Here is a 70335-nt window from a genome sequence, read left to right as displayed (position 1 = left end):
GCTTGACAATCTATTGTTACCTCCGGCAAAAGGTGAGTTCTTGGCTGCCTTTTCCCCCCGCCCCTGCCTTTTCAACCTATGTTCTTTTCATGGGTAGCTTGATTCAGTCGGTGAATTGAGCTTCCGGCTTCGACAGGAGACTCAGAGCACACTCACGGCTGCTTTGTTGTTTAATCACACCGCTAATCGTGTTATGAAGAGAACACATGGAAAGCATACCAACTCAATTCTTGAGACTTCTATTGTAAATGCTTCTTTTTGAAGATCTCAGGTGAGCTGTGTACATGTAATTTGTTTTTGTTTTTAAGTGTTTTCAATCTTAAGCGAAGTACTTATCAATTTGTTATTATCTTGTTTAATCACACCGCCAATCGTGTTCTGAAGGGAACTAGACCATCAGAGCATCCACTGTATTTGGACTTGTTCACATTTAACTTCCGTCTGCTAGATTTTTGGTATAACATGTGTTCTCTGCAACAATTACTTTATACCTACGTACCATAACATGAGATCGAAAAGATTTATTTTCACAACTATATAGATTTGTAAAGAGTTTCATGAGAAAGGTGGTTACCTTTCTGCCCAGCTCCTCTTAGTGGCCTCCTTTCCATTTCCCACATCTTTGCACTGCTGCTGCTGACTGAATTTCATCCACGTATAATTCACTGTTTCACTACTTCCTCACTATGATTCACCTGCTGGTGCTGCTGCAATCTACATTCAGTGGACACAAACCAGACAATTCACCTGGACACAAAACTACAGCAACAACAACAGTGAACCATTCATTTCAATTTAGACAAAGCAGCAACAGTTTTAGTCGATCATTCTAACTCAAACCAAGCAGCAGCAGCAGCAGTGTCGACCATTCTTACAAATTCAGAGCAAGCAGCCTCAGTGCCGACCATCGTTTCCACTTTAGACCAAGAAGCAGCAGTGTCAACCATTCTTTCAAATTCAGAGCAATCAACCTCAGTGTCGACCATTATTTCCAATTTAGACCAACATGCAGCAGTGTCAACCATTCTTTCCCCAAGGTTCTCTTCTTTTCTTTTATTAATCGTTTGATTACTGTTTGTTTCAGCTATTTACGTGGCAACAAACTCACTAGACATATAACCCAGGACTAGGGAACATGAGTAAACTTAGCTACTTGTAAGTTATTGTTAACTAAATAATTGTGTGTTGTTGTTGTCCGTAATTTTAATGAAGGTTAATATTTGTTCCATCCAGGTAGCTGGATGACTAGATGGGCAATTAGCAGGAGCAGAAGGATCCCACATCGCTAATCATGTTGTTAGCCTTTTTTATTCTTTGCTCCAGAAATTTGTTATCACCTTTCTTTTGCCTTAAAACTTGAATAAACCTTCTTGTAGCAATTGCTGATGCTAGAGGCTAAGCTATTTTTGGGTGCTTTTTCCTCCTATGATCGGCATAGAGACATGCAGATGGATATTGATAATATGTCTTATGAGGTACTATCTTTTATCATATTTTATCATATCCACTGTTCATCCATTCTCAAGTATACTCTTTGATCTTTTGATATGTGTGCAGGCCCAGAACATCTGCAATTTAGTTTTTGATAAGTCCTCCAAGATTTGGTTAGTTGCTTCATGCTTTCTCTTTTTCTCTCTTAATACTTAGCTCAATTTTGTTCATACTGGTATGTTTGATCTGTGCTATAATGCTATGTGCTATTTTATTTCAGTCTAGGAGGTTACGACAGAGTCTCATTCGATTTTCAGTGATTCAGTTTTCAGTGAAAATACTACTAAACTGAATTGTCTATTCTCCTCCTTGTTCTGGTGCTTGTTTCTAGAATCTCTATTTGCAAGGATATCTTTTGAGACTATGTTTCTGCTAACCCCAGGTTTCTTTTCAGCACCACAAATTTTCTTATTAGTCTTCTTCACTATATTCTTTTTTAGCAATGCTAGATCATCCTTCAATATAGAGCTAATGAAGCACCTGGTTTAGTATTATTAAGTTTAGATGAGTGACCCATATTTTGAAACTATTCTTGGAAAACTGCACCAATAGCCAGTCTCGTTAGGAGAAACATAGACCGAGTCTTCATAATCTTTGTTTTTCCTCTGCCTTATGTCAATTTTCACCCAATATCTAAAAGCAAATGTTTTATCTTGTTACTGAGATCCTACTTATGTTTGTTCAGGGGTCCTCCCCTTGGCTTCTTCATTTCAACCTTGTTGAGCACATGGCCAGATGTGGCTTGCAGATCAACCACCTTAGTGTTCTTCATTGAAATCCTATCGTCCCCAGTGTCTTCATCCACCTTGCAATCATTACTCTCCATCACAACGCCATTGTTCTTCGGCAGGAGCTTTAAAACACCTCTTTATTGGAATCCTACCATTACCAGCCTTCCCATCCACCTCAGTTTGACTTGACAGAATCTTACCATCACCGGTAATACCCCTTTTCCCTTGCAACCTTAAAACCTCCTATTGGCTAGAATCAGTTGCTTTGCCCTGATCAGTCTCGAAAACATGCTACTGCTAAACTGAAACATGCTACTACTAAGCAACTTGCTTAACTGATACTGCTAAGCCACTACTACTTGCTAATTAGAACTTGTTCAAACTTGTTAAACTGCTATTTGCTAGCTGAAGCCACTGGTAACTAAAAACTGCTATTGCTAAGCCACTGCTACCTACTAACTGAGGTCAACCTTAGCTGTTTCTTCTCAGTTTTGGCTGACTCAATTTTCTAAACCCAACCTTTCATTATCTCAATTTCTCATGAGGATATTACCTGATGTTGTGCAAACATACACTAGAGACTAATCAATATCGCTAAAAAAGAATAGATTAGTGTACGGTCGTCAAAAGAGTCTATATTGATTCTTTAGAAATAATTTGTGCGATATTGATAATGTTTGTTCGACATCAATTAAGTCTATTTAGATTGGCATATTTATAATAATATTATGGCGCATTTTGTCCAACAAATTTTGCATATAATAGTATTGTTTGTCGTACCATATATATTTTATACTACAACTGATATGATTATTTAACTTGCAGTATTCTAGAATTTGCTACCCTACAACTCATATGATTATTTGACTATGCACATGTCTCCAAGAATATTGTAGGGAAACTACAACAGATTTGTGCCATGTTTTACTCTGATTTTGGAGTTTTCTGCTTAACTGAGGCGAAGCGCAACCACCAGGTTGGCTGTTTTAGATCTGTCTCCTAGACTGCCCTTTGCTCAAGGGAAATCCCTCCTTTTCATTTAACGCAAAAGAAACTTATTCTATTTATTTGTATCTACGAAATCTGGCGTCAAATGTTCAGTTGAACTCAGATGTGTGAGACTCAACTGAAGATCCCAAATCATCACATTATTTCCCCGTCGAAATCATTTGTGTTTCTTAGAGAGAAAAAATGTTTTATGCTTCTGTCTCCTAGACTGACCTTTGCTCAAGGGCAATCCCTCCTTTTCATTTAACGCAAAAGAAATTTATTCTGTTGAACAGTATTTTCATCTTTATACTTATTTGGTACTGCAACAGCAATGAGAGGAGCAATATCCTTGACACCTTAATTTTGTATTGCCTTACAAAGGATTTTTTAGCTGTCGCTTGCCAAGTATAGGTCGTATTGTGGGTAGTCACACCAAAACTAAAACTAATGGCAATTGGTTTGCAATAGGCAGTGCTCTTTCTGTTAGCTCTGGATGTCAGGGCAATGAACAAACACGTTGAGTATGATAGTGATGCTAAAATTACTGCAATGGGTTGAAGCCCTACCATGTGGCAACCATTGATCCATGCCCAAAATGTGCCTGCCACTGGTGTTCCTGTCCCAACACTCGATCAACATGCAAGTAAAAAATGAAGCATAGAGCCAAACGATGCGAGAGAAGGTACATTACTTGATGGATTGTTTTAGCATTATGATTATGACATGCTTTGTTCTATTCTCTTGATGATTATTATATTTGCACCTAAAATGCAGTATGGTCTACACATGAGCCAGTTCACATAAACCCTTCAGACCCAAGCAGGTACCAGCAGAATGGCACGCCAGCTAAAGAAAGGAGTCAATGCACTGTAATGCGAAGAATTCTTCATGACATCCTATGAGATAATGGTTTTCTTGAATGGGCTAGCTCAAGTTGTGCGGTTTGGTGTCATGGTGTTGTTCAAACTTCGCAGTGGTGTGTGAAATAGAAGAATCCCAATTCCCAAGCATATTATTTGTCACGCTTGGTATGTCTTCTCTATAATTGTTCTATGCACCTGTAATTTTATTGTGAATGAGGAACTGTTAGCCATTGACATCATTTATTTGTGTTTTTAGGGAGTTTGTTTATTGTTGTCAATCTCAACCTTTTTTCATGTAGCTCCATTTAACCTTGATGATTTACTCAAATATATGTAAGATTTGGTTGTGCCATGAAGTGAGATGTGATTGATAGATCTCTTTTGCTTTGTGTACATTGGAAATGAATTAGATTCTAGATTTCTTGAGATGGCAAAACTTCCCATTGGGTTTTCAGCCAATGTGAAAAGAATAAGCTGGTGTTCCACTGGTGTTAAATGGCAGTGACTCTGTGATTCAATTTTATGTGCCATACCTTTCTGCTATCCAACTATTTGCAGATATATTGAGACCTGCCACAAGAAATAGTTTATTTAGAGCAACTAAACCAGCCAGATTAGTGTCTGCTACCAATATGTGCCTTTTCCCCATGACAGATATGAGACCAGTTTTGATTGAATCACCTCATATTTTCATCTAAATCATTTTTTGGTGTATCTCTCTACCTGTTTGAGTTTGCCGGCAGGTACAGGGGAAATACGACAGCATCATCGTGGAGGTGAAGAGCTACTACATGTCGATGAGCAGGTACAGGGATGATAAAAAAAGAAAGGTATATCTTCACGTCGATGAGCGGGTACAGGGATGACAAAAAAAGAAAGGTATATCTTCACATCATGTGCTATACATTCTTTAATGGCTTTCTATTGTTTCTTTTTTTGTTGGATTCGATAGCTTGGTCAGTTTTTTCTTGTATATTAGATTAGATGGTGGTATATGCAGATGCGCTTTTGGTTATAATTCATAGCGCAACTCATTAGCTATATGCTGGTAGTAGGGTGCTAACACAACTGATGGTTTAAAATATTTTCTCTTGCTCTAGGGTGAGATTATGAAGGTTTATGCCAATGATCAAATAAAAACATGTGTTGAGTTTCCAGAGTGTTTTGTATGTAAGTAGTGCACATTATATTTTCTTTTCATTTTTGCACCTTGTATGTTTTAAAATTTAAAAATGATTGGGTATCTGAGCTCCATGCCTTCTATAGAGGATTGCTGGTCAAACATGAGCTGTTAGTGAGAGAAGAATTGTGCCCTCTTCCCTCTGGTTCTCCCTGATTCTCACAGGTGTGTTTTGCACTGGCACACTTACATTGGTGCTCTTTCTTTTTGCTGCTAGCATAAGTACTATACTACTATGGCCTACTTAAGAACTAGGAAAGTTTATGTTATCGAATCATCAAACATGTTAGCATCTTGTTAGTATTAAGAAGTAGTAGTGAATCATTTACATATATTTCTAATTTGTCAATAGCAGATGAACAATCTTCTACATGCAAATTTCTGTTATGCGCGCTTGTGGTCATTGGCAGGAAGACTCATGTGGTCGGAAGAGGGCTGATGAGCACGATCACCATGGATGTGGACACCACGGCAAGGGTGGACGAGTTCTTGGTTACCACCTTTGTAGGCCCATTGGTGGAGGAAGACTTGACGAGAGGTGTGTGGTGATCACCATCTGAATGTGGGCGTCCAAGCTTCTTTGATGCCGGGTGTATTGTCCTAATTGTGACTATCGTCGCTGGTCGAACATTTGGCTAGCATCGATGATGTATACTGCAATGTGAATCCAATAATTGGCTTGGCTCTCCATACAACCAATAACTAGGAGATCAGGTGATTGCTAATTGGACAATAGGGGTGCTCGTGTTGTAATGGTGTAATAGGTTCAATGCCGTCGTTTTTACAGTCACAGTAGTCGTGTGTTAAGTGTCCAAGGTGATTTACCTCTGCCCTGTTTCCGGTGTCTTAGCCTGATTGGATAGCTTCTGGGGTGCGGGATGTGATGGAGCAAAGGGATTAAAACATGCTGATTTATGTTGCCCAAGGAATTCGCCAGTTGCTTAACATTTTGTTTTTGGCATACTTCGTAGTCAATTACTGTCCACGGATTCTTGCATATGTGAAACTGAGGAACATTTACTTCAAATATCATTATTGGCTTGGCTCTGATTATTCCTGTTTTCTGGTTCTCGTTAGGACCAATGAATACTCTCTTTTAAGAATCTTAATAAGCCACGGGAGCAAAGCTGGATGGTATACATAAGTCTTTTCACCGTAACCAACAACAACGGCCTCATCGTCACGCGCCACCAACCGAAGAGCAAGGTGTGAGGATGTGTCATCCTGGAAATGCCTGCTGCTCCCAGTAGAAAATTAGAATATACTCTCTCTGTTCTTTTTTTATTTGTCGTGGTTTAGTTCAAAAATAAACTAGCGGATGATAAATATTCGAGAATGTAGATAAAAACCTTTAGTACTAATGTTTTAAAAAAGCATCCTTACATGAGTGGTGAGTTCAAACGACTTCGGATCTAGCTGTGAACAACCGTGCACAGCCGCTCGCCCGTCGCCCTGCATCACCGGAGGTCATCGCCAGCGATCCATCATGGATTTTGTCGTCACCATTATACTCACGTCGTCCATCTCCAGGGCCCTGAGCCGTTGAAGGCTCGTCAATTTGTGTTCCGTGGCATCGCACGGTCACGTACCTAGTAGAGAGATGAAAAGGGGTGGCCACAGTTTTAACAGTGTTTTGATGAGAGTCACGTAGAAACGTGGTAAACAACGGAACAGTTTTTGTGGCGGCGTGGTCAAAAAATCGAGGGGACGGTATCATCTCCGCCTTATCTCACTTTGATTTCAAACTAAACACATTCTTAGGTGCGCTCGGGGGCGGGGTTTTCTCGACCCGTTCCAACCCTGACCTATTGCTAAACCCTGCTTTCGACTTGACGTGCAAATAACGTGGCCGTAGAGAGCCTTCTCCGAGAAGCTGAGCTAGAATCCAGCCGAACCAAACACGGGGAGCACGACGCGCGCATGGGACTGGGATGGCCGGAGGTGTGCTGCGTTGCGCGGGCACAGCACATCCACATACCACAGCCCCGCAATCATCCGCGCGCATGGGACGGACGGCGGATGTGCCGGCGTCGCCCAAACAACACATCCCGTGACCGACCCTGGCCTGTCCCCGGCCACTGCTCCGTCTCCGTCTCCGTCGTTTTCACGCAATGATGCGGTTCCGAGAACTTGCGGTAGCGCCGCCGCCGAGTCACCAGCAGGAAGAAGCTTGTGGATCTCGTTGCACTTGGACGACAGTGCTACGCTACGGTATATGGACACAGCAGCAGCGCCCGTGCTTGATGCCTTGATCTCGAGAAGCCACCTTTCCTTTTTCCCTTGTGCCTCGTTTATCAATGTTAATTAACCTGGCCGATGTGCTTTGTCACGTAGTAAAATTTTACAGTTTACATTGGCACGTACCACCAGAGACGTAGCTCGTGACTCGTCCCATCCATCACCCAACTTTCACTGCACGTTGGCACGCCATCCAAATGTAATAAATCGCATGCGCTTAGTTAGTTCGATGCTCGCTCACCGGTTGGATTTTCAGCTAACTAAACACGTACTGTCAGTTAATACCTTTGCAAAAGAAATCTCCAACGTGGTAATATCACTACACACGCACATTCTCCAACTTAGGCTCGGTTACACAGGGATTGAGAGATATTAGATCTATCTATATTCAATTTTAATTAGGAAGAGATTTTTTTTCTTCAATCTCCTTCAATCCCTTCGCAACCGAACATGCCCTCTCTTAAGGGATTGAAGTTAGTTTGGAAAGTCAGATCCTCTCGGGGTCCCTCTCATTTCACAGTATTAAGTAAACATTTGAATAAGATATTAAGTTTAGATCTCTTTTCTCTCAAACTAGTTACGAGAGGGATTCAATCTCCTTCTATTTAATTTTGATTAGAAAGAGATTTAATCACATTCGATCTAGATCTAGACGCTATCGAACAAAGCCTAATATAAATCAAATGGGATTGAGCGGGATTAAATCTATTTCTATTTATTTTTTAGAATGATTTAATTCCTTCGGTCCCCTATCGATACAAACGCAATAGAATAAACCTTAAAGGCCTGTTCGGTTAGAGGTGGAATGAGAGGAATTGAGGGGAATAAATCCTTTGCTATTCAAAATTCAATAGGAGGGGATCAAAATCCCCTCTATTTCTCAATGCAAACGAACATGCATGGCCTAAGGGGGGAAACAATATGTAACCATCTCACTTCAATATGTCCATACTAAATTACTTCAACGTACAGATTAAGACCACCCCACCCACACACAGCAACTGATCGATCAGATCAGCAGTAATACTGTTGCTCCCCAATCCCCATGCATGGAGATGGAAGGCACTGTCTCGCTCACGAGCATGCAAGGCACGCTGGCGTGGACACAGCGAAACACGTCCGATCCGGCCCGGCCGGAACCAGCCAAGCCAGCCGACGGTTTAATTTGATCCCAGCCGCAGATCTGGAGTGATCTGGGGCTTTCGGGCCCTCTCCTCCCCTTGCTTATCCAGCTCCCCTCCATCTCCGTGGACGCATCATGTCACGAGCTAACGACGCATCTGCACCACTAATTAATCTACACTACACTTTTCCAAACTGCATGCAACCGGCCCAGGGGCACCACACCACTGTGTATATAAAGTGCCTCCTGTGCGTTACCACACACTCCACATTCAAGCAAAGATCGAGTTGATGAATTGCTAGATACCAAAAAAACAACAACATAGAATTGTTGTCATCATCTTTCACTCAATTAATCAGCTCTTAGTTTTAGTACCAAGCTAGAGTACGTTCCCATTAGCTAGCTGTTCTTTCCCTGTAGCGATACAAGAACAGATACAGCAGAGAGTTCGTTCACCAACTCTTTGGTTAATTCGATTCTTCATGGCGCCTACTGGAGACGCAGCGGCCGCACAGGCGCCGGCACCGAAGAAGCAGTCGGCGAAGTCGAGGAGGATCTCGATTGAGGGGCTGCAGCGCGCCATGTCCGACCTGGCCCTGGAGCTGGCCAGGGACAGCAAGAAGCAGGCCGCCACGCCCGCCGACGCCGACGCCGACGCCGCCAAGCTGCAGCAGCTGCCGGCGATCGCGGAGCAGCAGCAGCAGCAGCAGCAGACGGCTGAGGAGGAGGAGGAGGAGCTGGCGCGGTGCGAGTGCTGCGGCATGCAGGAGGTGTGCACGCCCCAGTACGTGCGCCGCGTCCGCGACCGCTACTGCGGGCGCTGGGTGTGCGGGCTGTGCGCGGCGGCCGTCAGCGCCGAGGCCGAGGGCGGCCGCGCGACGACGGAGGCCGCGCTCGCGGCGCACATGGCCGTGTGCGGGCGGTTCAACCGCGTGGGGCGCGCCAACCCCGTGCTCCTGCAGACGGAGGCCATGCGGCAGATCCTCAGGAAGCGGGGCGCCAGGTGCGACAGCCCCCGGGTCCGGGACCGCGGCGCCCGCCCCGCCGCCGCCGCCGCGCTCGCCAGGAGCTCCAGCTGCATCCCCGCCATAACCAAGGACTTCAACTGACGAGCTAGATGAGAGGACGACACCGACACCGGCCTTCTTCGATCCATCTCTAGCGTTTGTTTGCTTGGAGCGCTGCATCTCGGTGCATCTGCGTGCATGCATGAGACTGAAAGGCCTCGGCATGGATGGGCAATGGGCATGTATCTTATATATGTATGTTGTTTATTTCAGTATATTATATTTTAGGTGTCTAAAATTTAAGTTGATTTTGTAACACTCTTGTACCATAAAATAGTATAAGTAAAATATTGCTTTTGTGATTTGATTTTTTTGTATTTATGGTATGACATACTAAATTTCGATCTTGTCTTGTACCAACTTTTTTTAGGTTCACCTAAGGATCAGCTTTTCCTTTTCTTCTTAAAACGTCGAAATGACCGTTTTGGGTAAAAGCCACTCTAAGCCCAGTAACGAGCATAGCGCAGACCAACACTGGCCGACCACATGGTTTTTGGTGGAAGTTGAGCCCGTTGGCCCATTTCTGAATGCTGCAAAGGAATGTGCTGCCAAAGTGCAAACAGGCATAGCTGCCAGACAGACTCCTCTGAACCGGCACAACCAAACTTTTAAAAAGTCCCCTCCTTTTCCGGCCCTAGTGTTCTTAATTTATTCGATGCAAGCAACCCAGTATGCATACTACACGCTTGTTCACGACAAAGGATATACTACTTGTACCAACCAACCAGTACATGCGCCGGTTATTGGGACGGAGCTGCACATGCGCCGCTCGGGTATCCATTGGTCGGCCGGTTCAGATGGCGCCGACACCGTACGTGGTCTCCCGGCCGGCCTCACCTGTTGCCGTCCAAATGGTGTCTATAGGGCCGATTCGTAAGAAGTTGTCGCTCACCCTCCATTCACGCTAGAGCCAAGTGGTGTCTAGGGGCCGATTCTTCACCACTCCACCCACAATCATTTACATCCGACCGTCCACAAGCTGTTCACTTTATATTAAAGTCAGCTATTTAAACTATTGTAATAAAAGGCTCTTTGTAATGTAATTATTAAACTTTTGATCGCCAAGTTATATAGGCGTTGCCGATCACAAGCACATACTCTCATTTGACTAAAAAGGGCATCAATCTCCTTATCACCGTCAAACCACCTGGATAATGTCAATTATCAAGATTAACAAGCACAAATTCGCACCTGACCAAACAATTAAAGGCTAACAAGAATGGCATGTATATGCAAACTTGCTTCTCCATCAAAGGTCGTTTGCAAAATTTGCATTTTTTAATTTGATAGATTTTAATGCAATTTTTGAGAGTCTAGATGATTTCAAATAAAAAAATTATCAATTACAAAGTTTGGTAACTTCTTGAGATATACAACTTTTATTCGGGTAGTTTTATCATCCAAGATCGTTTGAAAAACTCAAAAAATAAGGATATAAATGATTTCTAGTGGCATTGATTTATAGTGGCGGTTTTTTTAAGAAATCGTCACTAAAAATATCACTGGCGGTTGATAACCGAATCCGTCTGTAAAAATTAGGTCTTACTGTAGACTTAGAGTTTTTTTTCTACTAGTGCAATACACTAATGAGGTACTAGTCTCATGACTTTTAAATCTCAATGACCTCGCTAGGTAAATGCCATAAAGAGGACCACCATAAAAGAGATCACGTCCATCATATATAGGAGGAGCACCATAAAAAAGGAGGGAACATATGAGAGCATCATAAAGAGAAACATATGAAAGAGAGAAGTGTCCGTCGTTAGAGACCCAGTAGTCGGAAGGACCATGAACAGTTGGTTGCTACATATATGGAGGAGGAGCATACATATAAAAAAACAAATGTTGGGAAGTAAGGGAACGGGTATGAGTAGGAACGTCCTTTTACCGATGATGAACGTGAGAAAAGACCATCGGATAAGATTTACCCTGCACGACAGAGTTCTTAGTACGTTGCAGAGATTGCTTGTTGAACAAGTCCGTAAACATATCAAAGTTAGGACTCTATCTAGGATCCATGTTAAGATGGAGATTGAAAAGCTACTAAATCAAAACTGATAGTGAAAAGCTACCAATGAAGGAGATGACTTATAAATTAAAGTTAGTTGAGTGTGAATGAACCCAAGCCCCTCCTATATTTATAGAGTGAATTTAGAATTTTTTATACTTTATTTCTTAAATTGAAACGAATAAAATAGCGTCGACGAATCATAGTGTGCCACATTAGCAAACGCCAACCGGTAGGATGGTTGATATCAGACCCGCTCCAATGTACCGATCGGTATCGACTAGCCCAATTCCATCGTAGATGTCATCGCTTGACCTAGTCGATTGGCGACCGACTAACCGACCAAATCTAGCGTCAGTCGGTTTAACCTGCATTAGAGCATGGGTAGTAATGCAATCCGTTGTGAGCTTTAAGAAGTGGCCATGTCATCTTTAGCAAACTAAAAGTTTAGTCATATAATAACTATATCATAGTACAAGATATATATCTAATACTTGGTTCATCTTTTCCTCCCACAGAGTGTTTTACTGACTGTTTGGTCTATCGGTGCAGTGCACCGTGGAGTCCTCAAGCATCTCATGTTTGGTTCATGTGTGTAGCTATGGAGGATCAGCCGATGCAAAATTGGTCACCCGTCTAGGCTCCGTCGAGACGACGCGAGCATCTCCGCGCATGCAGGATACAAGCACGCCGACCACATGTAGGCACGCAATACAAAATGTTATACGAAATGTTATTTCATTTTGTTTTTTATTATATTTTAAGCAAAAGATTTAATTATTGAATCGATTTTATATTTATGTATCTAAATGTAATAAATCGCATGCGCTTAGTTAGTTCGGTGCTCGCTCACCGGTTGGATTTTCAGCTAACTAAACACGTACGGTCAGTTAATACCTTTGCAAAAGAAATCTCCAACGTGGTAATATCACTACATACGCACATTCTCCAACTTAGGCTCGGTTACACAGGGATTGAGAGATATTAGATCTATCTATATTCAATTTTAATTAGGAAGAGATTTTTTTTCTTCAATCTCCTTCGATCCCTTCGCAACCGAACATGCCCTCTCTTAAGGGATTGAAGTTAGTTTGGAAAGTCAGATCCTCTCGGGGTCCCTCTCATTTCACAGTATTAAGTAAACATTTGAATAAGATATTAAGTTTAGATCTCTTTTCTCTCAAACTAGTTACGAGAGGGATTCAATCTCCTTCTATTTAATTTTGATTAGAAAGAGATTTAATCACATTCGATCTAGATCTAGACGCTATCGAACAAAGCCTAATATAAATCAAATGGGATTGAGCGGGATTAAATCTATTTCTATTTATTTTTTAGAATGATTTAATTCCTTCGGTCCCCTATCGATACAAACGCAATAGAATAAACCTTAAAGGCCTGTTCGGTTAGAGGTGGAATGAGAGGAATTGAGGGGAATAAATCCTTTGCTATTCAAAATTCAATAGGAGGGGATCAAAATCCCCTCTATTTCTCAATGCAAACGAACATGCATGGCCTAAGGGGGGAAACAATATGTAACCATCTCACTTCAATATGTCCATACTAAATTACTTCAACGTACAGATTAAGACCACCCCACCCACACACAGCAACTGATCGATCAGATCAGCAGTAATACTGTTGCTCCCCAATCCCCATGCATGGAGATGGAAGGCACTGTCTCGCTCACGAGCATGCAAGGCACGCTGGCGTGGACACAGCGAAACACGTCCGATCCGGCCCGGCCGGAACCAGCCAAGCCAGCCGACGGTTTAATTTGATCCCAGCCGCAGATCTGGAGTGATCTGGGGCTTTCGGGCCCTCCCCTCCCCTTGCTTTTCCAGCTCCCCTCCATCTCCATGGACGCATCATGTCACGAGCTAACGACGCATCTGCACCACTAATTAATCTACACTACACTTTTCCGAACTGCATACACCCGGCCCAGGGGCACCACACCACTGTGTATATAAAGTACCTCCTGTGCGTTACCACACACTCCACACATTCAAGCAAGGATCGAGTTGATGAATTGCTAGATACCAAAAAAACAACAACATAGAATTGTTGTCATCATCTTTCACTCAATCAGCTCGTAGTTTTAGCACCAAACTAGAGTTCCCATTAGCTAGCTGTTCTTTCCCTGTAGCGATACAACAACAGATCGATACAGCAGAGAGTCCGTTCACCAACTCTTTGGTTAATTCGATTCTTCATGGCGCCTACTGGAGACGCAGCGGCCGCACAGGCGCCGGCACCGAAGAAGCAGTCGGCGAAGCCGAGGAGGATCTCGATTGAGGGGCTGCAGCGCGCCATGTCCGACCTGGCCCTGGAGCTGGCCAGGGACAGCAAGAAGCAGGCCGCCACGCCCGCCGACGCCGACGCCGCCAAGCTGCAGCAGCTGCCGGCGATCGCGGAGCAGCAGCAGCAGCAGCAGACGGCGGAGGAGGAGGAGGAGGAGCTGGCGCGGTGCGAGTGCTGCGGCATGCAGGAGGAGTGCACGCCCCAGTACGTGCGCCGCGTCCGCGACCGCTACTGCGGGCGCTGGGTGTGCGGGCTGTGCGCGGCGGCCGTCAGCGCCGAGGCCGAGGGCGGCCGCGCGACGACGGAGGCCGCGCTCGCGGCGCACATGGCCGTGTGCGGGCGGTTCAACCGCGTGGGGCGCGCCAACCCCGTGCTCCTGCAGACGGAGGCCATGCGGCAGATCCTCAGGAAGCGGGGCGCCAGGTGCGACAGCCCCCGGGTCCGGGACCGCGGCGCCCGCCCCGCCGCCGCCGCCGCGCTCGCCAGGAGCTCCAGCTGCATCCCCGCCATAACCAAGGACTTCAACTGACGAGCTAGATGAGAGGACCACACCGACACCGGCCTTCTTCGATCCATCTCTAGCGTTTGGTTGCTTGGAGCGCTGCATCTCGGTGCATCTGCGTGCATGCATGAGACTGAAAGGTCTCGGCATGGATGGGCAATGGGCATGTATCTTATATATGTATGTTGTTTATTTCAGTATATTATATTTTAGGTGTCTAAAATTTAAGATGATTTTGTAACACTCTTGTACCACCGAATAGTACAAGTAAAATATTGCTTTTGTGATTTATTATTTTGTATTTATGGTATGACATATTAAATTTTGATCTCCATTAAACTATAAAAATAATCATAAGGTATTAATTATCTTGTACCAACTTTTTTTTAAGTTAACCTAAGGGTCAGTTTTTCCTTTTCTTAAAACGTCGAAATGGCCGTTTTGGGTAAAAGCCACTCTGAGCCCGGTAACGAGCATTAGCGCTATAGATGTACATTTGGGCCGGGTTTGATGGGCCGGTCCGAAGCACGGAAAAAAGCACGGCCCAGGCACGGTACGGCCCGAAATAATTTAGTGTCGGCCTGACACGGCCCGTTATATCGGGCCGGGTTTGGGCCGAGGTCACGGCCCATGAGCGGACACGAGCACGGCCCTTTTAAGGCAGACACGAAATGACCCATTTAGAGACACGAAAAGGTCCATATATTTATTAAAACCACACTTCATTTCACACTTTCATATACTTGATAAAGAACACAAAGCTAGAGATAATGCTAGTTAGATGTTTTTTGTAGCTTTGAATTAGAGTGTGTGATGTAATTTTACTTTTGTTATGAACATTAGACAATAAACTGAACTTACGAACTTTGTATATAGCTGATTATACTATTTTCCTTCTAACAAAATGATTTATAAACGAGGTAGTCATTGCATAGCTGTGGTAACTTTAATACAAATATGAAGTTTGATTTTGTTCAAATTTATTTGTCTTATATTATTTGTTTTATTTTTTTTTAATTTAGGGCTCTAATGTGAATTTTGGGCAAAAAACTGAATTTTGGGCCCTAATGTGAATTTCGGGCCAAAATTTTAATTTCGGGCTTTTATAATTTTGGGCCGCCCGAAATAAGCCCGGCACGTTTAAGCAATTACGGGCCGGGTCGTGGGCCGAGGGCTAGGCCCATGGGCCGGCCCGACACGATCCGAAATTCAAATGAGCCGGACCGACCCGAAATTCAAATAATACGGGTATTTTCGGGCTTGGACCGGGCCGGGCGACCCGAATGTACACCTTGCAGACCAAAAGTGCCAACCACATGGTTTTTTGTGGAAGTTGGGCCCGTTGGCCCATTTCTAAATGCTGCAAAGGAATGTGCTGCCAAATTGCAAACAGGCATAGCTGCCACTCTGCCAGACAGACTCCCCTGAACCGGCACAACCAAACTTTAAAAAAGTCCCCTCCTTTTGCGGCCCTCGTATAATTTATTCGATGCAAGCAACCCAGTATGCATACTACACGCTTGTTCACGGCAAAGGATATACTCCCTCCGTTTCTTTTTATTTGTCGCCGGATAGTGCAATTTTACACTATCCAGCGACAAATAAAAAGAAACGGAGGGAGTACATATACTACTTGTACCAACCAACCAGTACATGCGCCGGTTATTGGGACGGAGCTGCACATGCGCCGCTCGGGTATCCATTGGCCGGCCGGTTCAGATGGCGCCGACACCGTACGTGGTCTCCCGGCCGGCCTCACCTGTTGCCGTCCAAATCTATTACTACTCTATAAGGACCGAGGGAGGGCGTCCACACACACCATGCCCCCGCCTCCGTGACTGTCGCGCTCCCTGCCCCTACGCAGGTCCGTGACCGTCGCGCTCCCACCCCCAATGCGCACGCTACCCCCACCCACCTCCCATTCCGCTGCCAGGATCATGCAGCTCTGCGCCGCCACGCCCGAGCGTACTGGGGCGCTGGCGCCGCCGCGTTCCCGCAGACGCCCGAGCGGAGCCCGAGGTTCACGGGCGACGCCCGACTGGGGCACTGCGTTCATGATGTCGCCGAGCGCTACGGCTGCGCCGAGGACGCCGGAGAGGTGGCCCGCGCTGCCCGCACTCTGGAGTACGCGCCTGCGCCGAGGCGAGAGCAGGCGAGGTGGGGCGGCGAATCTGAGGCAGAAGCGCCTGCGCTTTATGAATCCGGAGCCGAATCGCTCCGTCCAGCTTGCCTCCTCACCGTTGCTTTTGCGCTCTGCTTTTCACTTGCCTTGCGTGGATCTGCTCAACGCACGAACCACCGCCTCGCCGAGAAGGAGATCGTCATCGTCCTCTCCTCTGCCTCCGCGGTCCCCGTCGAGAGCAGTGTTGCTGTCTTCGACTAGCACAAGGTAATCCCCCTCCTCCCCTCCAAAATCTCACACCCGCTTCCTCCTCTTCTTGCAGATTCAAATCATACATGGCCTAGAGAAGATCTAGGGATTTGATTTATCGTGTCTTTGTGGTGTTCCCTTAGCGATGTGTTGGGTTTTTATGCCTTCCAGATGGAGGAGGGAGGACGGACAGAGGAATTGCCTGTGCAATGGTGTGCATTTCCAAATGCAGCAGATATTGCATTTATTTTAAGAAATTGTAACTCCACGCTACAGACATGATGAACATTTAAGAAAGAAAACATCATTTCTCATAATAAAAAATATCCTAAATAGGTGTAGTTGGCATATCTTTAGTAGCAAGGTTTGTTTAGTATGTTTGCTTGTCGTGAGTCTAACTGGGTAGCTTGCTAGGTGATCCATTTTGAATTGCATCCTTTGCGTCGACATAGGAGGCGTCGACATTATGCAACTCTTCAGTTTGCCCTTAAGTGGACTGATCTCATAAATAAAAACCTCACTCGTTCAACAATACTATGAGGATCAGTTGCTTGTCCACGACGAGCCCTTACTCGTGGTTTCACACCAACACCATTACCAGCTGAATTTGGTTGAGTTTGTACATCAGAAGGATGGCTAATAGGACCCTCACTTTTATTATCATTGATCCGTGAAGGAATCTAAACATTTGAAAGAAGAACCCCATGTCAGGTAGAATTTGATGAAAGACAACATAAAAGGAACATGGCTACCGTGCAGAAATATATGCTTTTAAGGAACCTAAAAACCTTTTGAGGGACCAGTGCTCCTTGCATTGCAGCAACTAACATTTGATTCCGTGCAGTGAAAGTAGGGATATTGCACACTGCATTTTGCTCCTGCAGTATGAAAGCTGACTTTTACTGGCACAGTTCAAATTAACAGTAAGATTGATGTCACCCATTTCAGTAGCATGGTTGTGTAACCATTTTGCCTATGTACAACAGAGAGTTGTGTCCTTGTAGTGTATAGCATAATGTGTTTGTTCATGTGCAGTAAACATTTCTTCTTTGTCTATATCATCAGGAAGCAATGTTGAGGCGGCTAAGCGATGCTACAATGGAACAATCCAATAACAGTGATTCGTCTATTGACGAGAGGTCCATCCAGCCTCGAAAGAATATGAACCCCCTACCTCAATAAAGGCAAAGACCACAACTCCAAAAATCACATTTTCACTGTCCTAAATGGACTGATGGCAGCATTCCTTTGGATGTACTTTCTGATAAACTCACAAAAATAAGCAAGGTAAGCAATTGTAGTTTTACTTTATTGGCTCCCAGTCTTCATTTAGTGATGCTGACTTTACCAGAGTTTCTAATACAATTTCTACCAAGTTTCAGGAAGCTTTTGAACGAAGAGATTTCATAGCAACTGTTGTAGCTAGCGCCCTGCAAGAGGCGTTGATCTCTGTATCTGTGATCAGGAACATATATAAATTGATGTTGCGATTACTAATCCGATATTAACAAGATTTTTTCTAAAGGCATCACAAACTTGCTATGTTTTGTTCTGAATGAGTGAATATCATGTGCAGCTTTAAAGTTACCATCTATCTTCATCTCATTTTCTTTCCAATTATAGGTCTGGGATGCAACTATTGCAGATCCAAAATTGCATTATCCTTTTGAGCTCAACCTGTCATCTATGATATGTATTGTAACTGATCATGTTTTTACTACTTCATGATTCAGATCGCTGCTAGCAAGACCAAGATTTACATGGTGCTTCAGCTTGTCAATGGGGGCGAACTGTTCGACGGGATTGTAAGCCCACAAATGGAACTCCTTTTACTTATTTTATCCATTCATTTTTATCTAATTCTTCACCCCTCCTGTATGAACCATATTAATCATTAATCACAAATCAAACATGAAGCTTATGGTGTCTCAGTTCACTATTTGGTTTTAACCTCTTTCTTTGCTAAGTTTTAGCTTTGATCACACCACTTGATATTTCAATTAATTATATTAGATGTTTTGCGTAACAGTGAACTATTTCAATCGTTAGTGAATTATAAACTGATAGTGTTTGATGCCTTGTTTCGCGCCGTGATTAGTGAATTATACTTTTATGATATTACAGTGAACTATTAAACATGTACTCAAAGGCTCGCTGACAAATTAATTCACTAACTATTAATTATAGTTCACTGTTACATGCTTAGTGTACTCAATCGTTAGTGAAACATCTAACAGTGATTGGAATAGTGAATTACAGTGAACTATTAAAAATCTAACCCTGAAAATTGAGTACATGCTTAGTGAATTACAGTGAACTATTAATTGTGTTCGAGGCTATGACTGAAACTGAAACAGGTGATCCTTTTATGATATTTTAGTGAGGTACAAATGCTAATACCAATATGTCTAACTCTGACTCTCAACCCTGCAGAAAACATACAAGATGCAAATATGGAGGAACAACAATCTTCCTTGGTGGATGGTCTTAAAACTCCCACTACTGTGGCTGGTATGTCCAATCATGAGCATCAATTGGTAGATAACCATGTAGTTCAAAATATGATCAGGTAAACTTTTTCTACTGAAGATCAAGAATCCACAGCCGTGGAGTGCTTGTCCAATCATGAGTATCACTCGCAGACTCTTGGATATGTAATTGGTGGCACTAACATGAGAAGCGACACCAACCATCTCACAGAAGGGATCAATATCTTAATTGTCACACTGGACAGGCTTTTGGACCATCTGCAAAATACCGGTAGTTTCAAATACAAAGAGCTAAAGGTAAAGACTTTCTCGTTAGTATCATTTTTTTTCCAAATTCCTAGGGTGTGTTAAATATTCGTGTATGATTACAGAGTACCAAAAAGGTCATGCCCGACGACAAGCTCGCTGAGTTCGCGCTCCTCGACCCCAAGCCACCAAGAGGTGAGCAGGTGCTATCCTAAAATTGAGAAGAGCCAGGCTACTAGAAAAAGAAGAAGAGCATTCTTCAAGATCTAGATTATGTCGCCCCTGCCTTTTTTGGTGGATGCTTCTCGTGATTATACAAAAAATGATATTTAGGGGTTTTAGGGAACCATGTAAAATACCATTAGTTTATTTCAAAATATGGGGTATAGTGACATGTTTCATATCTAGATGGTTAGTATCATCCTTTGTATACTCGTGCAGGTTTCCATTAAAGTTGAAAAAACTCATCTCCCACAATATCACATTTTTGAAACGATTGTAGTTTAACTGTTCAAGTGTGCATAGGCTGCTCATTTGGAAAAACTGACTTGTCTATTATTTAAATTGTCTATATGCATAAAGAGTGTGAAAATCACTAGGATCTATGATGAGAAGTTTGCTGATTTGGGATGGGGAAGAGGCGAAAATGAGATTGAGGATGTGTTTATCATTGTTTTGTAGGTGAGAAGTGCTTATCAATTGCTATGAGCTACTAGCTTACCACTTCTCGTAGTTTAGGTGTTTGATAAAATGCATATTTAAGGACAGATTAGTTATTATTCAATTCTTGGGTAATGGAGTGCCACTGGTTGGTCCCTACATAGCATGGTATTGGTTCTATAGATCTAAATGAGTGTCAAGACAGACAAGATTGACCTAAATCCGTTGTTAAATCTGAAAATAGAGGTGATCCAATGTCCTATGTGTCTCGGTTGATAGTCGTCGAGAGTGTTTTGTCATGTTTCCTTTGCTAAAAATGTAGTTATCTGGTTAATACCAAGCATTATTTGTTTTCTTTTGAGATAAATATTTTGTTACTGATTTTACCTTTTGTCTCCTCTTCTTGTTTTTGTTCTAGAATCTATAGAAAATGGCTAACGACGAGGACATCCATCACTTTGTTTATGACAATGGAACTGATATGTTTAAAATTCCGTAGCAAGCACGTGCATCCAACTAGCTTAATTTTGTGGTAGCTGAGATCATGGTCCTTTGTTTATGACGAGGAGATCATGGTCCTCTTCTTCGTGAGTGTTCGCATGAAGGCATGCAGGCCGTCACCCGTCAGCAAATTAATTGTTACAACATGCGCCTTCCGTCACCCGGATTCGGATTCGTGGCGCATGATATGATATTCTGAAATCTGGGGCGATCCGATGAGCAGGCAGAAAGCAGCCGCGCAGAGGAGTACAACGCGCGCGCGCTGCACCGAAGAAATCCCCCCAGATAGACAGACAGGACCTCACACGGCACTGCATCTGGCTGCTGCATGCACCTGCACGCCGCCCGTTCTGCGTCCCTCGAGTCAGCTGGTTGTTATCGTGACAGGACGACGCGCGGTGAGCAGTTCACAGTAGTCCGAGAAAGAGAAAGAGAAACACACATCCAATTCCTGGATCCATCGATGGAGCGATCGATCGAGCGAGCTAGAGAGCTGCCTAGGGCCGGTACAGTTCACCTCACGTCGACCTCGGCCGGCCGATGCGCACGTACGCAAGTGCTACGCAGGATACGATGATGTGATTGGGCGCGGCGTCTGAACAACTCTCCATCCATCATACATGGCTAGCTACTGCGTATATATAATATACGGGAACATGATAGGCACACTTTGTAGCACGAGGATAACGTCTACTGAGCTCTAATGCAGACGTTCGCGGGGCCACTCAACGCTCTGCCTCGCCTACCTATTGTCTCGAGTCAATGCCCTTCTTTGCTTTTCGATCAATTTCACAAGCAAGAAGCAACCTAACCAATAATTTGTTGCCCTTCTGAAGGACTCGATCCACTTTCTGATTTGTGCCTCTTCTGAATTGTTCCTAGACATTGGAGCTTCTGGCCCCGTTGCAAGTGGAAAATCCTTGTACTTAAAGGTTGCAATGTAGTGGTCCCGTTGCAACGCACGGGCACTCACCTAGTGGTGTCTATAGGGCCGATTCGTAAGAAGTTGTCGCTCACCCTCGATTCACGCTAGAGCCAAGTGGTGTCTAGGGGCCGATTCTTCACCACTCCACCCACGATCATTTATAATGTAATTACATCCGGCCGTCCGCAAGCCGTTCGTTTTTTTATTACAGTCATACTACAATGAACAAGCTCTCTATAATGTAACTATTAAACTTTTGATCACCGAGTTATATAGGTGATGCCGATCACAAGCACATACCAGTGGCGGACCCAGGATTTGAAGACAGCCTAGGCGAAATTACACTGTTATACTCTACGCCTGTGCCTAGACCCTTTGCTGCTCTGCTTGCTTGCTTGTGGGTATGATGTTTGCTTGCTTCTGTCCATTGTCGCAGCCGAGGCAGCCCAGGCCACCGCCTGTGGTGCCTGGACGGTAAGTCCGCCACTGGCACATACTCTCATTTGACTAAAAAGGGTATCAAACTCCTCATCGCCATCAAACCATTCGGATAACGTCAATTACCAAGATTAACAAACACAAATTCGAAGTTGACCTAACAAAGGCTAACAAGAATGGCATGTATATGCATACTTGATTTTCCCAACAGTAGTACATAGAAGCTCTATAAAGACGGTTGTGAACGTATTTATACTAGACAGTGCTAGGGGATATTAGAAATACTAGTTTTCACGGACGATTAATTCAAAACCTTCATTGAAAATCGATTTCCACTTATGATCAACGTAATAAAACCGTTATTACTAATAAATTTCGGTAATAATTTCCAGAAAACATATAATGAGTTTTAAAATAGAAAAAAAAATTAATTCAGGGAGCTCTCGCCCATCTTTTTAGAAAAAGCACAGCTACACGGCGGCCGGGAATTGAGAACCCACCAAACCTCACCCTCGCGTGAAGCCTCCCATACCACTCCATCTATGACATGTATTGTGCTCAGGTTACAATTATGTTGCCCGCATATTATAAATAACTGAGCGTAAATTGAGTATTTGATTACGTAAATGAATTCAAACAAAAAAAAGTTGTCAACTACAAAGTTGAATAACTTTTGAAGTTCTACAACTTTTGTTTTGATACATTTTCCATTCAAGGCCGTTTGCAAAATTTTCATTTTGGATTTAATAAATTTTAATGCAATTTTTTAGTCTAGATGGTTTCAAATTAAAAACTTGTCAACTACAAAGTTTCGTAATTTTTTAGATCTACAACTTTTATTTTGATAATTTAATCATCCAAGCTCGTTTGAAAAAACTCAAAAAAGGATAAAAATGATTTCTAGTGGCATTGATTTATAGTGACGGTTTTCTTAAGGAATCACCACTAGAAATAGCACTAGCAGTTGATAACCAAATCTATATATAAAAATTATGTCTTACCACAGGCTAGAGTTTTTTTTCTACTAGTGCAATACACTAACGAGGTACTAGTCTCGTAATTTTTAAATCACAATGACCTCGCTAAGTAAATGCCATAAAGAGGAGCACCATAAGGGAGATCAGGTCCATCATATATACATATATAGGAGGAGCACCATAGAAGGAGGGAACATATGAGAGCACCATAAAGAGAAGCATACGAGAGAGAAGTGTCAGTCGTTAGAAACCCAATAGTCGGAAGGACCATGAATATTTGGTTGCTACATATATGGAGGAGGAGCATACATATAAAAGAGATGTTGGGAAGTAAGGGAGCCGGTATGAACAGGAACGTCCTTTTATCGATGATGAATGTGAGAAAGACCATCGAATAAGATTTACTCTCTGCTCGACAGGGTTCTGGACGTTACATAGATTGCTCGCTGAACAAGTCCGTAAACATATCAAAGTTAATACTCTATCTAGGATCCATGTTAAAATGGAGATTGAAAAGCTACTAAATCAAAACTGATAGTGAAAAGCTACCAATGGAGGAGATGACTTACAAATTAAAGTTAATCGAGTGTGAATGAACCCAAGCCCCTCCTCTATTTATAGAGTGAATTTAGAATTTTTATACTTTATCTCTTAAATTCAAACAAATAAAATAGCGTCGACGAATCAAAGTGTGCCACATTAACAAACGCCAACCGGTAGGCTGGTCGATATCAGACCCGTTCCAATGTACCGAGCGGTATCGACTAGCCCAATCCCATCACGACCGTTATCGCTTGACCTAATCGATTGGTGACCGACTGACCGACCAAGTCTAGCGTCCGTTGCGCCAACCTGCATTAGAGCATGGGTAGTAATACAGTGGGTTGTCGGCTTTAAGAAGTGGCCATGCCATCTTTAGCCAACTAAAATTTTAGTCATATACTAACTATATCATAGTATAAGCTATATATTTAATGCTTGGTCCATCTTTTCTTCTCACAAAGTGTCTTACTACTGTTTGGTTCGCATCTCTATCGGTGCAGTGCACCGCGAAGTCCTCAAGCATCTCATGTTTGGTTCATGTGTGTAGCTATGGAGGATCAACGGATGCAAAATCGGTCACCCGTCTAGGCTCCGTCGAGACGACGCGAGCATCTCCGCACATGCAGGATACAGGCACGCCGACCACATATAGGCACCCAATACGAAATGTTATTTCATTTTATTTTTATTATATTTTAAGTAAAAAATTTAATCATTGAATCGATTTTATATTTGTGTATCTAAAATTTTTACGAACAAGATTTATTTATATACTCTTACCTAGTACACATCTGTATACGACCAATCAAACAAAATCTCTATCTAGTTTATATAAGTGTGTGAAAGCAACCAAATAAATATATCTTGTATGAGCTCAACCTGATGCTACTTATTTTGGCTTGGTTCGGGCATTCTAGTTAGACTGATACGGAAACCAATTCGACGTTTAGAGTTCAAGAATAATCTGTTTTTAGCTAGCTACCACTACCAGTGAGCAGTATGTTTTTCCTTTTTTTTCCGCTTCTCTTTCTTTTATGTAACCACGCAAATCTATATTCTATACGACATCTCTTAGGGACCGTCTACGTCACTTTAATTGTTACTAGGTATATGCCCGTGCGTTGCAACGGAAGACACTTATGTATACATAGATCATTTTTTAGTAATGCTATCAAGAATCAACTCATAAACCATAACAAATGTTGAAGTCTATCATTTAAAACAACCAAAATTTGACTCAATGCCATTATTAATCGAAATAGGCAAATCCTAGGTTGATAATACAAGATATGATGATGTACCATGGCCTTCATAGAATAATTTTGTATTGTAGGGTGAAAAATTATAAAAGCTATATTCTAAGCATATTGAAAGGGATGGTGAGTTGTGATTATCAAAATTCATGTTCAACTCAAGTTCACACAATTGTCAAGCCTCTATTGTACATACTCGTTCTCAAGCAACAAAATATATATATATACTCAGGTTAGACAGGGATCAACTCAAGTTCACACAATTGACAAGCTTCTATGTATGTACATACATGTTCTCAAGCAACAAAAAGTATATATACTCCAAATACATGAAAAAACACATACTTAGCCCATGCAGTCTTTTATACATCCTTGGATTGGAATTGCAAGACACTTCCAACAAGAATGGATACATACTCAACACATACAATCTTTAACTTTAATATATTAATAAATCAATCTGCAAATACTCAAAGTTCTCATGGGACTGCATAAATAAAACATATAATAATTAGAGACAAATCCTCTCTTAGTCTATTATCATGGTCTTATACCGTGTCTTGGCAACTCTTCTAGGATAAAAGGGGTAAAAATTGGTTATAACTGCATATTCAACTCCAGAGGGGCCACTCCTGCAAAGCATTATAAAAGCGAAAGATTCTAATCAGTAATATTTTTAGAAATGATGTCAGTTCACATATGGTGTGGATAATTTCAGCTACAAATTTCTACAATCTTGAAAACACATTTGTAACTAAAATACAGTTGGTCTTGAAGTAGTAACTAAATACAGTGGGCATCAGCATATGTTCTTAAAAGTTCTTGTGCCACAATATGAAACATGTAGCTAGAATCAGGTTTAAGAAACTACCAGTAGTTGTACTAAGTTGTAGCTAGAATCAGGTTTAAGAAACTACCTGCAGGTTTAAGATGCTATATTTCCAATTTATTGATTTAGATGTCTCATTATTTTTTCACCCATATGGCAACAACAAAATGAACTAAGCTAATTTTCTCCCTTGGTAATTAGACATATGAGATGCGATTGAACTAAGCTAATTTTCTCCCCTAGTAGTATAAAAGATTTACAAAAACAAACACAACTGATATGTTTCAGGATCACAGTGAGTTTATTTCATAGTGCCGAAATAAAATATCCATTTCAGTTTCACAAATCAATCAAACCGGAAGCATATATTTGGCTTTAGCAAATCATTTGAATAAGAACCTGGTATGCACCATAGCACCACCACTGCCTACTTATGAATTATTTTCAGCATATATTTCTATTTTTATCGGTTTCTGCAATCAAACAGATTCAGTTTTTGTTTGTGCTCTTAAACAGCTTGTGTTTGCCCCAATTTTCTGATTCTGCCAGATTAAGTGCTAGATGTAGCATTGCAGTATCTGTTTCTACACTCAAACATAATAGATTCAGTTCTATTTGTGGAGTTCACTGAAACCAGAACAGAACAATTCCTGTTTGTGCACTCAAACATATTCAGATCTAGTTCCGTTGAGTTTTGTTTGTGCACTCAAACAAAATAGAACAATTTCTATTTTTGCAGTTCAGTTCAACAGATTCATTGAAAACAGAAATGGTGGTTTCATCAGTGAAAACAGAAATGCACTGACAACAAAAAACAGAAACACACATTCACTTAAACAAGTAGTTCACAACCAAAATTCAGTTTACTTTTCACAAGCAGTACTCATACCAGAATTCCACTGATAACATGAGTTGAATACAATAACACAAGTGCACTACAAATCATAAGTTCACAACCACAACTCACTACGAATGTCACATAGTATAATCCCACCACTCTTCGAAGCGAATGAGGTGATGGAACAATGGAAATGACGATCGAGTTGTGTGTGCAAAATGCAAAGCAGAGTCAAAAAACAAACCTTCTAGAGCGAGGCGAGTCGATCCACGATGAGGGCATCAGCCTGGACGTCGTCGCAGTCAAGCAGGACCTTGTGGATGTGGAGGCTATGGGAGGCGCTCTTGGATTCTCGGTGGTGAAGACAAAACAATAAAATGTTCTGTGTAGAGTACTAAGCAAGTATATAAATATCATTCAGTAACGAAATTAAATAAAGGAAATTCAGACGCTCCCAATCTTATGATTTTACCTTCTAAACAATTATGACCTGACCTTGCAACACAGAACAGTCCAGATATTTGATGCAGTGATCTGCCTCCTTAGTAGCAGCCATGGTGACAAAACCAAACATCCGTGATTCCCTTGTCCAAGGATCATACACAATGCTTGCATCAATCACCTATAGCACAATCAGTAAGCAAAGTGAATTGTTCAATAATTATATTTTGACTTCTCAGAAATGACACTTTAAAGTTGCAGATATTTTATTATATTCTTTAATGATTACCTACCCTCCCTCAGTGGGGGTCAGCCAGCTTTTGTGGTGTAATACTACAAATAAGGCCGTGTGCGACCACATAAAACAGAGAAGCTAACTCCCAAGGAAAACGAGAAACAAGCAGAGGACCAATAAAACCATGGCAGGGGGGTAAGTTGGCATCACGACGCTGCCCACTTTTACTTTTCAGTTAGACGTCTCCCCGTTCTAAGCATCCTCCAACTTTGGTTCAAGTTCATCAGAGAGATGGTTTGGCTCTACTGACAAAGAGCTTCCTATTTTCCTCTTCCGGGTTAGCACTACTTCTGATGCAAGTGTCTCATCGGCGAGAGAAGCTTCTTCACTGGCATCGCCCTCATGTTTTGTAGGAACTGCCCAGGCTATAGGGTTCACTGAAAAAAATGTTTAATCAGAAAAGTATAGTGAGTCTAGCAGTGTACATACTACTGCAATACAACAACACCATGACATAGTTAATTAAGTTTCTTATTAAAATGTAGAAGAGAACTTGCTGCACAATCTAACACTTAGCAGTAAGTAACCATGATGAAAAAAATTGTTTGTCTTAGTCTCTACTCCATCCATTCCAAATTATTAGATATTTTGACTTTTCTAGATACATAGCTTTTACCATGCACCTAGATATACACTGTTTAGATACATAGTAAAATTAATGTGTCTAGAAAAGACAAAATCTTTTTATTTGGAACGGAGAGAGTACAATAGAGATGCCAGGACATTAAAGGATATTTTCTAGTACACATACCCAACATACGGCAGTTAGCAAGGCCTGTTTATATAGTTTTTTGGGGGATTTGGGGGGGGTGGAAAAAGTTTTCCCAACAAATCCCATAACCCAAATAACCTCACAAAAAAATCATTTGAATTATTATGTACCACAAAAGCATTTCAACAGGTTAAATAAATTCACTACTCCCATATCTAACCAGGGCTTCATACTAATCAAGTAGTAAGAGGCCGGATAGCTACATCATCCTAGCCAATCATATTCCAAACCTCTGCTTGTCTGCCCATGTGTTTCAAGCTATATCATTCATGGATTAACATGGAAATTGGAGAACTTCATCAAAGAATCAATAGTTCATGCATTACACTGGAAAACAATCATTAGTTTGCTGATACCGAATTAGAGACCTTCGTCTGGTTCAGAAGACTTAGAGGTAATTGTACTTGCTTCATCACTTGCATTTATCAACTTCGGTTTCTTTTTGACATAGTCCTGCCGCAGAGGTATAGGTATCTGGAACGAAAACTGAGCTAAAGTTACACCCTGTGCAACATACTCTGGATTCTCTTGGAGGAACCTGCCAAAAGTAAGACATGGAGGCTTTAAGACAGACAGGTTGAAGCATATGTATACAATTCAGAAATATAAGGAATAAAGGCAGTGCATAACTGGTACAGTTAACATCTGCATACTATTTATTCGTAATATGTCATTAAAGGCCTTACAACATACAAGAAAGTAACTCTTGGACAATTCTATCCTCCATGATGGAATTTTTCTTAACTTGTTTACTGGCATTTACTTTAACTTAATTACTGGAACGAGCAGATAGTTATGAGACTGGCCCTGCTTCTACACCACTATGTACCCAACAGGAATTCTTTCAAAAATTCTTTAAAAAAACATATACCATCTGCATAGTATCAGAAGGTGTCTGTTACACTAAAATTCTTTCGAAAAACATATACCACCTGCAAAATGAAGGGGCCAAGAGCCACTACCGATTTCTTTTCCTTTCTTCGTAGCATTATGTGCCACTTTCCTCTTCTTTGTCAGTGTGCCCTTAATATTTGTGTTAACATTAACACCATTTGTTCTCACTGCCTGGTAAACGCACCTCTTTGCAAGCTCAAATACCTATGGCTTGGATCAGCAAGTATCCAAATTGATCAGACACCTTCTAATACTCTCAATGTGTCAAGGTACTTAAAGTATGTAAGAACGTCGTACCTACAGGCCAGTAAAGAAACATATAACCAAACCTAAGTTTTGCAGGTCGTAATACCAACCTACCACTAAATTCAGTATAACAATTTCTCAACATAATTCACTGGATTTGTCCGATTGGTAAAAATCCGAGGACCGAAATCCATCACTATTTTGAGAGGAATAGATAAGCAAGTGGGGAGGAATACAACAGCTCCGAAGACGGGTGGGCGGTTGTAGATCCAAAGACAGGTGGGGGAAGAAGGGGCAGCGCCGTACTAATCTGAGCTGCCACCGCCGCTGCTAGCCAGAGTGGGGTACTTCTTCCCTCCGCCGCTGCTAGCCAGGCTGGGGAGGTGGAAGTGGTGAGGGCGCTAAGCGCATCGCAGAGACAGAGGACAGGAATGGGTGCGGGATGGGAGAGGGTCCGGACGACGGTTCCCAGTGGTGATGGACCTCGGCATTGCTGGCTGGGCTATGCTGCGGCCCGCAGTGGTGAGGGACGCACGGCGATGGCCTCCACCGCCGCCGTCATCGCCTCGCCGGCCCCCGGCACCGCCGTGGCCGAGCCCGTCGCCTGGCTCGTCGACGAGCGCGATGGCTTCATCACCTGGCTGCGCTGCGAGTTCGCCGCCGCGAACACCATTGTCGACCACCTTAGCTGCAAAAATAGCACTCTAAAGAATTGTATTTGTTTTTAAAAATACCAAAAAGTTGTACTTAGACCACATTCCAACAGGGGATGTACAAACACAAAATATCAAGCCGCTGCATGATAGATTTCTTCATATCAATTCCAAACTTTCAAAATAACATCTTATTAACCTGAATTGTCTAATGGGGTATAGCATACGATTTAACATATAAGATGAAAAATATCATCTCTAAGTTCAATCCTTTAAAGTTGAAATCAAGAACTGGAGATAGCAGGAAATAATCTGGTTCACAGATGCGAATGCTTGAAATTGCAACTATATTCACTCTATGAAAACCAGTTAAAAATGAAAACCAGATACATACATCACAGCATAATAAGTATTTCAAATGCCCAACCAAAATGTTTGTATACATATTTGAATTTTCATTCATAATCGGTCCATCTTGTGTATGGTACAGAGTTCAGACCTTAAGCGAGTTCAGATTTCAGACCATAAGCGAGTTCAGACTATAAGCATACCTTGCATTGCACCCGAGGTAGCAGAAGAAGATGGTGTCAATGAGGCTACGCTCGTCGGCGATGTCCAAGACCTTCTGAATCTCTGACACCCGGATCACGTTGCAATCTTTTAAAAAGAACCATTTCAACATATATCTTTGTTTTTTAGGTGAAGGTCTCCTCTGCCAGAGATTAAAAACAAGGTGCACAAAAAGAGCATACTGACAAGAATATATCATCAATTGAAGCTTCACCTAACAATAATAAAACAAGTTCAAAACATGCAAAAAAACAAGCAAACAAAGTGGCAAACCAGAAATATATCAAAAATCTATCACCAAAGCTTCTCACAACTGAAATTCCAATTGTCAGAGATGATATAGTCACCTTCTGACACAAAATTGATCCATGGTAACTTATTTGCTTTATAGAAGACATGACACAAAAACAACTAAAACAACTAATCTCCAAAACTGAGCTAGTCCATAAGTACATATCCGTCCAACACTTGAATTCCATAGAAATCAAGGATCAACCTAGCAAGTGCAAATACTGATGCATAACTGAAATATAATGAACATGACTGTTCTGCTTCAGGGAAGCATTCTTTAGAAAACATATAACATGACAGAAGTGCCATAGTATCAAAATAACAGTATACGGTATACCCAAGTTTTTTTTAAAAAGAACGTTTTATTTTGTGTTAGTCATAGTAACCAGTAGTTTTCTTGCCATCAATTTTACTACATAATCACCATACAAGATGACAACATGTATATTTAAGATCATCTTTCCACTTGACTCCACCTCACATAACACAAAAAGTGCGGATATATTACTATTGTGAATCTTAATTTATTTTCAAACATTTGTTTCTCAAAAAACAGAAATACCTTTTTCTGCATATTTATCCACCAATGAAGGTCGGTCAGATTTAGGTCTCCATCCTCTAAACAAAGATCCCTTGAGTGTTTTTCCAGATAGAAGAAATACATAATGAGTAGACTCCCAAATGTTCCATCACTAATTGAATTACATTGAGGTCACCTCCAGACTATATTTTTTTAGCTGCAAAAATAGCAAACAGTTCAAATTATTTGAGAGCATAATCTTTAATATATTAAACAAATTTTGGAGTGCAGCAATTGGCCAGAATTAGAAAGATAGCACTGATGAGATATAAAAGTCTGCAAGCATAAGAATCGAGGTGTTATGGTAAATTATGAGTTATGACTATGGCATATACAAAGAAGGGAAACTATCAGAATATAAGTATTATGCATAAAAACAAATTGTGAATGGAACCTTCGCTTTACCATTCCATGAATGTAATCTTGCAAGCATTCCAATTATCACATTCTCAGTTCCTAAGCATTAGCAGTAAGCAATAGAAGGACAGAGGACCACTAACCATTGTACCAGTAGATGTTATTGCAAAAAACATTTCCATCTCACAAAAATATTAAAGGGAAAGTGAACGATCATGGTAAATACACAATGCTTTGTGTAAACAACTTCACTATCAGTGCAGAAAATCTCTGGCAGAGAACATAATATTACTGTGTGTCCCTGGTTCGCCCGGATCAACAGCTCGCCATCTTCCTCCAACAGACTAAACCTCTGCTTGTTATCCCGCCTGACTGCCTGCACGCCAGCCAAAATGTCACAAGTTCTCTCATCAAACTGAATACTGCTCACAATTCACTGCAAATTTCATAATCCAAAGAAATCAACAGCACATTGATATTCCAAAAGGCGAGATTACATCTTGACACTTCGATTCAGTGCCCCTATATGCCTTACTCATGCAAACAACGAACATTGGATTTGGATTTGGATCTGGACCTCACCTGGGAAAACCATACACACCCAAAAAACGATAGGGTTGGGAAAGCGAGAAATTCAGCGCATGCTTGTGTGAGGCGCGTATAACCGTTCTAGGGATCATGCAGTAGAACAATCATTCAGTAGTTTTAACATTTTATCAAACATAAGGGGCTCGAGAGCAGCAAGGGCAGCGAGGTTTCACCGGAGTTTGTGACGTCGCGCAGGGGCTGCGTAGATCCGACAAGCGGCTGGGCATTCCATCGAGTAGGTAGCTTGCCGCAGGGGCTGGGCTTTCGCTGCCAGAAACAGGACGGAGGGGCTCGGCGCTGAGGATAGAGGAGCAGGGGGTCGTGCGTCCTGGGCGCTAGCGCTAGACGTCCCTGGTTGGAGCTCGGTCGCCGGAGCTGGGGACGAAGGGAGCAATGGCTAGAAGCCTCAAACGATGTCGACTAAGTTGCACTGGCATAAGATGATTAAATAGCAAAATCTGAAGAGTAGTAGTGGCTCACCAGGAGAGGTGCCCAATCATACCAGACACCTTGGTGAAGTACTGGCCGAGGTGCACCAGGGTGAGGTCGAAGAACAGCATGAACCCGAGCAGGTCTCTGCACCCACAAGAGCATCTGTTTTAGGCTTCGGTAGCGATACGCAGGAAACCACATGAACAAAGAAATGTCGGCTCAGGAGATGAGCAGAGGCGAGCCGACAGTGGATCCGTACATGAACATCCAGACGTTGATGGTCTCGTTGAGCCAGGAGGAGAGGATGAGGACGACTTTGAAGACAGGCCACTCGGTGTGGGTGCTGCGGGACACCGACCGCGCAGGCATGCGCGGCGGGGCGGGGCATGCTACGGCCGAGGCCCTCCGCACCGCTACGACGTCCGAGCTCGACCCTTGTGTGCAAGTACCTCCAAGCCGGCGTCCTGGTGCGCTCGTGGGAGCGGCACCAACATAAATGTAGGCAGTTCCAACATAAAAAATGCTATCATACATCAATTTCCAGATTAGTAGTACATTATACACAGTAAATTGAGAGAGATAATAGGGAAAAACAGCTATATAATTAGTAAACCGATAATGAATTCCCACCTGTACACATTAATCTATAGCCTTTCACAATTCACATAGCATGCTAGAATGTCCCATTTCCTCAATTCTCATTATGCACCAAACACATTAAACTTCGTGTTCTCTATATGCATCCAAACACACTGAATGAAATGCAGCATAAACTTATTGAAATCAGTTATAGGCCTGAAAGAAAATCAATATATTATTTGTATCCAGCATTGCAATAATCATTTAGCCTAAACAAAATTATTGGTAGGAATGTGCTTCACCTATTCCTGTAGAAAGGAATGGCACGTGAGACCATCGAGATGTTCGGCTACAGGATTTTGCAGGTTTGAGTGGGGGATGGGATCATGGTGAATTGTGCCTGTGTCGCTCAATCATCGTGAGGAAAATGTTGATCGACTCTTGCTCTGACTCCGTCCAGGGCACGACGGTCTCCTTGACGGGACAGACTCCTTGACGGGAACTTCCACCCGCTGCTGAGCGCCTCCACACCAAGCCTCCTGCACAGTCCCAGGTTATTATGGGAGAACATCGTAGGTACACTGTGGGGGGGATAGAAGGAGCATGCGAGCTACGGTTGGTGCGGCGTACCACACGGCGACTACGACGATGGAGACAAAGGCGTGGTGCACAGCTGTGATGGCTAGGGAGAGCGAGGAACCTAGAATCCCAAACTCAACAATCCTCTACCAGAATCCCGCTCACCTAATCCACTGCAGCCGAGCAGACGACCGGCGCAGATGATGTTCACGGAGGGCCTCGATGAGTCAGCCATCTACTGGATCTAGCAGGGAACAGACTCCCCAGCCGCCGCGCCCGCACCGCCATGGTCGCCGTTGTCGGAGCGTGCCGCTGCTGGGGCAGGTGGTGGCGGCGTCGTGGAGCACTGCTCTGCACGCCAGTTCGGGCAGGGCCGACGCAGGCGTCGTGGGTCGTCGTGGGTGAACAGGACGCACCACTTGGGCCTGCTCGGCTGCTAGCGAACGGCCGAAGAAGAAGACTGCTTCCTGCTGTCGCGCGACTATGGGCCGCACCAAAAAATCAGCCCAAAACGCCTGCACTGCTGTGTTGTTGTATTGTCTTGCAATAACTTAGTACCATACTGGCTAGTAAAGGAGACAAGGAGCGGCTTATAAGTGTTGGCGCGGACTTAACAGTAAGAACTCTGTTGGTGGCTGAACTGGTCAGGTTCAACTCGTGCGGGCATGATAATTTTTGCTGGACACATGCGTGTACGGCCTGTGGGGGCACGTAGATGGTAGAACCAGAGCCATGGCAGAACAGGTCAAAGGCAGAACAAGTTAATGGCAGACTACTATTGCTTACTTAATAAGTAGTACAGATTTCTGTTAGGCTTGGGCGGTGTGCCTGTGCCCTGGCTTTTGCTCGTGTACTCAACGGCGTTGCTGGCCGTCCACGTACCTGATCGGGTATATTCGCCTCGCATCGTCATAGGTCCACACCTCCTGTCAATTTCTATTGCAGAAATAATAGATCGACTAGGCTGCGCCTGCGCTAGGTAGCGGCGGCGAGAGGGAGCTCCGCTGACGTGCGGAGCCGCTTTCCGACGGCCACGTACGTACGCATCATCGTCCCCGGATGGACGGGCCATGGCGACGTCGAGACGTGCATGGACATGGAGGCTGTGTGCGCCAGTGGATCGGACTCGCCATCACCGTCGCTTTATATCGGCTATAGTAGATCACCGCACCGCGCGTCGTCTCGTCTTGTCTGCCTGTGTACCTGTGATGAAAGGCTGTTCAGTTGGATTTATCTATACCGGCTTCTTCCACTTTAGGGCTAGTTTGATAACCCCGTTTTTTTAATAGGATTCTTCTATCTTCGGAAAATAAAAAACTCTTACAAAAAAATAGAGTTACCAAACTAACTTTTATAGTGTTTTTTTATTTATATAAATTATAGTTACAACAACGAACAATCTCGAAAATGAATATGCAGATGCATGCATATGCATAGAAATTTCCCATTGCCATCTGGTGACCGTATCCGGTGGTTGGGCGTCAGACGCGCGCGTCGCCTGCGCATATGCATTTGCAGATGCATGCAACGCAGACGATCGTCCATCTATCGGTGCTGCCCATCGACGCTATTGTACAGGCCCGGACCTGAGGGTATACAGGGTATACAACCGCTAAGAGCCTCCAAAGTCTATAGGCCCCCCGTTTATTCAGTTTATATCTAAATATATATACGTTACAGATAAATCTCTATTCTCGTTCTTTTGTTGGGTCTATTTGATTTTCTGACAATCATCTCTTCGAGGTCGCACAACAGTCTGCTTGATTACGAATACTAAATATTGATTGACGTGGGAAGGACGGAAGATATTGTACACTTATGTCTGTCGCGTTGCTTAATTCTAGCTTACCGGAGGGCCGACTCTAATAACCTATGTTGCTTAATCATTGTTTAGTTTGTTGAACTTTGTTTTCAGAAAATTTGCTCTAACGTATTAAGATTTGGTTTACTGTGTATTTTAAGGTTTATGTTAGTTTGACAAATTAAAAGTAAAAAATACTCGCTCTCAAAAGTCAAAACAAATGCAGAGTTATATTACATAATTTGTATAATTTTACGACTCATAAAATATTATAAAGTTTCTCCAGTCATGTTATTTTAAATAAAATTGTGTAAATAATTAAAAAATAGATATTATTTAAAAGTTAAAAAATAGTAGATTCAAATCTTCATATAGGGCCTCCATATAGATTTTTAGTTAGGGCCTCCGAAATGCCAGGACCGGCCCTGTGTACTGCCTAGCCAGTTGATGGAGCACACGCCACGCATCGATCGATCTTCGTTCGTCGTTGGCTCGTTGCCGCCGCCGAAAAATTAAACTCGTGACCTCGAGTTCTCTGGGACGAAGACGAGGACGTATCGCTCGCCATCTTGAGAGATGACGGTGTCATTATGGGTTGCTATTGGTCGATATCTAACGTCCGAACTGATTAGTACCGAGCGAATTGGAAGTCACGACATAAAACAAACCTGCCAGTACTGACCATTTTTCTTCTTTCGATACAAATCTATAAGCACATGTTGTAACTAAAGAAACCCAATTAAATTTAATAATAGGTGATCGTATAATAATAAGCTATATTTATATGTTCCGCTGCAAAGTTGTATGTTATTAGACCATATGTGTGTTTTATTGTGTGTATTTTCAATGGTGCGGTATCGGCTTTACATATGTTTTTTTGGGTTTATGATGATAAAATTCCATCTCTCAATAGGTGATCTCATGTTTATTTTCCTCTAAAATTGCTATGAAGGATGTCATGTCATAGGAAGTTTAAAGGAATTGATACGATTCAATCCTTTGTTGCAAAGGCTTTTCTAGAAAAACTTTGCACATACATTGAATTCTCTAAAATTCCTTTGTTTTTTCCTACGTTTGAAAGGAGTCCTTACATTTTTTATACGGGTGTGTGCCGTGACAAGGGACATGGGTCCATGATCTTCATGAGTCGTGACATGGAATGAGAGCAGGACTGAAGGAGCAGTGCCGTGGTGGTGTGTCGGGCCCACTGGCCAGCCGAAGACTTCAACAACTGCCCATCACGAGAGAGGCCAGAGCAGAGGAGACGGCAACCCACTCCAGGTCTCCACCCCAGCCAGAGAGCCCTGGAGCCTGGAGGGACGGGGTCGGAGCAAGGCTGAATTCCAGGAAGAAGCCATCCCAGCCGCGTGTCGCCTCCTTCCACACCTCAGTCACCCGTTCTATAAATACGCGCCACCGCGTAAACCGCGAAGAAAAAGTAAAAGGGAGGAAAAGGGTCCGGTGTGGCGACGATGGAGAGGGGCGGCGGCGGCGGAGACGAGATGATGATGACCTCGGGCGCGACGGGCCGGATCGTGCCGGTGTTCCGCTCCGTGCTGTCGCGGCGCGCTCTGCTCCGCGTCGCCGTGGCGCTGCACTCGCTCTTCCTCTGGCTGCTGCTCCTCGCCCGCGGCCTCCGCCGGCACCGGGCGGGGACCGGCGCCGACGCGTCGGCGTCGGAGGCGGGGGCTGGGGCCGGGACCTGGAGCGCGCGGCGGTGGCGGCTGCGGCTGCAGGCCGCGGAGGAGGAGGACGTGCGCCGCCGCAGGGCGCTCGCGGAGGAGGTGCCCATGGAGGAGGACCGGGGCACTAGGTGGGCCACCTTCCTCGTCACCGGGGCCAGGAGGAACGCGCTTTTCTGCCGCCTCTGGGCGCCGGCCGTCGACGAGATGAGGTGAGCCGTGAGCGCGCCGCCGGCGTTTTCGATTAATCGTGTCTTGGGTTCCTTGGAGTTTCCGTTCGGCCTTTGATGGCGACTGGTTATTTGGGCCTAGGCATTTTGCTTCCGATCTATTCCATGCACAAACAGCAACGAGCGATGAACAGTAACACACCTGTCTAGGGTTTTGATCACCCAAGAAGAAGAGTGTTTTACTTCACACGACACCAGATGTCATCAGCCAATCCTGTAGCGCTCTGCTGCGGTTGATTCTATCCTAGCCTCGCAAAAGTCAGAACGAAGACGTGCCGTGCAATTCACGTCGAGTACATCCGCCTTTGCATAGCGTCAGTGCTGTTACATTCACCGCACCGCGACTTGCATAGGGTGGGATTGCATTGAATCATCGCCACGCGATCTCTCTATCTTCAATTACTGGTTCTGTTTTGGTCGGTTGCCGTTGGGTTGCTGGTTGGTTGTGAGGTCAAATGGATTGGCTGTCTGCCACCCTTCAGGCTTCGGCATGTGAGTTGTAGTTGTCATTTAAAAACCGAACTGTTTGACTATATCTGTCATGGGTTCTTATTCCCAGCAGAGCATATGGGCTAAACTTGTGATGGCCAACTAAAGTGCAATTGATTAGCATAAAGCAGTGCCCTGTCTTTAGCTTTTTTTCCGTTCATAGAAGAGAAAAATAGTTTTTAAATGCTAGTTGCTCAGAACAGCTTGGCTTTTAAGATAAGGGGTACAACTCTTCTCTGTTCTTAATAGTTAATAATACCCTGAGTTGTGCAACGAAAATTTGGGTGATGCTATCCTATCCTTTATCCGCGTCATCTGCTGGACTTGTTCTTGTGATGCCTCTGTGACGAGTTTGCGTGCTCTCTGTTCTCAGTTTAATATCGTCATAGTCAGATGTCCACCAAACAAAAATTGAAAAAAAAAGAAAGGTAGGAAACCAGTTTTAGGTAACCCACCACTCCTACCGCTTCTTATTAGATGTAAGTTAGTCTTTGGTTTACACCTTCTCAGAATGTGGTTCTGTACGAGTCTTTTATCCTCTTTGTCGTACATTGGAAATGTTGAATATAATTTGGACCTTTGAATGCGCATTTCTCCTCTAATTCAGAACTCAGCTTTGACACTGTTATTCAATAGCTTCTCACTGATTATTTTCCTCCTACTTCAGGGGCATTTTGGTCATCATACATGGCTTGAATGAGCACAGGTTAGGAAGTTCCGTTAAGTTCTCTCATCATCATCATTTTTTTTTTTGAGGAATCTCCAACAGCTTGCTGATGTATTTCTATGCACTTGATCCTGCTGTTCCAGTGGAAGGTACGTGCACTTTGCTGAGCAGCTGACAGCATGTGGTTTCGGAGTATACGCAATGGATTGGATAGGTAAAGAGCACTGTTTTCGGTTTTTCTGAACATACATTAGAATTGTGCTGCATTTAGAAAAAAGGAAGAACGGAACGTTGTATCTCACCTAATTATTTTCACCAAAAAAGAGACTTGTCCCTCCTGTTTCCCTAAAAAAAGGATTTGCACAGCAATTTCTATCAACTTTTAGTTTTTAATTTCATTCAGCGAGAGTGCATTTTATGTTGTGGGTCATGTAATTTAATTTAACTAACAGTGTGTTAGTTATTCGGTATTGGCAATGTCCTGTCGATCTATTTACAGCCAAAATACTAGTAGCTTTTATTTTAACCGTGTTCAGTATACTTAATGTTGTTGGGTAAAGTCTCCATTCTTGGTAAACTATTCACACTTGCTAGTAACTTTAAGAGGGCAGATTTTTGCAATCTGTGTTTCCATTTGAGCATGTATGTTTAGTTCTTTTTTTTCAATACTCAAGACTGAAGATGCTAACTCTTGTTTCTTATGGCATATGACAGGGCATGGTGGAAGCGATGGCCTGCACGGCTATGTGCCTTCACTAGATTACGTCATCGAAGACATCGTGAGTTTATACTTGTGAAAAAAGATTAGTTCTTTCTTTATCACCGCTGTAATGCCTGATTAACATTTTTATCTGGAAAACAGGAAGTGCTTGTTGACAGAATTCTGATGGAGAATCCAGGGGTCCCTTGTTTCCTCCTCGGCCACTCCACCGGTGGGGCTGTCGTCCTGAAGGTATGGCAATGCGAAGCTTTCCATCAGCATATTCAGGCCGGGTTTAGACACTGACCCCCTACTTCTCTGGGCCCTGTGAACGAACGAACGGATACCCTGACGGCCGGGCAGAGAAATGGTGCAAAAACGTTAGCGAAGTAGCCTGGTCGTTGAAACCTGAAAAATGGTCTGGCTGCTGCTGCTGCTGCTGCATGGTTGCATAAGCTCGTTTTCATTTCACATGCCTGGTGGCTGTATTCTCCTGGTTTGCTGTGCTCATTCCACTGGCCATTTACAACTTGGCATGCAGGCATCTCTGTACCCTCACATCAGGGAGAAACTGGAAGGCATCGTTCTGACATCGCCCGCGCTGCGTGTGAAGCCTGCGCATCCTATTGTTGGGGCTGTGGCGCCGATCTTCTCTCTGGTGGCGCCCAGGTTCCAGTTCAAGGGCGCCAACAAGAGGGGCATCCCGGTGTCCCGCGACCCCGCGGCGCTGCTGGCCAAGTACTCGGACCCGCTGGTGTACACGGGGCCGATCAGGGTGCGGACGGGGCACGAGATCCTGCGCATCTCCTCCCACCTGCTGCACCGCCTGGAGAAGGTCACCGTCCCGTTCCTGGTGCTGCACGGCACCGCCGACCGGGTCACGGACCCGCTGGCGTCGCGCGAGCTCTACGGCGCGGCGGCGTCCGCGCACAAGGACCTGCGCCTGTACGACGGGTTCCTGCACGACCTGCTCTTCGAGCCCGAGCGCGACGAGGTCGGCGCCGAGATCGTCGCCTGGATGGACGGGATGCTCCGGCTCCGGCGGCAGGCTGGATGAAGGGATGGCCGTGCTGCTTCTCTCCTTCTAGGTGGTGTTCCTCTCCAAAGTATAATAATAGATTTGTGTGCCAAGATAAGATGGATGCATTTGTGCTGTGGAACTACGTTACGTATCTATTTATATTTATAACAGCGGGGTAAAAGGGTCGTTTTGTTTTGGTGCCCGGTTTTTTTTGTCAGTATTATTCTGCTAGGCTGTTCTAGCAAAACTGTCAGTGTCATTGCGTTGAGCTGGTGACCGTTGTCAAATTGGGTTTAGCATTATGGGCTGTGATATGAAACTGACTTGTTGCAGGTGTAATTAAGGGACTCTGACAGGAGACCGTCCCATTCAGAGCCTGGACAGCTAGAATAGCTTTTTCAGGGCTTGTTTCGTTTTGCGATTGGCTGGAATTGAGTAGATTTAAATACTAAATAAAAGTTAACAAATTTTATAACTTTTTCGAATCTTTCGTGGAAGTTAAAATCTTTATAATTTTTTTGAATCTTTCGATCCACGTGTGATAGAAATAACTGAACATCAATAGAACGGCCAACGCTGCACGATCAAAACTTCCAAAGCAGGTACATCATTCGTTATTCCCCAACGGCCCAACGGGTCATTTAGCACCTCTGCCTCACGCAGGCCCATCGTCAGGCTGACCAGATATTACGAAGACAGTGCGATTAAGGATTTACATTTTATTTTAGAAACCGGATAGAATACGGGACTAGCAGGATTAGGTAAGGTAAACGAACCAAAACATATGGATCAAAATCAGACGTAAAAATCAGAAACATTATTACATAGAGTATAAAAATAAAGTAGTATTGTGATGAATTAAAATGTCTCATCTAGACATATGGAAGCAATATATTATAATATACACAAGTGACCGACTGCATTAACTACGTCTGACGCTGAGACAGCGGAGGCACTGGTCTGTCTCCCACCATAGCCTATGAGCCCCTCAGACCACAGACCACTCATGACCTACAAAACCCTCGGACTATGACACATTTATGGACTGCGCACCTCTCGACTTACGTCACATTCATGACCTACCGGGAATAGGCCTGAGTGCAGACCTCCGATAGGGCGCAATAAGACAAACCGCGTCGAGCCCCAGGCTACGAAGGACAGGAGTCAGTATAGCCCGAATGATGGCGCTCAACCCCCACGTTGCCCACGCCGTCCGCCATAAAGAATACAAGACAGCCAGATGATCACAAGCACACATCTCTTTACCCCATGGTAGAACGCTCAGTTGTACCATCGCCTTGTAGCTCCTACCTAAGGAAGCCACCGCTGACCCACCCTCCTCCTCGAACTATAAAAGGAGGAGGTCGGACCACGGTCTAAGGGATTCGAACCCCCGAACACACGACAGACGTAAGGACGGACCCTAGACGATAAGGCGTTGTGAAGGACTGACAAACAAGAGGAGGGCCTAGAGACCGGAACCCCGTCGCCAAGCCAAGACTTAGCTAGGACTCCACTTGTAACCACCTCCACCACGAATAAGAGACTTGGGAGCCTCTCCTCCCTCTCTCGCCCGCTTGTGATGCGTACTACGAGTTTTGATCATCAATGGTGTTGTTAGCGCAAGCCGCCGATGACTAGAAGTAGGGATGTTCTGACCGAACCAGTATAAATCTTGCGTCCACCACGCACACCGTCCGGAGCCTGAGGTGCCCACAGTAAATTTACTTGTCAGAGCGAGGTTCGAAACATCGATATGTGTGCACTTAAGGCATGTATAAGACTATATCCATCAGTTTACCCAAAAACACTGTTTTTACACTATATTATGCATTATAGACTGCACTATTCGTAGAGTCGAGTTTGAATATGGGGGATGAGGATGGGTAAGCTGATGGAGATAGTTTAAGGGAATGTGCAAGCCAATTAAATTAAATGAGAAGTCTCTTATACAGTCTCTAGAGGGCTAAGTGAAAAAAAGTAAAAGACGAGCTCTTCGTGAAGAGTATGTTTCTACACGACTCTCTATGTATATTGTGTCTTAGCTGCATTTATAATTAGGAGGCTCAGTGTTGTATCATTCAGTCTCTTAGTTGTCTCTTATACTTGGAAAACGATCCAAAGGCTCAGGGTTGTAAATGCCCTAACTCTCAGTTTTTATCGACTATTTTATGTATAAGAGATAGTTGAAAGACTACATGATATAACTCTGAGCTTGTAAATCATAAATATAGTGAAAAGAAAATATACATAGGGAGTCATGTAAGGACATGCTTTTCGCAAAGAACCTATATCTTATACTCCCTCCGTTTCTTTTTATTAGTCGCTGGATAGTGCAATTTTGCACTATCCAGCGACTAATAAAAAGAAACGGAGGGAGTACTTCTTTTCAGTTAACCATAAAGATCTCTAAAAGACCTTATATTAAATGACGTTGTACATGTAAGCTAGAGTATACAACAGGGTATTAGCTCTTACTCGGTTACTCCTTCCATTCCAAATTACAATACATCTTGGCCTCTCTAGATATATGATTTTACTATGCTATCAGTCTCTCGCGCGCACTCTCTCTATATATCTAATAAAAGTAAACTATCTAGTAAAAATATAAAAAGTATAATTTTGGAACGGGGCGTAGGGAATTTGATTTAGTGGTATTGTGTTTTCGGACATAGGCAATACTTCCAAATCGATTGGCTGCCAAAAGAAAAAAAAAAACAGGCGATAGAGTTGGTCTCTGACAGACTTGCTCATATTGGAGGGCTCCAAAGAATCTCATCGACGACACGCTTCAAAGCCGCAGCATCTGAGACAACGCCAGCGTGAGACGTGCCGGCAAGCTTGATAGACTTGTAGTACTCCTGCCTCGGGTCACCACCGATGACGGTGTCGAGGGCCACTATGCTCGCCACGGGTAAGAATCCATCGCCGTCGCCGTACACCACCTGCGGCGTCTCGCTGAAGTTGCCGTCCCAGTACACGAGCTGCTCCATCGTGGGCTGGCCGACGCCGTTGATGCAGGTCGTGGGCACCACCGGCGCCCGGAAGCCGAGCTGCAGGGGGAGCGCCCGCGTCTCGTACAGCGTGACCCCGAGCGGGGGCACTCCGATCGCCGCCAGGAACTCCGGGATGTCCCGCGCCGTGTAGTTCCTGGCGCGCGTGACGACCAGCGGCGGCGTGCCGGGACCGAACACCGCCGGCGACGGCAGCGCCACGAGCGCGTCGGGGGCCTCCAGCGCGTCGCGGGGCACGGACGCGAGGTTCCGCAGGGGGAGCAGGAACCCGCCGGCGCCCGTGGACGCCATGACGTAGTGCTTGACGTACCTCCGGCGCCAGGGCAGCGGGCTCCGGTTCAGGAACTCCAGCGCGAAGTAGCCGCCCTGGCTGTGCGACACGATGACGACGGGCCTGCCGCCGTTCTCCCTGCTGGCGCGCTCCACGAGCGCCCTGAGCCGCCGGGTGAACCGCGCGAAGGCACGGCACGGCTGCCCCCGCGCCGCGGGAGCCTGGCGGAAGTCGTACGGCGCGCCGAACAGCGTCTCTCCGTCGCGGTACCCGGCCTGCTGCAGCGCCTCGACGAGCCTCCCCATGCAGAGGTCTCTGACGTCGGTACACACGTCTGGCTGGTCAGCACGTACGACGGTACGCGTTCGTGACACTGTAGGTAGGTAGATGTAGGCCGGCGACGGCGGCCGGGCTCGGTGCTTACTTGTTGGCTTCGGTGTCGGCGAGGAAGTCGGCGGTGGAGCCAAAGCCGAGGACGCGGGTCTCCACGCCCGGCTCATTGCGGAAGTCGCGGGCGGCGGGGTCGTAGACGACGCGGAGCTGGTCGGCGAGGCACGGCGCGACGGCGGGGTCGTCCATGGCCGTGGCGTTCCTCCACAGGCGGAACCAGCGGCCGCGCTCGTTGCTGCCCGCGCCGCATTGCGGCGACTCCGGCGGCGGCTCGTACGCGTCCGTGAGGCGCGCCTCGAGCTGGCTGCAGGTGTTGCCCGGGAGCAGCACGACAGGGTACAGGGCGTCGGGAGGCTGCGCGCCGCGGCGGGAGAGGAGGGCCCAAGGGAGGAAGAGCAGCAGCAGCCAGTGGCGGTGTGTGGCCATGGTAGCTAGGCAGGAAAAGCCGTTACAGATGCTGTGAATGGATTGGGTTGTAACGGTGGAAAATCGGAGTGGCGGCTTACCGCAACAGGAGACAGATAACTACTCCGGATTATTTGCGTGGACAGGAGCAATGGCGCGTATGATTCGGCAACCTTTAGCCTGGTTGAACTTTTTTTTCTAATCAGCTTTTCTGATAATTCAGGAGTGGAGAAAATCTAACTGTAAAAATAATCTTGAGCATCGTAAAGATTACGTGCGAAAGAAGATAGAGTTGTTCAAATAGTTCAGGATCTAGAAAACGATGGATTCCTAATATTATGATGACTCAAGCGATTTTATGTTTATATTGATTTTGTATGATTTTTACTAAAACGAGTCTTATAAAAACATGCTGCGGGACATTTGACAGTCCGCAACAACTTTTAATGCTAAGAAAAACTCAAACAAACAGGTCCTGCTCCCTCCCCTTCCAGTTCCTCCCGGAAAAGGCCGAAAGCACTAGGAGCAAGCAGCCCAATAGCAAGTCCGGTCAATCCTGCATGGGCCGAGGAGGCTGATAAAGCGATTGCAGCTATCGTGGAGCCGAGATGGCCGACCGACCGACCACCTGTGGGCTGTGGGGGATGAAAACTGTTTCCGAAAATTCCGTAACCTGGACTTTATAATCGTATCGTTACTGTAGATACAATATCGTTTTCGAAAATTACCATTTTAAAAATTTAAATTTTATATATCTATCAACATTGTATTATACACGTCAGCATAGATTAATTATAAAATCGATTAAATTTCCGACCGCAATCATTTTCTATAGATGATATCGTTTCTGACCAGCTGTGGGTGTCATTTTTTCTGAAAAACAAAAAACAAAAGAAAAAAAGCACCTGTGCCTGCCCATAGTACGGTGATGGTGGCCAGGCATCATATCGGCAACACGACGATGGAACGAAGCTGGAGGCGCCGGCGGTGGGCTGGGCAGCAAGACACCGCAACGACATGGCAAAGCTGGACTGGATCGGCGGATTGGTTGGATGTGTGTACTGCTACTGCAGACAGGCAGGCAGGCAGCTGCACGCGCGCATGTGGTTTTTTGCAGGACGGGATGGGCGGGACGACGGCGACGGCGACACTCACTTGCCATTGCCGTCGTGTCGGTTGATCTGGCCGGAGCCGGACCCGCCAGCAGCGGCACGAGCACGATGCAGGAGGAACGAGGTGGGCCGGGTTTTTAAAACCAATATATCCGGATAAAAACTTCATCAGTGGACACTTGGGATCGCCATGGCCCAACATTATTGTCAATTGCCAGAGGATAAACGACTCAGCCAAGCCGACCTCCCGTTGGGAGCCTCTGCAAGATGCCAAGATGGCTAGGCCAAGATAAAATGCTGATGCTGAGGTCCAGACATGCCGAAGTGAAAATGAGAGCCGTAGTCAGGGATAGGGTGGGAAATGAGTCCAGCTGGCTTGGCTCGCCTACTCAATAAATTGAAGGAGGAGATTTGGCTCGACTCCGCTCATGAGTTACACCTTAATTAATATATAATATTACATTATATGGTGACTTAATAATATGTAAATGTAAAAATATAATTATTATTCAACACCAATTCAATGTTTAATCCGATGCACAACCATTTCGGTGTTAATGAATAACCTGATTTATTTGTTAATTCCTTCGTATTTATTTATTCAGACTTTTTCTATCTTTGGAACCTGATTTATTTATTAATTCCTTCGTATTTATTTATTCGGACTTTTTCTATCTTTGGAACCTGATTTATTTGTTAATTCCTTTGTATTTATTTATTCAGACTTTTTCTATCTTTGGAACCTGATTTATTTGTTAACTTCTTCGTATTTCTTTATTTGAACTTTGTCTTATGTCTTAGACTCCAATTTGAGGTGTTGTTCTTCTCGATCATTACTTTGCTTTCCTCTAAATTCATGTTGCATCATTTCAAGTAAATCTATAAATACTATTAAACACCATTAGCCATTAATTAAATGTGCTTGAGTCCATTTTTCTTACCCGCGACATCGCGGCGTTCCTCATAGGACTAGTGATAAAGTTGAGCTAATCAGAAAAGTTAGAGAAAAATGCACTTTGATAGATGAAAGTAGACCCCAAATATAAGGGTTGAAGATTAAAATGGTCACTTTGATAGTCTTAGAAGCCTAGAATTAAAATTTAAAGACGACAACACAAGTTTTGAGAATTTAGGGGCCACAATCAATGCACTAAAATGAATATTTTAATGTTACCTATTATATCATTCTCAGAAGATAGTTTTATTCTATTGCTTCTAAGAACATAGAATAAAATGAAACATAGCTGAAACTATCACTTTCAAATATAGTTTCGTTCTTTTGTTTTATAGACATTTAATTATGTGACTCGTATTGAGGTTATAACCAAGCCAAAAGAGTTTTATCTATCTACGATACTCACTTACAACACTGTCATATAACACTTTGGTATAACTGGAGGAGATTTAAGGGCATATACAAACCATATCTATTGAGGAGTCATTACAGGGTTAAATGAAAAAAAAATACAAGAAATTGTCTCCTCACGAGAAGTCCATATATATCTATATGACTCTCTATACGTACTATCTCTTGAGGCTATTTCTAACGGGTAGTATCGTGACCATCAATGAGATACCACATATGATTTTCACTCATGTGACTAGACATTTAACACTAGGGAGAAAAAGGTTGTATCTTAAGTAAGACACTGTTTTAGCACGACGATTTTGGTTATGACACAAAAAAATGTTTGAGTCTACTAGATACAACATCACACCAAATAATCAATTTAAATATATATAAGAATGATATTATACACGGACATGACGTAAGGTGTATCTTTTTAGTAGTGTTTCCTCCGTTTCTTTTTAGTTGTCGCTGGATAGTGCAAAATTGAACTATCCAGCGACAACTAAAAAGAAATAGAGAGAGTATCATACTTTTGTATCCTATGTGTCATTATTGGATATTGAAGTATGATACTTTGCAATGTGAATAGCCTAACTAGTAACTACATCTGAGATGTAACGGGTTTAAATACATTTCATATCATGCAGTTTTCTTAAATATCTCTTGTAATTGGAAAAGCCGATGATCTGAAGTAAAAGCATCCAAAGGCACAAGCAATGAAACCTACGTCGACATTAAAAAAAACTGTCTAGACAAGTGAACCGGTTGCATGCACGCAAGGTGGTCAGGACCCAGGACCAGGAGACACTAGAACTGTCAACTGCATATGCCGTTTCATATATAACGAAGCGCCATCTCTCTAGTTGACCGCCGTTTTTTCTATGGTTCGTTGGTTATTACAGGCGATCCGGCCGTCTGCAGTTGACTGGATCTGATCATCTGAGATCTTCTTCGTCGTCATCATCACATGATCGAGCACATGCTAGCTACCTAGAGTAGCAGAGTACCAGGATGCATGCATGATTGATTCTGAAGAATGAATCGACAGCCTGCGGATGGATCTGACATTCACAGTCACTCGGTCAGGTAAAAGCACCCGCAGTCATTAGATAAAAAAACATCATTAGTCTATTAGGCTACACAGGTAAGCCGCCCTTTTTTCTCAAGTGGTGCCAGCAGCAGCTATCTATTTTTTAGTTCTAAATTATTGAATACTACGAAAAACTCTATTTTAGTTTCTGTATTTAGTAATTTAGGAGAGTAAAATAAAATAAAATAAGACAATGCAAATTAGTCTTTAAAAATTAAACACCACCTAACAGTGGACCAAGACCCAGCAACCGCTAGGCTGCATCCTGCAGCAACAGCAGCCCAACCAAAAAAAGAAAAAAAAAAGTCAGCCGATCAGGCTGGTTTATTCCGGCCAAGGTACAGCAATACTAGTACAACACACGTACCAGGGTAATTAATAAAATGCACAAGAGGGTAAGAGGATAAAAGCAGTGGAGTACACGGTTATACTACATGCATACAATATCTATGCAGGGACGGATAAATTATGGAGACGAGACAGCAGCACACAAGCCACAGACAAAGGGCTAAAAACCACGACGACGAGGAGATAGGAAACGGAAACACGATGGGCAGCGACAGCGTGGCGCGCGTGAGCAGACAGAGGAGAGAGCACCAGCGAACGGCGGTCTCTTCGTTGATACGTGTTGGATCGCCGTCGACGCCGCGCCGGCCAGTGATCAGACGGCGGCGATGGAGCTGTCGAGCTTGACGACGACGAGCTCACCAGCTGCACCGGCGGGCACCACGGCAGGGGCGGCGCGAGCGGCGAGGACGTGGTCACGCACGCGCGCCGCCATGCCGTCGAGCCCGGCCTGCAGGCGCGCCACGAGCGCGTCCCTGGGCGTGCCGCGCACGGGCTCGCACTCGAACTCCCAGCGCAGCTCGCACCCGCCGGCGGCGGCGGCGGCCGGGACGACGCGGAACGTGGCGAAGAAGAGGCCGAAGCCCATGTTGTTGTCGTTCATCTCGTAGCGGAAGAAGCGGCGCTCGGCGTCGTGCTCCAGCAGCGTCTCGTGCGCCCAGTCGGGCGCCGGCTCGCCGCCGGCGGTGGTGCCCTCGCAGTAGCGCACGCAGCCCGGCGCGCGCGGGGTGCCGGACGCGAGGCGGCACGCGGCCACGCGCGGGTGCCACCGGTGGAACGCCAGGAAGTCCGACAGCAGCGCCCACGCCTCGTCCGCCGTCGCCTCGGCCACCGCCGACGCCACCTTCCCCTCCCACTCCCACACCCTGCTAGCGACCGCCGGTGCCGCCGCCGCCGTCATCGTTGGGGAGGCTGGGTGGTGGTGTGGTGTGGTGTGCAAGTACAAGCCAGCACGGACGGACGTGTCGGGCCGTCTGGGGGTGCGGTGAGTACGTGCTGGAACGAAGGGGTGTGTTGGGGGTACGCAATATATAGACCACGGACGGACGGGCGGGCCGTGGTTGGATTCGTTAGCGGGTTAGTTTAGCTCGTTCTATCTTAGTACACCGTAGGTCTGCTGCAGCTGTTTTACGCTGCCTCATTCGATACGTAGCATACTACTACGTACGATGCATGGGCCCGGCCGATCCTCGAGTTTGTACGTGCGCCGCGACATGTGGGTGTAGGATGCCGTACGGTACATACGCACGTACATTTTTGCATTCGTAGTGTTGCCAACTAATCGCCATGCGTGGTACAGTGCACAGTGCAGCCAGGGAGCAGCGGAGCAGGACAACGCGGCGAACGAGGCGAAGTTTTGGAGGCGGCCGGAGCACGGGCGGGGCAGCTGGCCGACCAACTGAGCAAGCCCCACGGAACGGTGAGCGCATCGGCGCAGCGCAGCAGAGGCAGGCACAGTAGCCAGTAGACACTGTTATTAGGTGTGTCTTCTGAGCCGGTTAACAGGAATCGGAGTATAGTTAATTCTAACCATTTAGGGCTTATTCGGTTGCTAGAGTATTAGAGGGGATTGAAAAGTATTAAATCCCCTCATATTCAATTTTAAATAGGAGAGGATTTAATCCCTTCAATCCCCCTCAAACCACTAGTAACTGAACATTGCCTTAACTGTTTCTTTATCCGAGGGCACCTAACCTTATCGTTACAGCCTCCAATTCATCATGCACATTAGGAGCTAGCAGGACTCAAGCCAACGCTAATCCTCGCGTCGAAAACCCTAAACCCGCGTTCCTAGAGGGCCCCGAACTACCTAGGTGCTAGAGTGTCCGGAATCGCTGTGATTGATGTCGTCGACTCCCGTGATTACTTCAACAGGAATGGGATCATTCTGGTTCGACATCTGGAATGATAAGTTGCTACAGGAAACCTATCTTATACTCTTCTCTTATGCCGCCAAGAACAAAAACATATGTCTCCAAGTCCATCTCATCACACAGTCTTAGGAGGAGCACTTCTATTTACCCCTGTCTTCACAAGCATATCAGTAATTTCAAGATCTCCGTGCAATGCTTGCAACTGAACAGACCCTTAACAACATCCTAAACCCTATATCTCAGCAAGGGAGACCCTCGTTGTTTCCCCTAAAAACGGGTAACGGATCCGACCCTCCACTTGCATGGTAGAATCTAACACACCAGCTGTGTGCGGTGTTGGGGGTCGGATCTGATCGATCGGCTAGCGCAGCTACGTCCAGCAGCCAGCACTCCAGCAGCGCCGGAGCCTGCCTGCGCCAGCGACATGGCGGGCCGCGGGCATGGGTGCGTGGGCAAGCGCGACGCGCGGCCCCTCCCCTGGCTTGGCTGGTTCCGGGGGGCAAGCTGGGCAGCCGTGGGCGTGGCCAGGCCAGGCCGGCCGGCTCCCCCTCCCGTCCCCGCGCATCGCAGCGCGACCGTCCGTCCGTCCACCGGTTGTCGTCGTCGTACGCGCCGCGCCGCGCCGCACTGCCCCTGCCAGAAACTGGGCCGGGCGGGGGCGTCTCTGTCGCTGGCCGTGGCCTATGGACGGATGATTAGCGTGTAACGGCCTAACGGGGGACCTCCCTCATGAACCGCAGCGACGACATGCGGACGATGCCACTGCGACAATAATGAGGGCGATTGGTTGGGCCAAGCAGCCAGCGCCCGGTCGCCATGCACGGATGGTCCAGGAAGCCTATCTCTCTCGCGGCCGGTCCGTCGCCTAGCTTGTAGGGAGGCCCCCCCATCTCTCTCGCTCTCGGGATCTCGCGACGGCCGGCGCGCGCTGGTCCTGGTCCAAGCCGGGCTTTCGTCGCTGCCTGCCGACTGCCGCGCTGCGCTGGTGGACCGGCCCGGCCGGCCGGCTGGCATGGGCAGGGTCCGCACGGTGGAAGAGGCGGGCGGCCGTGGCCCACGCTAGCTAGTCTCTAGCGCTGCCGTTCTGCAAGTGCACCACGTTGTACCGCTGCTGGAGGCAACGGCGTCGTCGCTTCCGTCGTCGTACCGGCCGCGGCCGGGAAGGAATCGGTCGGTCTGCCTTCAACGGGTTGCAGCAGGGCGCATGCATGCAGGTAACGAATGCCCCGGCGCCGCGGGCTGGCCGTTGCTGGCATCCTGCTGACACTGACAGCGCAGCGTACGGCCGGGGGGATCGGGGTATTTAATCGAGTTCCGTACTACGTGTAGATGACAGTCGACCCTCTCGGTTGCGACGTCACTCTCTACATCTGCTGAAAATAACAGGTAACAGCCACCACCGTGTAGTAGTAGTATACATTAAGAAAACAGGAAAGCAGTTAGTTGTCCACGACTGAGAGCCTAGTCTCACGTACGGCGGATCAAAACGACACTGTGTTAAGTTGCACGTGTGTGTCTCCGTGAAATCCATGGGGTTTCCACTTTCCGGACACAGCAGGTTCCAACTTCCAACCAAGCGGCCAGCGCGCGTGCAAAGCAAACCCTCCTACTCTCCTAGAGTACTGTGAGACTCGATCGGCCTGCTGTGCATGCATGCATGGGCGCAAGCTCGGACTCGGACACGCATGCATCGCGGTTTGCGCTAGCTGAGCACGGACACGGACGGAGCATGCAAGCTGTAGCTGGAGGAGTAGTACTACAAGCTACTTAGCTGTCTGCGGACGCCTCGTTTTCGGTGCATGTGGTGGTGGTGGTGGTGGCCCCCTGCATTCAATCCCTGATGGGCGCACCCGGTACTGCCTGTCTGCAGTTGCTGATTGAGCGCAATTAAATCCGGCATCGCTTCCTTAGCAGCTCCCCGTCTCGTCCGCCTCCACTGTACTGTACTACTAGCGGACTGCCAGTGGCCTGCAACGGCCGTGCCGTACCAGTACCACACCGCGCCTGGCAACAGACCAAACAGTGCGCCCCTTTGCCTGCCCATGCATAACATATCACTGGCTACCTTGTAAGGGCATGTACAGTGGAGAGACACCAAAACGGTTCTCCAAGCACATGAGATAACTAAGAGACTCTATTGTACAATGGAGTGTCTCTAAACGTAGTCTATTAATAAATACAGAATTAAATGTATTTGTATAGCATCAGATCGATAGAACAGACGACAAATTCGTACAGTGGGAAGTGAGGCGTCTGTTGTTACTTGGTTTACGAGCCAGAGACGTCTCTTCACGGAGAGACGGCTCTAAGATTTTTTTGCAAATAACCCCCTAAAACACCTTAAGAGCCCCCACATTAAACACCACTGTACATGCCCTAAAGACACCAGACTTATTCGGTTATTTTCAATCTATATATATTGGTGTGGATTAATACGGATTGACAGATATTTTAACTCCTAAATCTCCATTAATTTATATGGATTGGGGTAGAACCGAATAAGCCCTAATACGATAAAAACCATTCCCTGAGACGTTCACAAGCTATTAGAGAGCTAGTTTTGTTTCCGTACCACATCTTTTTCCTTTCTTTCTTTATAATTTGATATACGCAGATCTAAAATGTTACTAGTAGTAGCTAGTAGTATTTTGGATGGAAGGACCGAAGGAGGGAAACAACAGAACATGCATGCATGGTGGGTGGCACAGGCATGTACAGTACAGTGCGAGTGTCCATCACGCAGGAAACCGATCGCCGGGTGGTGACTGGCGAACGCTGTAGATGATATCGGCATCAGACCGGGACCGAGGAGGCAGGCACTGTGCTCGATTCAAGCGCTTGCTGCCTGTCGCGCCTTCTCCAGGGACAAGCTAGCTAGATCACGGTCATGGTCATGTCTCTCTCGCCAATAAATCGCCACGGGTCGGGGCCTATATACTCTTCTTTCTTCTTTTTTTAGGAACAATTGCATCTATACCATTAAAAGATCCAAACTTTAGATATATACCATGGATCCCACATGTCATTGACTCATGTGGACCCACATGTAAGTGAGATAGTAATGGTATGGATCTAAAGTGGTGATCTTTTAATGGTATGGATCCAAATTTCCTTTTTTTTTAATATCTAATGCGGGACTCAGCCAACTGAAGGCCGGCCCAATAGGCGATGCTGCCTGCAAGTAGTAGCAGATTTGCTCGGGGCCATCGGCAAGCCCAACAGTGGTTGCCACCACAGCATTTCCTCAAGGCCAGCCTCGCGCGAAACGAACATTGTATCACAAGCCTTACCATGTGCCAAAAAAGCTATAAGAAAAATTATATATATTAATCTCTACTACTATTAAGGCTGTAAGAGTAGTATGTCATTCCCGTATTCTGCCCTCTCATTCCACCTCCCGTAAAGCTCATTCTCATTCCCATCCCGCCGTACAGCCCACGTCTAGCTAAAATTAAAAAAACACACATGTCTTTAAGGGGATTTGAACCCATGACCTCTCAAGCAAAGGCCAAGAGTAGCTACCGCTACACCACATGTGTGTTCATGTCTACATCTATGACAGAAAACATATCTACTACATCTCTCACCAAGCTCACTTGCTACCCTTGCATAATGCGTAGTAGTAGATAAATATCACCAAGATTCTTGAATTATATTTTTGGATGGAGGTAATATTATTTAAAGAAGAGCTTTGCATGCAATTTCTTTTGTTTGAATAATGTATTATGCTTAAATTCCCATTTTTACATGCGTGACATTTTTCTTCGTAATATTTTTTCCATAGATCAGACTTGTGAGTCATTTTCATAAACCAACGCCAAGCATGAATCCATATTTCTTACTTGAAACCCCGAGCAAACACCATAAGCAGAAGGCACTCGCGTTGGCGTCGCTCATCGATGACGAGAAAAAGCTTGACGACTGTCAGTTCGACCTCTAGAAGCAGTCCTACGTGGTCGCATACGCCGCTATGTATGACAAGCTCCCGCGAAGCCACCACTTGGACGTGGTCCAGAGCAGCTGCATCACGCTGTCCATCGTTAAGCAGAGGGTCTCATGATTGTTGCCAACGTCGACGACTCTCGGGTTGTTCTGGACACCGCATCCGACGACGACGCCATCACGCCGTCCAGCTCATTGTCCACCTGAAGCCCAACCTACCACGTAAGTCGCTACTGACCAGACATGAATTCTTGTGCGCTGGGATGATAGATGTTGCTGACGTTGTGTGAGTGTCCTCGAACATGATGTATGTAGTGGAGTAGCGCATCTGGTGGTGCAACGACCAGGGGTACTACCTCGCTGATGAGCCCGGGGTGCACTTCGTTTTGCAGCCCAACCAAGAGTCATCGGTACTCGTCATGTCGCACGCGTTCGACGACTACTATATCGAGGATTGTGGCGTCATCTTGGCGTCGGAGGTGACGCAGAGGAGGATCAACAACAGTGACCAGTTTGTCATCCTTGCCACCGTCAGGGTAGCTTTTGCGTCGGCCTGTCTTTAATTCTCTTCGCAAACACACACTTACCTTTTCGTTTAAGTAAGAGCGTATGGTGGTGCGTGTCTGATGACTAACGATGTACGAGAAAATTTCTTCCAGCATGTGTGGAACGTGCTCTCCAATGATGAGACCATACAAATCGTGGCGTGGCATATATCGAAGTCTGCATGATACTGATGGTTGCAATGTAGTGGTGAAACAACTAGATTAAAATAACAAAATTTATGTATGGCTAGAATCATAAATTGATTATGAAACATTTTCTCATAACAATATAACACACATTTTGTATATAAGTTATCGTAGTATACTGATATTATATATTACCGTTGCAACGCACGGGCACTCAGCTAGTATATTATGAAACATATAATCCCAATGCGACGACGTGGCTTGTGAGCCGCCACGGATGGATATGGTCCCCTCCCGTGCCCGGTCCGGCGACGGAAAGACGAAGGGGGCCGCAGCGGTGCACGTACGGCGCGCCGCTTTCCGCCCTCCCTCCCTGGCCCCTGGCCCTGCCCTTTCTTCTTGTATCCATGTGTCACACCCGGGTTTCGGGGCACCAAGACCCGGGCGGGAACATAATCACCAGGTGTGCTGGGACCAAGTCTCACACATATGATGAATCATGGCACATGATCGAATGTCACATCTTTACTACATAACATGAGTTCTATACAAAAATAAATAAATAATTACATTATAAGGAGACAACGGTCCAGCAATCCAAAGTTGACTGGGAGACGACGGCCTAGACCTCTCACGAACACACCGCAGCATCCTCCATGCACATCATCCTGTGGTACCTGCTCTTGACCTGTGGGGGGGTGTGAGACAGCAAGAGTGAGCTCACATACGTTCATTGCTCAACAAGTTGTGGGGAATAATGTGCATGAACTCGCCAAAGGTGGGAGCTCACGTGAAGTGTAAGGCTTACCAAAGAGGATGGTTAGAGCTGAGCATTGCTTTTAAAGTTGGTCAAAATTTTATTAGCAATTACTAAGTATAAGTAAATACCAACCCAATTAAGTAGTAGAACAAAAGTAACAACATCACCTGCGATGCAATGCATATGACAAATTGAATTTAGTTCCATAATTTAATCATCAGAGAGTCCTGAGCTGCTCATGACCGTGAGCTCGGCTAGTATACCGGTTTTACACTCTGCAGAGGTGGTACAAGATTAATTGGGTTTTGTACAAGATTAATTGGGTGTCAATTTTCATATGGCTTTCATGTCGAAACAGTGGCACTAATTGATAAACAATAATATTATAAAATTATAGAAATTGAAATGGATTGATTTGGACTTCATATGAATTTTATATGAATTAAACAAGTGTATGGATTTATTTTGATACTAAAAACCTAGTTCTTTATAATTTCTGAATTTCCTAAGTGTTCTGGACCGAGGACATCATTACCAGAGAGTCCAGGGGCTTCAGCGCAAGTGTTCCTAAGACACAGAGTACTGTTATGTGAACTGCGGGTTGATTCACAGTTTTTCCCAGGGTTTCTTTTGTGAACTTGCAACGGCGAAGGGGTATCTTGAGTCTACAGTCGTATGATTATAAATGAACGGTCCAGATTTAATTATTAATTCACCCACTACAGACCGCCCGATCTCAGATCTAGGCACCAGATTGATTTCACCAAATCGCTATACCGATTCTAATCTCATCCGCTGGAAACTAATCCGATGGCACAAGTGCCTCCTTCCTCCCACACGCCGGACAGCGGCGGCAGCGCCATGGCTGATGCGCGCCCACCGGAGTGATATCAAGGTGCCGAGGTTAGCACCCACCCTACGCAAGCACTACCGCCAGGAAGGTAAGGGCGAGGGAGCCCAGGGGCACAAGACTTACCGTGGCACTGCGCAGGCACGAGCTGATACGCTCCGCGGCCGCCCGACGGGATCAAGCGCTGCGACCCTGTGTCCCATCCGCCTTGGTTTCTCTCCCTCACATGCGTGGCGGCTCGTGGTCTCGTGGGCATGCATATATACCCCGGTAGGATCGGACTTCAAATGAAACGATGGGTACTAGGTACGCGAATCTCGGATGGTTATAACGTCCCAAGTTTTTTTGCTTCAGTTAATTACGAAGATCGCGTCTGTTACGTGAAAGCTCCCAAGAAATAATGGCAACGACAACATACGGCCTCAAATACGAGATACAGGTGCGTACAGAGCAGAACGTGGGCTTATGCGATGTGAACATAGGGCGGGCAGGCTGGTCTAGGGAAGCTACGTAATTACTTCTTCTTTTTTTTTCCTTTTTGTTTTCTATTTATATTTTCTTATATATATATATCATTTAAAATCAACATCCACGTAGTGTTTTGAACTCCAAATCAAATACAGAATCAGAATTCTAGCACGATGCACAACTATGTTCTATTCATTTATTTTACACAAATGTTTTTTCTACATGCAATTCGCGCACACCAATTCGCCCCCCCCCCCCCCCCCCCCCCCCTATTTCCGGAGCTCCAACGCGGAAACGCCCACGTGATCGACAGGACCGGCCGGCCAGAGGAGAGCTAGCTAGCTTTCCAGCCAGCCATGGCGACGGTACGGTGAGCTAGGTTTGGTGGTGTGGGGGTGCTGCGTGCCGTCGACGCCTAGCCTGGTCTCATTTCGTTCCACCCCCGGCTTCTGGCGGCTGCCGTCCGTACGGTCGCTGGCCGGAGTGTACGTCGACAGACCACGGCTCAGCCTCAGCGCACCCTCTCTGTCCCGTAGCTCCAAACTTAACCTTTGTCCAGCATCCCAACATATAATTAATTCCCCACCGTATTATCATCATCATCCTCTTTTCTTAATATAATTAAAGAATCTTTTAGTCTAGATAGACTGGTGTTATCAACTAGGACTAATCGGTCATCCACGGGTTTCTTGGAGAGAGGAAGGGCATAGGCAGGAGATATGTTGAACATACGCACGATCCGAAACCAGCACATAAGGACGTGTTTGGTTAATCCCGTTACCCATGAATTGGATGAGATTGGAAAAAATTAAGAATAAGTTTGACTTACTTAGAATTTAAACCTACCCAATCCCACTCAATCCACATGAATTTAGAGATAACCGAGCAAGCCTTAAGTGGTTTTAGAGATGTTCGGGCCACAGCGCCTGTAATGCCCGCTCTCCCTACTCAACGATTGGTGAACGCAAATGTTAATATGATTACAAGTTCATAACAGAACCGAGCGTTTCAAAGTCGCCGTTTGTAAGTATGGGATGTAAATGGAGATCTTCAGACATGAAGGCGTACATGGATGATCATTCCGAGCCTGGTAGCTGGAAATGCGTACATGGATGAACGCAAATGTGAATATGATTACAAGTTTGGTGAAAGTCGCTAGCTAGAAGCATGGGTGACGCTAACAGTCATATACCCATTTCCCTTTCATCGTCAAACTCTAAATACGTCGGGATGTAGCTCTGCAAGACTTAGATGGAAGATAACTCGCCGTAGAAATTGGGAGCAGTCGCGCAAAGAAGCACTTTCTAAAAAAGCCGTATTCATCTGGGTGCAAGATTGCAAGGAAGAGAGTTCTTACACGCCTAGCTAATAACCCACGCGCTACAACTAGCACCACCACCACCGGAGCATTCTTAGCAGCGAAGCTATCTTTTCATTTCAGCATGCTTCTCTCTCGCTCTCTCTCTCTTCCTCTTGCTTTGTGGGTGGAGGCCGGAGGGAGACCAGCAAAAAAAAAAAAGTTGACCAAATCATGGAGAGCTGTCTGTTTGGAGTTTTCCATGGAAAACGGCAAGCGTGGAGGGCTGCGAGTCCAAGCAAAAAAAAATCCTCTTTGAGCTGTTTCATGGCGCTGCCTTTTGGAAAGGGGCGGGCGGGCGGGGGCGCGGGGCGCAGACGATAGTGGCTCACAGTTTGACAATTCAAGCCTTCCAATAATTACGTGCGGGTGCGGCAGCAGGACCCCAGCTGCTAAACCTGCGTCGATCGCTGCTTTCTTCTTCAGGTTATATTACCAAGCAAGGCGAAGCATGCACGTGTGATTGTGGCTAATAAACAGCACCTGGTAATTGCAACTCTGAAGCGTGATGCACTGACGATGCGGCGGTCTCGTCCCAAAAAAAAATTTAAAGGGTGGCAAAAAATGATCTGAGCTGCTCCTGCTAGCTGCTAATTAAAGAACTAACCTGGAATTGAAAAGAACTGACGATAATAAAGAAAACTCGAGCCGGAATCAGAAAAGGCTGCTTATATATTGTTCGAATGCTTCAATCATTCGAGTATTATCTCCCAAACAAAATGGAGTCTTTCAAAATTCAAAGAATGGTAACTGGTGTGTACGTACGGTGTACGTAGTACCGATCTACTGTATGTGTGTGCGCGCGCCAGGGAAAAGCAGACGCCAGCAAGCGGGTAGCTATATAGGCATGTTTGGTTCATCTTTTTTCTGACCAGCTTTTCCGAAAATCTAGCTGTGGGAAGAATCTGGCTGTGTACAGAATCTGAGTATCATTAGGATTACGTGTGGATGAAGATAAAGTTGTCCATGGGACTCAGGATATATAAAGTGACGGATTATTACTATTGCGACGACTCAACCGATTATATGTTTATGTTGTTGATTTTGAATGGTTTTTACACAAACGAATTTTATAGAAGCTGAGTGTTTGGTAGTCCGCAGCAGCTTTTAGTGGCCAAAAGCTGCGAAAAGCCGAAACAAACGGGGGCTATATATCATGGATATACTTAAAAAAAAGATGAGTTAAAAGAGGGAGATCGATGAGGGCCCAAAGTGCGCTGAAGTCCTACTATATATAATTGATAAACCAGGGTCGTTGTTGCTTTTGTTTGTCTCTTTGATGCATGTAATTAAGTAATGGAGGAACAGCTTGCATAACCCCCATATATCTCACATCTCATCCCCCCCCCCTCCTCTATACTGCTCATACGTATATGGTTTTGGTATGTTCTTTTTTTATTTCCTCCGCATCTCAACAACAAATTCCTTTTTCCCTAATGAATTTCCTAACAGAAAAGCATGCGAACACATGCATGGAGACGAATTGTTTACTCCAAATTAAGTAGTGAAGTACGTAAACGTAAAGTACATGCATCCATGCATGCATACGAACGACATTATTGTTAAATCAGCTTGCCGGCCGCAGCAGCATCCGTAGCATGCTGGCTCGGTCGATCGTCCTACTGGCCAAGACATGCACTTGTGTGTCGGAAGCTTCCTGGAAGGCGATCGACGACCTTGTTAATTATAACAGCCGTACCGCACGTTCGCTACCTGCTATGGATCCACCATGCATCAGCGGAGTCAAATCATTAACCATCCACTCTTATATTAGCAACGCTTTAGTTTGCCCCCCCCCCCCCCCCCCCCCCAGCATACGACGTGACACGTAAATAAAATAGAATAGATGTGTGTGTATATATATATATATATATATATATATATATATATATATATATATATATATATATATATAGTATATGTATTTAGAGCCCTAGGCTCTATTTAACTATAGGAAGCCCCGACCACGTACCGACCAGGTGCGCGACCGCACCGGACCCTTTTTGGCTTATTGTACCTAACTGCTTACGCCAAAATATAATACGAGTTATGCTGATGTGTGTATCAGTTTATGCAAATATAGTCTGCGCATATTACGTGCATCGTGCCCACGATCCGGCCCACGCCACCACTATAAAAACACCCCCACGCCGCCAGGAATTAGGTTTTAGCGGCGGCGGCGGTTCTCTAGGGCGTGCGAGCGGCGGTGATCCTGGGGGCCAGCAGCGGTGTCACCTCGAGGCAGGCGACCGACGGCCGCGCTCCACCAGGAACGAGCGACAACGACGCTCCGAGGCAGGCGAGCAAGCGGTGACGGCGCTCTTGAAGCGGACGGACGACGGCAGCGCACCCTAGGCCCGGTGACAATGGCGGTTGTCCCGTCCGTCTCTGCGATGGCCACCGCCACCGCCGCTCCAGCATCTGTGGCGCGACGACGGATCTGGGGACACGCTCGCGACGGCGGATCCCTGAGGCGCGACGGCGGATCTGGGGACACGCTCGCGATGGCGGATTCCTGTGGCGCGACGGCGAATCTAGGGACACGCTGCGGCATCGGATCCCGAGGGCACGCACGCGGCGGCGGCCCCATGAGGTGCGCACGACGGCGATGTGCCAGCGGTCGCGACGGCGGATTTCCCTAGGCGCTAGTAATGACGGCATCCTGCCCTAGGCACGAAGTGGTGGCGCATCCCAGATGCGAGGCGCTGGTTCCGCAGGACGGCGATCATATTTTTATGCTATTTTGTATACATATTTATGCCAATGTCAATAGGATTTTATGACCTATATTTCAGTTCATGGATCCGCTTTCTGTTTCTGATATTTCTATTCATTTACGCTAAAATTTATACTCATTTACGCTGTTTTGGTTCACGATTTACACTTAAATCCGCTCGAGCCAGAACCCGTCATTTACGCTGTTTTGGTTCACGATTTACACTTAAATCCGCTCGAGCCAGAACCCGCGCACGATTTTTACGCCGTAATTTGTCCCCATTTGCCGTTACGAAATCAATCGATAATTTACGCTAAAATTCATACTCATTTACGCTGTTTTGGTTCACGTTTTATGCCGAAATCCGCCCGAGACAGCGCCTGTGGCGATTTTCATGCCGTAATTCGAGACCCATTTGTCGTTACGAAACAGATCGATGATTTACGATAAAATTTGTACTCATTTACGCTGTTTTGGTTCACGTTTTACGCTAAAATCCACCCGATCCAGAACCCGCGCACGATCGGGTGCACACGATTTTTACGCCGTAATTTTAGGCTCCGTTTGCTGTTACAAAACAGATATAGGAATTACGCTAAATTTCGTACTCATTTACGCTGTTTTAGCTCACGTTTTACGCTGGAATCCGCCCGAGCCAGAACCCGCGCACGATCGCTGCATGCGATTTTTACGCCGTAATTTTAGGCCCCGTTTGCTGTTACAAAACAGATATAAAATTTACGCTAAATTTCGTACTCATTTACGCTGTTTTAGGTCACGTTTTACGCTGCAATCCGCTCGAGCCAGAACCAGAACCAGATCGAGCGCGCGTAGATATACCTGACTAGGGCTTCCCATACTAATGGAAGCCCAGGGCTCCCATTACCATCACCCTATATATATATATATATATATATATATATATATATATATATATATATATATATATATATATATATATATATATATATATATATATATATATGTGTGTGTGTGTGTGTGTGTGTGTGTGTGTGTGTGTGTGTGTCAGCGACGGCCCTGAGGGGGGGCGCGCGGGGCGGTCGCTCCGGGCCCCCGGAATGATAGGGCCCCACCCCTAAGACTATATTAGTACACATATCAATTAAATCATCAACACATATTGAGTTCCATTATCAGAATCAAAACGACAGACGCTTGCTTTCCTGCCGAGGCCTTGCTTTGCTTCTTTAGGAGCACAAACCGCCAGGAACAGACCACGGAAACAAAACAGCAATCTCGCGTCGGCCATCGCGTTTGCTTGTCAAAGTCTGCACGGCACACATCGCTTGCCTCCGTCTTCGCCTCTGCTCATCGCGGCCACATCGGCGCCAAAATGACTTCTTGTAACTAAGTTTATTCTTGTAACTAAGCGATAACTTCAATTCAGAATTATTTGAGGTCCAAAATGTCTCAAGAAAGACTAAATGGTTTGGCTATTTTATGCATCGAGAAAATATTATTAGATGAAATTAGTACCGATGCTATCATCAATGACTTCGCTTCGAAACATGTTAGAAGACAATTTTAAGGTTATCACATATTTATATTTTTTCTTACGCTGAATAATTTTTTGATGTATTTTTAAATGTTTATTACCAATATGTATTATATATTATTATTGTAAGGCCCCTATATTAAATCTGGCCTCGGGCCCCTAATTTGTCAGGACCGTCGCTGGTGTGTGTGTGTGTGTGTCGTCTGTGTGTAACGTAAAAGCCGGCCGGCCGCCCGCCCTGCACCAACTTTTACTTTGGCAATGCTGCAGATGGACAAACACGTCCGGCCCAATTAACCCCTCATCCCTCAGCCTCCTCCTCATCCACTCCCTTTCTTTCTTAGCCACCAAGAGATCAAGAAAAAGCGTTCGTTACTTCCCGCCGGCCGGGCCCAGCTAACGGCGGTTCAACAAGCTAACGGCGGCGGCACGTGGCTCTGTAGGAATGTTTCCCAAAACATTTCATTTATACGACAAATCTAATATCTTAACATAGGTAAATATAGAATTTAAAGTTAATTTTTAGCTATGTTATTAAGAATACTGTGAAGTACACGAATAAAAATTTTGTGTTCATTATTTTCTTCGTACAACAGAAAAATGAGAGAAAAAACTTTCGAATCCCTATTCGTATCTATCCGTATTCGAATTTTATATATATATTTTTTTAAAATGGAACGAGACTGAGGTTTATTTTTTATAAAAATTTTTAGGCTCACTGCTACAAAAATAACATAGATGTATATAGAAAAATCTATATATTTTTTGTTTACAATCTATAAAATAAGACAAAAAACTTAAGATCCAAATCCATCCCTTCATCTCCCCGGCACCGTGCCACCGTCACTTGCTGTTTCTTTTTTTTTCTCGCTCGCTCTCTCGCGCGCAGACAGTGACAGACGCGCCAACGCCGAGGCAAAGCTAGGCGGCCTCGATCGTCGCTGGCCAGTCATCACTCGCGTCACGCTTGATCCCTCCCTCCTCCTCTCTTTCCTTAGTTCTTAAGTCCTCTCTGCCAGTGGGCTCCACTCCGCACCCCGGCCGGGCCCCGGGGCCGCCTTTAAATACCACCCCGACCTCCTCGTCCCATTCGTTCCATTCCATTCCCAACACCCACAGCCAGATCGAGCTAGCAAAACACAGCCAGAGAGCAAAAGGCCACGTGAGATAAAGGACCGTTAGCTGACTCGACCGCCACCACGCCACTAGCAGCAGCAGATAATGGCGGTAGCAGCAGTGGAGCTCGACAGCAGCGGCCGGGCGGTGCAGCCCGCGCCCGCCGCGGCGGGGCGCGCCGGCGGCAGCACGGAGCCAGGGCTCGGGAAGCGCCTCATGACCGTGCTCCGCGCCGTCTACCACATGCTGCGGCGGGGCCGCAAGCGCCTCACGATGGACGCGCGCCTCCTGCTCGGCAGGGGCAACAAGCTCGCCGGTAAGGCGCTCCACGACCTTCTGGCCGCCGCCGCGCACCACCACCACCACCAGCACCAGCACCAAATGGTCGAGCCGTCCACCTCCCACGCCGCCGCCCCGGCCTCGTCGTCGGGCCTCTCGTTCGTCCCGCCGTACGGCACCGGGGACGTGGAGTTCAGCTGCACCACCACGCCGTCCTACTCGTTCGGCTTCGGCGCCGGCGCCGGCGCCGCGGCGCACCCGGGCACCGGCCGGGCGCTGTTCCCCTTCAGGATCCGCCGCCGCGGCGCCGCCGCACGGGCCAGCGGTGGCGGTGGCGCCGGCCTCGTCGACTTCGTCGAGGTGGCGCGCGAGCTCCAGATGCTGCAGGCCGCCGACGCGGCCGCCGGATCCGATTCCGACCATCAGGCGCTCTCGCCGTCGTCAGGCGCCTGGGCCACGCCCTCGCCCATGCTGGGGCTCAGCCTCGGCCGCAGCCCCGCCGGGGTCCGCCGCCTGCGCGTCACCGACTCGCCCTTCCCGCTCGACCCGCCCGAGGGCCTCGCCCGCTCCGACTCCTCCTTCGAGGCCTTCATCAGCAGCTTCCACGAGAACCTCCGCAAGCAACCGGCCGAGGCTGCCACGCCCGACAACCGCCGAGACTAGCACGGACGGCTACGCCGTGCATGGGCGCGGATTCCAAAACACGGGGAGGGGCCTATAAATAATGTATACTCCTGATATGTCAGCCACTGTCTTGCGGGCCCGTACGTAGTTTCACTGCCTGCATGTGTAATTTTCTATTTCCTTTTTTTTTTTTTACTTTCCTCGTCCGTGATAACCGATCTCGAATCATATATACGGTCGGTCGGTGGCGAGGAGACGAGATCAATGTCCATCTCATACTATATATCCGTCTTCAGATGCATAGGAGATGAAATGGTACAAGTTTTGAATATTTCAGTCAACATATATATGTTATACTACTTGTGTGGGGAACAATAATATGCATGGCTACGAATTGTTTTTTCTTCTTCTAAAGGCACTGTGGCAATCTTCATGGCGCTAGAAGTGGACTTGGCAACATTTCAGCGGACATTCCATTCTTTTTTTTAAGCATCTCCAACAATGCCTTAAACTAGTGCCTTAAATTGAAATATAGGGCTCTACCTCTACACAGTAAAAACCACTCCAACAGTGCCTCAATTCAACAAATTTTGTCAAAAAACTATAGGGCTGAGAGCACCTAGAGGGGGGTGAATAGGTGATCCTGTGAAACTTAAACTTATAGCCACAAAAACTTGTTAAGTGTTAGCACAATAATCGCCAAGTGGCTAGAGATGAGTCTCAACAAATCACAATACCACAAAAGATCAACACAGAGAAGACACAGTGGTTTATCCCGTGGTTCGGCCAAGTACAAAACTTGCCTACTCCACGTTGTGGCGTCCCAACGGACGAGAGTTGCACTCAACTCCTCTCAAGTGATCCAATGATCAACTTGAATACCACAGTGTTATGTTTTTCCTTTCAATATCCCGTTTGCGAGGAATCTCCACAACTTGGAGTCTCTCGCCCTTACACTTGAGATTCACAAAGAAGTACGGAGTAAGGGAGGGAAGCAACACACACAAATCCACAGCAAAATGCTCACACACACGGCCAAGAATCGAGCTCAAAAGACTATCTCAAAGTTCTCACTAGAACGGAGCTCGAATCACTGAGAATGACAAACGAATGCGCAAAGACTGAGTGTGGATGATCAAGAATGCTCTAAGGTTGCTTGGTGTTCTCCTCCATGCGCCTAGGGGTCCCTTTTATAGCCCCAAGGCAGCTAAGAGCCGTTGAGAGCAAATTTAGAAGGCCATCTTTGCCTTCTGTCGTCTGGCGCACCGGACAGTCCGGTGCACACCGGACACTGTCCGGTGCCCGATTTCTTTCCTTAAATGGCGCAGCCGACCGTTGCAGATCTGGGAGCCGTTGGCGCACCGGACAGTCCGGTGCACACCGGACAGTCCGGTGTCCCCTTCCGACCGTTGGCCCGGCCACGTGTCGCGCGCAGATTCCACGGCCGACCGTTGGCCCGGCCGACCGTTGGCTCACCGGACAGTCCGGTGCACACCGGACAGTCCGGTGAATTTTAGCCGTACCCCATCGGCGAATTCCCGAGAGCGGCCACTTCGCTCGAGGCAGCCTGGCGCACCGGACACTGTCCGGTGCACCACCGGACAGTCTGGTGCTCCAGACCGAACAGCCTTTTGGCTGTACACAGCCAACTTTACTTTGACTCTATTTCTCCTGTTTCAAGCATTTAGACACAATACATTAGTCTTCAAAACAATGTACTAAGGCTTAGAAACATACCTTTACTCTTGATTTGCACTGTGTCCATCCATGGGTATAGATTCACATTTAAGCACTTGTGTTGGCACTCAATCACCAAAATACTTAGAAATGGCCCAAGGGCACATTTCCCTTTCAATCTCCCCCTTTTTGGTGATTTATGCCAACACAGCATAAAGCAACTAGAACAAGTGCAATATCACTTCAAATAAAACTCAAATTTATTTTGATTCAATTTTGGCATATATGGATCATCCTTTGCCACCACTTGGTTTGTTTTTGCAAATCAAACTCAAATCTCTATCTCTAAGTCAAACACACATGTTGAAGCATAAAGAGAGTCATTCCAAAAGAGATTGATTAAAGATTTCAAAAACTCCCCCTTTTCCCATAATCAACACTTCTCCCCACAAGAAGCCAACTTTTGACAAGAGAGACAACAAAAGAGTTTTGACAAACCAAAAGCTCTATTCTACTGTTTTCAAAATCTCTCAAGTGGTAGCTGATCCATTTATCGCTTTGGCCTTTATTTTCTCCCCCTTTGGCATCAAGCACTAAAACAGGATCAATCTTGGCCAAAATCTTCAATTAAGAGCAAATGGCAATAAGAGTTCATGAGATGAACTTGGAATAAGTTACCCTCTCATCGGAGTGCAGTGGAAGTCTTTCATGGTCCAAGTCCACCTTTTCCCTTTCAATTCTCCTTCGAGACTAAATCAAGTAAACTCAAGCATATGGTTAGTCTCAAAGGGTCAAGTTGTAACACAACTCCCCCTAAATATGTGCATCACTTACACAAGGACTTGTGAGGTCCAGAGAATGTTTGTACAACTTGAGCACCACAATAAGCAACAAAATGCAGAATGAACATGATCAAAGGCATAAACACATGTATGCTACAAATCAATCCAGGTTCCGCGAATCTAAGACATTTAGCTCACTACGCAACCTGCAAAAGGTCTTCTCATCTAGAGGCTTGGTAAAGATATCGGCTAGCTGGTTCTCGGTGCTAACATGAAACACTTCGATATCTCCCTTTTGCTGGTGGTCTCTCAAAAAGTGATGCCGGATGTCTATGTGCTTTGTGCGGCTGTGTTCAACAGGATTTTCCGCCATGCGGATAGCACTCTCATTATCACATAGGAGTGGGACTTTGCTCAGATTGTAGCCAAAGTCCCGGAGGGTTTGCCTCATCCAAAGTAGTTGCGCGCAACACTGTCCTGCGGCAACATACTCGGCCTCAGCGGTGGATAGGGCAACGGAGGTTTGTTTCTTAGAGTTCCATGACACCAGGGACCTTCCTAAGAATTGGCACGTCCCTGATGTACTCTTCCTATCGACCTTACATCCAGCATAGTCGGAATCTGAGTATCCAACCAAGTCAAAGGTAGACCCCTTTGGATACCAGAGCCCGAAGCAAGGCGTAGCAACCAAATATCTAAGAATTCGCTTCACCGCCACTAAGTGACACTCCTTAGGATTGGATTGAAATCTAGCACACATGCATACGCTAAGCATAATATCCGGTCTACTAGCACATAAATAAAGTAGAGACCCTATCATTGACCGGTTTGCTTTTTGATCAACGGACTTACCTCCTTTGTTGAGATCGGTGTGTCCGTCGGTTCCCATCGTAGTTTTTGCGGGCTTGGCATCCTTCATCCCAAACCGCTTTAGCAGATCTTGCGTGTACTTCGTTTGGGAGATGAAGGTGTCGTCCTTGAGTTGCTTCACTTGGAACCCAAGGAAGTAGTTCAACTCGCCCATCATCGACATCTCGAATTTCTACGTCATCACCCTGCTAAACTCTTCACAAGACTTTTGGTTAGTAGAACCAAATATTATGTCATCGACATAAATTTGGCACACAAACAAATCACCATCACATGTCTTAGTAAAGAGAGTAGGATCGGCTTTCCCAACCTTGAAAGCATTAACAATTAGAAAGTCTCTAAGGCATTCATACCATGCTCTTGGGGCTTGCTTAAGTCCATAGAGCGCCTTAGAGAGCTTACACACGTGGTCGGGGTACCGTTCATCCTCGAAGCCAGGGGGTTGCTCCACGTACACCTCCTCCTTGATTGGCCCGTTGAGGAAAGCGCTCTTCACATCCATTTGGAACAACCTGAAAGAATGGTGAGCGGCATATGCTAGCAAGATACGAATTGATTCTAGCCTAGCCACAGGAGCAAACGTCTCCTCAAAGTCCAAACCTGCGACTTGGGCATAACCTTTTGCCACAAGTCGAGCCTTGTTCCTCGTCACCACCCCGTGCTCGTCCTGTTTGTTGCGGAACACCCACTTGGTTCCCACAACATTTTGCTTGGGACGAGGCACCAGTGTCCAGACTTCATTGCGCTTGAAGTTGTTGAGTTCCTCCTGCATGGCCAATACCCAATCCGGATCTAGCAAGGCCTCCTCTACCTTGAAAGGCTCAATAGAAGAGACAAAGGAGTAATGCTCACAAAAATTAACTAATCGAGATCGAGTAGTTACTCCCTTACTAATGTCACCCAAAATTTGGTCGACGGGATGATCCCTTTGAATCACCACTCGAACTTGGGTTGGAGGTGCCGGTTGCGCTTCTTCCTCCATCACGTGATCATCTTGTGCTCCCCCTTGATCACACGCCTCCTTTTGATGAACCTGTTCATCGTCTTGAGTTGAGGGATGCACCGTTGTTGAGGAGGAAGGTTGATCTCGTTCATCTTGTTCCCGTGGCCGCACTTCTCCAATCGCCATGGTTCGTATAGCTGCCGTCGGAACATCTTCTTCATCTACATCATCACAATCAACAACTTGCTCTCTTGGAGAGCCATTAGTCTCATCAAATACAACGTCGCTAGAGACTTCAACCAAACCCGATGATTTGTTGAAGACTTTATACGCCTTTGTATTTGAGTCATAACCTAACAAAAACCCTTCTACAGCTTTGGGAGCAAACTTAGAATTTCTACCCTTCTTTACTAGAATGTAGCACTTGCTCCCAAATACACGAAAGTAAGATACATTGAGTTTGTTACCGGTTAGTAGCTCATACGAAGTCTTCTTGAGGAGGCGATGAAGGTAGACCCTGTTGATGGCGTGGCAAGCCGTGTTCACGGCTTCCGACCAGAAATACTCGGGGGTCTTGAATTCTCCAAGCATCGTCCTCGCCATATCGATTAGCGTCCTGTTCTTCCTCTCTACCACACCATTTTGCTGTGGTGTGTAGGGAGCGGAGAACTCGTGCTTGATCCCTTCCTCCTCAAGGAACTCCTCCACTTGAAGGTTCTTGAACTCGGACCCGTTGTCGCTCCTTATCTTCTTCACCTTGAGCTCAAACTCATTTTGAGCTCTCCTGAGGAAGCGCTTGAGGGTCCCTTGGGTTTCAGACTTATCCTGCAAAAAGAACACCCAAGTGAAGCGGGAAAAGTCATCAACAATAACTAGACCATACTTACTCCCTCCTATGCTCAGATAGGCGACAGGTCCGAAGAGGTCCATATGCAGCAGCTCCAGGGGTCTTGAAGTGGTCATCACATTCTTGTTGTGATGCGCTCCTCCCACTTGTTTACCTGCTTGACAAGCTGCACAAGGTCTATCTTTTTCGAATTGCACGTTAGTCAAACCTATCACGTGTTCTCCCTTTAGAAGCTTGTGAAGGTTCTTCATCCCCACATGTGCTAAGCGGCGATGCCACAGCCAGCCCATGCTAGTCTTAGCTATTAAGCATGCATCTAGACCGGCCTCTTCTTTTGCAAAATCAACTAAATAAAGTTTGCCGTCTAATACACCCTTAAAAGCTAGTGAACCATCACTTCTTCTAAAGACAGACACATCTACATTTGTAAATAGACAGTTATACCCCATGTTGCATAATTGACTAACAGATAACAAATTATATCCAAGAGACTCTACTAAAAACACATTAGATATGGAGTGCTCATTAGAAATTGCAATTTTACCTAACCCTTTTACCTTGCCTTGATTCCCATCACCGAATATAATTGAATCTTGGGAATCCTTATTCT

The 70335-nt window shown here is 45.6% G+C and overlaps 7 protein-coding genes, 1 long non-coding RNA gene and 1 pseudogene across 58 annotated transcripts in view; 5 read left to right on the top strand and 4 right to left on the bottom strand.

The window, feature by feature from the left end:
• The window catches only part of LOC103649610 (uncharacterized), a 7836-nt gene extending 1528 nt beyond the window's left edge, over positions 1–6308 (top strand). Inside the window, exons 2-12 of one of the 50 annotated variants that reach the window (XR_004857061.1) lie at positions 1–271; positions 385–455; positions 1085–1155; positions 1234–1293; positions 1377–1475; positions 1558–1604; positions 1712–3894; positions 3987–4240; positions 4819–4954; positions 5176–5245; positions 5342–6308. The exon at positions 1–271 is cut by the window's left edge and continues 511 nt beyond it. This is a non-coding gene — a long non-coding RNA (uncharacterized lncRNA). Of the gene's footprint in view, positions 1156–1233; positions 1297–1376; positions 1476–1557; positions 3895–3986; positions 4241–4807; positions 4955–5175; positions 5246–5341 lie in introns of all 50 variants that reach the window. The other 49 variants (XR_004857066.1, XR_002268570.2, XR_004857057.1 and 46 more) reach the window with 49 other exon arrangements.
• LOC100279853 (uncharacterized) lies at positions 1304–3804 on the bottom strand. The gene is made up of 3 exons (XM_035966135.1): positions 3682–3804; positions 1556–1605; positions 1304–1482 (listed from the first exon to the last, which is right to left on the bottom strand). Exons 1-3 carry the CDS (start codon positions 3779–3781, stop codon positions 1396–1398), a joined length of 237 nt encoding a protein of 78 aa, XP_035822028.1. The 5' UTR covers positions 3782–3804; the 3' UTR covers positions 1304–1395.
• Positions 6309–8852: 2544 nt separating the features above from the next.
• On the top strand, positions 8853–9992 carry LOC103649609 (uncharacterized). Its single transcript, XM_008675346.3, has one exon. It carries the CDS (start codon positions 9099–9101, stop codon positions 9723–9725), a length of 627 nt encoding a protein of 208 aa, XP_008673568.1. The 5' UTR covers positions 8853–9098; the 3' UTR covers positions 9726–9992.
• A 3701-nt stretch (positions 9993–13693) lies between these two features.
• On the top strand, positions 13694–14819 carry LOC100278899 (uncharacterized). Its single transcript, NM_001152026.2, has one exon. The coding sequence runs from the start codon at positions 13907–13909 to the stop codon at positions 14522–14524; it is 618 nt and encodes a 205-aa protein (NP_001145498.2). The 5' UTR covers positions 13694–13906; the 3' UTR covers positions 14525–14819.
• Positions 14820–18694: 3875 nt separating this feature from the next.
• Positions 18695–20004, top strand: LOC103649608 (ATP-dependent RNA helicase has1-like). The gene is made up of 4 exons (XM_020550659.3): positions 18695–19225; positions 19302–19379; positions 19458–19654; positions 19729–20004. The coding sequence occupies exons 1-4, from the start codon at positions 19207–19209 to the stop codon at positions 19816–19818; spliced, it is 384 nt and encodes a 127-aa protein (XP_020406248.1). The 5' UTR covers positions 18695–19206; the 3' UTR covers positions 19819–20004.
• A 5243-nt stretch (positions 20005–25247) lies between these two features.
• LOC100383483 (uncharacterized) lies at positions 25248–34246 on the bottom strand (annotated as a pseudogene). Its single transcript, NR_159544.1, has 14 exons — positions 34010–34246; positions 33568–33804; positions 32946–33481; positions 32735–32830; positions 32428–32629; positions 31959–32042; positions 31292–31466; positions 30420–30501; positions 29699–29903; positions 28444–28613; positions 27472–27680; positions 27063–27189; positions 26812–26949; positions 25248–25532 (listed from the first exon to the last, which is right to left on the bottom strand). The product of NR_159544.1 is annotated as an uncharacterized protein (transcript).
• A 2643-nt stretch (positions 34247–36889) lies between these two features.
• On the top strand, positions 36890–40766 carry LOC103649607 (monoacylglycerol lipase). Its single transcript, XM_008675344.4, has 6 exons — positions 36890–37539; positions 38714–38752; positions 38857–38927; positions 39428–39492; positions 39576–39665; positions 39955–40766. The coding sequence occupies exons 1-6, from the start codon at positions 37118–37120 to the stop codon at positions 40468–40470; spliced, it is 1203 nt and encodes a 400-aa protein (XP_008673566.1). The 5' UTR covers positions 36890–37117; the 3' UTR covers positions 40471–40766.
• A 2074-nt stretch (positions 40767–42840) lies between these two features.
• On the bottom strand, positions 42841–44827 carry LOC103649606 (lecithin-cholesterol acyltransferase-like 1). The gene is made up of 2 exons (XM_008675343.3): positions 44144–44827; positions 42841–44034 (listed from the first exon to the last, which is right to left on the bottom strand). Exons 1-2 carry the CDS (start codon positions 44533–44535, stop codon positions 43185–43187), a joined length of 1242 nt encoding a protein of 413 aa, XP_008673565.1. The 5' UTR covers positions 44536–44827; the 3' UTR covers positions 42841–43184.
• Positions 44828–48362: 3535 nt separating this feature from the next.
• Positions 48363–49385, bottom strand: LOC100273389 (Polyketide cyclase/dehydrase and lipid transport superfamily protein). Its single transcript, NM_001147826.1, has one exon. It carries the CDS (start codon positions 49311–49313, stop codon positions 48729–48731), a length of 585 nt encoding a protein of 194 aa, NP_001141298.1. The 5' UTR covers positions 49314–49385; the 3' UTR covers positions 48363–48728.
• Between the last annotated feature and the right edge of the window lie 20950 nt (positions 49386–70335).

Source organism: Zea mays, chromosome 3 (genome assembly GCF_902167145.1).
Source record: "Zea mays cultivar B73 chromosome 3, Zm-B73-REFERENCE-NAM-5.0, whole genome shotgun sequence".
Taxonomy (NCBI): Eukaryota; Viridiplantae; Streptophyta; class Magnoliopsida; order Poales; family Poaceae; genus Zea; species Zea mays.
This window is presented reverse-complemented; position numbering and strand designations above follow the sequence as displayed.

Coding starts and splice junctions, on each gene's coding strand:
- LOC100279853 (XM_035966135.1), bottom strand. CDS start 3,781: ATGGTAGGGCTTCAACCCATTGCAGTAATTTTAGCATCACTATCATAC. Junction 1,606..3,681: donor AGCTAACAGAAAGAGCACTG/CCTATTGCAAAC, acceptor TGAAGCAACTAA/CCAAATCTTGGAGGACTTAT. Junction 1,483..1,555: donor ATTGCAGATGTTCTGGGCCT/GCACACATATCA, acceptor ATATGATAAAAG/ATAGTACCTCATAAGACATA.
- LOC103649609 (XM_008675346.3), top strand. CDS start 9,099: ATGGCGCCTACTGGAGACGCAGCGGCCGCACAGGCGCCGGCACCGAAG.
- LOC100278899 (NM_001152026.2), top strand. CDS start 13,907: ATGGCGCCTACTGGAGACGCAGCGGCCGCACAGGCGCCGGCACCGAAG.
- LOC103649608 (XM_020550659.3), top strand. Junction 19,380..19,457: donor AACTCCCACTACTGTGGCTG/GTATGTCCAATC, acceptor TTTCTACTGAAG/ATCAAGAATCCACAGCCGTG. Junction 19,655..19,728: donor TCAAATACAAAGAGCTAAAG/GTAAAGACTTTC, acceptor GTATGATTACAG/AGTACCAAAAAGGTCATGCC.
- LOC103649607 (XM_008675344.4), top strand. CDS start 37,118: ATGGAGAGGGGCGGCGGCGGCGGAGACGAGATGATGATGACCTCGGGC. Junction 37,540..38,713: donor CCGGCCGTCGACGAGATGAG/GTGAGCCGTGAG, acceptor CTCCTACTTCAG/GGGCATTTTGGTCATCATAC. Junction 39,493..39,575: donor ATTACGTCATCGAAGACATC/GTGAGTTTATAC, acceptor TCTGGAAAACAG/GAAGTGCTTGTTGACAGAAT.
- LOC103649606 (XM_008675343.3), bottom strand. CDS start 44,535: ATGGCCACACACCGCCACTGGCTGCTGCTGCTCTTCCTCCCTTGGGCC. Junction 44,035..44,143: donor GCCGACACCGAAGCCAACAA/GTAAGCACCGAG, acceptor TACCGACGTCAG/AGACCTCTGCATGGGGAGGC.
- LOC100273389 (NM_001147826.1), bottom strand. CDS start 49,313: ATGACGGCGGCGGCGGCACCGGCGGTCGCTAGCAGGGTGTGGGAGTGG.